A 55,098-nucleotide genomic window follows, 5' to 3' on the forward strand; every position below is an offset into this window, starting at 1 on the left:
TCATTTTGTTTATTGTATTAATAGTTATATTAATATTATATAGTACGTATTAATAGTTATACTTATACTATATCATTATATATTATAATATAATATAATATATATTATCATTATATTATAGACTATAATGATATATAATATATCATTATAGTCTATAATATAATTATAATATATATTATAATATACTACAATATATTATCATTATAGTATTATATACTATATTATATATATTATATAATATATAATATAGTACATTAAAACCGATAAAACTGAATCGAACTGGATCGGAAACTAATAAAATTCAGAGTACCGATTTAAGAAAATAACCTGTATATAATCAGTTTTAAAAAATATAAAACTAATATATCAGTTTGATTTTAAATTTTGTTCAAAACTGAACTAGATGGATTACACCCTGGCAAAATAGTTTTCAACGGAAGCTAACAGCGGTGACGTTAGTGTTTCCTTCTTTCAATCTTTAAAGATATTGACTTAGCTCTTAGACATTTCAGCAAAACGATTGAAAATGATACAAGTACTTTCTTGCCTAATCAGTGACATCACTTTGTAAGAAATCCCAACTTCATTAAAGTCGTCGTACGTCCTCCTACACCTTTTCCATTTCTGGTTTATTGTATAATGTTAATTACAATTTTAAGATAATAACGCGTAAATATTACGTTTCTTAAAAAAAAAAAGTTATTATTAAAAAAAGAATTTTTTTAATGTTAATTTTATATTTATCAACTTTATTTAAAAGTAGTGTGCAAGACTTACATTAATACTCCAAATATAAATTTTGTGTTTACTAATATATATATTTTTAAATTAAAGTAAACTTATAAATCATTAGCTGGACATTTTAATTTCTTGCTCATGATGATACTGATATAATTGGTGGGAATATTTTAGGTAATTATATATATATATATATATATATATATATATATATATATATATTTATAGATATCAAAGATATGGTCAAGTTAAAGCATATCATGCCCTATTCAAAGTTGGAGGTAAACCAGTTCCATTTTTGTCTGCCTACCACGTTTGAAATCTAGCACAATTACCAAAATCCAAGCTGCACTACATGACGTATTGTTGACTTTCTAGGGCTTGTTGATTTCTTGTTTCTACAAAGTTTGTCATGTTTGCTGAAATTGTATTCACAAACTAAACTTAAAAAGCTTAAGTAATACTGATCCATCAATCATGAAGACTATGAGTTCAAGTACTCAAACAATGATGCTAGCTCGAGACTTCATTATGTGATTTTCACTGCAAGATAAATGAGATTTTGTGACCAAGATTTTGTATTCAAAAAGATTATTTCTTACGTTTTTCGTAGGAAATAGTCATTTTAATCATTAAATCTTGGTCATAAAATCTCATTTTTCTTATAGTGTTCCATCATGTCCACCAAAGTAAAAATATTGTATCCCATCGTACAACGACAGATCATCGATCTAGCTATGTCTAATTAAGGGCGACTTCATACAAATTGAGACTTAAGATAAAATATAAGTTAATTATTTATAATTATAATACAATAAAATAAAATTTTTATTTAAAATATAAATAATTCATTTTATTAAATATTAAATTTAGTATTATGAAGCCTTACACACATTGAAAAATAAGAAATTTATTTTTAAATAAAGTTTTTTTTTTTGAATTTATGTCAAATATTATCACTTAAAATAACGCATCAATACAAATTTAGCAGGGTCTTAAAAAATTACTTAAAATGTAAATAAATAATTGTATTAAATATTAAATTATATAATGAAATGGTTTTTTTTTTTCAAAAAAAAAAATCTCATTTTTAATTTTAGAAACCTTATATAGAGTGATGATTTAAGTAATGGTCTAACTGGCTTTATCATTGAGCTGGCCGGGCGTCCAATAGCAGCATTACATATGTATACCTACGTGCAAAGATATGCCGACTGTTGCCTTTAGAAGCTGACCAAAATTCACCTGTGGTTGACTTGGTTGTACGTGATCATGAGCCTCATGTTACCCTGTATCATGAATATTTTCCTGCTGAACTCAGATAGAAGAATTCCTTTGATCCCCCTTCTTTCTGTTTACCCTAAGTTGTAAACATAACTTAATTTTACCTACCTTGTCGGCATGAAATTAAAGCATATAATTTGTGTGAATGTAATTAAAAGAGAAATTAATAAATTAATACATGATGAGTAGGTGTATGAAGTTCAACCATTTCGCCTTGAATTCTCTGATCGATCTCTTTCAATAACGTACGTAAAATGTTTTGAGTAGATATTTTATGAAAGAAATCATGATCGACCATAGCTAGCAAGCTGCTAGTCTCTTTCTTTGACCCTGGCCCGGCCTTAATGACTTTAATTGTATTGATATATGCTGGTTTGGTTCCATGCATTGTCAAACAAAAAAACAAAAAAAATCCAAGAATTTGTCGGGAAAAAAACAAAAAATCATAAATGAATGCAGGGTAGTACTCCATACACGACCAATGATCAAGATCGAGCAAAGTCATCTATTTTATATGCACCAATATTATGATAATTAATGTGGATAAATATTTAAGTATCAAACTATAGGATTTAAAATAAAAGAGATTATATATTGATAATAATTATTGTCTACAATAATAAATATTATGAACCCACTTTATGAATTAATGAAATCTAAATCCCTGCCTATATATATATATATATATTTGATAAAATTTTAAAGAGTCTAATTATTAATCCAATAGACCTATTGATCTATTCTCAATTATTTTTGATTTATTCTACATAGTATATCATCTCTATCACTTAAATTATAATATATATATATATATATCTAATTTATAAGATTTAAATTTAAATTTTTTTAAATTAAATTATGTTATATAAACATCGAATGTATATATTATCCACATAAATTTATAAATAAATTTACCGCGTGCATGCATGAAGCTGTCACGACAGCAATATCGCCATAAATTACATGAGGAAATTCATGCAATTATAATACTTACAAGGAAGACGTGCTGATTCAGGAAAACTACGTGGACGAGGGGAAATCACAGCCAAAGATGGTAACACACAGGATTACAGGAAGGTCTAGCTTATCTTTTGAAGTGTGTGCGGACGACACTCAAAGAATCATCTGCGAATAAATTAAGTTTCTTTGACTTTCATCCAGCTATGTATTTAAGCCAGCCCATAAAATATCTGGACTCTTTTTGAAAGTTTATGAACTAATATAAATTCCTTTTTAGAGTTTTATATAAACAGTGGGAATTATTTTATATGCTTGCTTATAAACAATATTAATAAATGAAAAATAATTTAACTATAAAAAAATTATATAAAAATAAATTTATAAACTTATATCACTTGATGCTATATATTAAATTGTAAAATCATTTTTATTTTAAAATATATCTAACAGATTCTATGAAATTATATCGATTTATAAATTTATTTTATTTAATCTCCTTGTGTCTATAGCAATTTTCATATATATATATATATAGAAAATATTAAAATACTTAATAAAAATTTATAAAAAACTTACTTCTCCATATGTCAATTTGAATTCAAAATTTCAAAATAAAATTAATAAAATAAGTCTTGTAAATAAAAATGATAAGTTAAATTGTAAATGTATATAGCACTACTGTTATATATATATATAGAGAGAGAGAGAGAGAGAGAGAGAGAGAGAGAATGGTTAAATATCTTAATCCATACCGACTAAAAAGGAAAAATTTAGTTAATATCAATTCAGCGCACTAATAATGTTAATTTAAATTTTAAATTTAAAAATAACAATATTAATATATAGATCGATACGTGAATTTATTTGTATATAATAAAACTCAACTAAAAAATATAAAGTAGCTCACGTGTACAGGCCGCTAATAAAAAATTGGCTGAACTAAAACTCAGATTGATTATAAAAAATTAAATAATTTCATCTTATCTCATCTAATCATTATAATTTTTTTAAATTTTTATATAAAATATATTAAACAGTTTACCTTTTTAAATTTTTAATATAAAATTAATATATAAAAATTATATTATAATAAAATCCTATCCATTATTATTTAAAATATCTCATTCCCTCGATCGTCTGAACGGAACGAAATGGCCAAGTTGCAGTCTAAGTTCATGAACCTGAACACATACCCATCGACTTCATCATCCTCTTCCCTCCAAAATCCGCACGTTTCATTTGACCATCAATCCTATCACCCTTGACCCCACGCACGCACACGAAGAGAGAGAGAGAGAGAGAGATTTCCTGGAAATTGTGGGCCGGGGGATATGCGTTTTTTGAAAATCAATGGTGCGCGAAAGTTTGAACTATTTGGGAACAGCACACGTAAAGTGACTGCATGCTGGCTTCGTCAGCACGTACATGTCTATATATAGCCATCACTGGCCCCGATATGCTGCTGTGCCTTGAGATCACAACAACAAGAGCAATACCCAGAAACCACAACAAGGGTATATTGTGCCTGACGATCATAACCCCAAAGAAACAATACAAATGGTGAGAGCTCCATGTTGTGAGAAGATGGGGTTGAAAAAAGGTCCTTGGACCTCTGAAGAAGATCAGATTCTGATCAATTACATTCAACTTTACGGCCATGGAAATTGGCGAGCACTTCCAAAACTAGCTGGTAATAATTAGTTGTAAAAACACCTCATGTTTCATTAGTTTCTCAGGAGAAATAATGAATGATCTTAAATCAATCATGAGCTTCTCTTCCAATTGCTATATGTCGGACATATTAATTATGTGGTTCTGAATCTTTTGCATGCTTTTTTTTTTTTTTCTTTTTTAGGTTTACTAAGGTGTGGAAAGAGTTGCCGGCTCCGGTGGACAAATTACCTGAGGCCAGACATCAAAAGAGGAAACTTTAGCAGAGAAGAAGAGGATACCATCATAAACTTACACGAAATGTTAGGCAACAGGTTGGTATACATACATGGAATATTTCCACTTCCTTTTTGTCTCTATTTTGTCATTCCTGTCTGGGTTCATGCAGTCAATTTAGAATGAAGTTAGTTAATTCGGAATACCTGGTTGAATATGCCGACATGAAACTCATTTCTAGCCTCAAAATTATTTTTACGATTCCCTTACTTAGTGGGGCATTTCTTTTGTTTATTTAGGTTTATGAAACATGTGGGGGAGTTATATAAAAAGATACAATATAGGGAATTACAAATGTAGCACTACAAAGCATATAATATAGTAGTCATGAGTCATATCATAACAGATCTATCGCAACTTTTTGTAGCTTTTTAAATAGTGCAAGACAAGATCATCATCATCATCACATTGTTTACTTTTGAGAACAAATTATCCTGATTGTGATCCTTGTATCGTTTTCAGATGGTCGGCAATCGCAGCGAGATTACCCGGACGGACAGACAACGAGATAAAAAATGTTTGGCACACCCACTTGAAAAAGAAGCTCAAGCAACACCAAGACAAGATCCCTGCATCAGACAAAAGAAACGACACCAAAAGTACTGCACCCAAATGCTATCACGAGGCTAAAACTGAAGTAGAATCCATGAACTTTCCAATTACTGATGCAACATCCGAGAGTCCAGAACAATATCGACCAGTCTCCCCACAAGAGTGTTCGAGTGAGATGTCCACAGTGACAACCGGCGACAACAATATGTACCCGAAAGTCGAATCGCCGGGAGATTTCCCCGAAATGGATGAGAATTTCTGGGCAGAGGTGTTGTGGACGGATAATTCGGGCGTGCAGAGTGATTTTTCTGCTGTTGGCGGCGATCAAGACTTTCAAATTCCATTTTCTCCCACAATGACTATGGAACCTGTCCATTCATATGGTTCAAACATGCATGACGATAACATGGATTTTTGGTTCGATATTTTCACAAGGACTTCGGAATTACCAGAGTTACTACAGTTCTAATACGAAGTGATTGGTTTAAGGTTAACCTTCTGTTCTGTGTGGGAAACGGATGTCCAACTACTTGTTGATTCCTAGCTTGCAGCAACGGGCGTCAAGATTGTCGGATTCATTGAGAGAATTAGAAACAAAAACATGATTGTCAGTAAGCAACATCATGAGCCGATCGAGATATTAACAGAAACCCAAAATTTGTTTCAATGGTTGTAATGATCACATGTTGACCATTGTTCTGTGCTTGTATCATACAAAGCACTGTAAGTATATATGTGGAAATTATATATTATATATAGCTCTACAAGAACATGAATACTGTAGAAGAAGAAGAAGAAGATCAAGATGATGATGATGATCATGATTAGCCTCGAGAACAATAATGCAGAGTTAATTTACATTAAAATCGTATTTGTCTTGGGCCTTCGATAATCTAGCACGATGTTAATTTATAAATATACCTGTATATAGTTGTTGATCTGCGCGATACACAAAAATAGTTAAGATTCTTAATGTGTTTGTATTAGCAACGATCGAGAAATTTCACAAACTTAATTCACTTGATGATCAGATCAGAACGAACAAGATTAATTAATTATATAACGTTTCAAAATACAATCACTTTTATATTTTTTTTTATATTTTGTTGATGTGATTGACTGTATCAATTTTTTTAATATAAAATCAATTATATTAATAAAATGTATAAAAAAATATACAAAAATCGATCCACATAATAATTTTGTTTTAAGAAAACTGAACATAAATGCACGAGTTAATGAAAATGAATCAAGAGACATCAAGCAGTTTTGCAAAAATAAAATTATAAATAAACTCTTTCGACACATCATGAGTACGTAGATTCTTCAAATTATATAAAAATAATTTTCTATGGTAACACACGGCGCCACAACCGAAGTAAATGACGGCCGCAATAATAGAATAAAATATAAAAACTTTATTTATTATTCATTATACTATCATCTTTCCAACGTCAGCTATGATTTGACAGTAAATAATTGGACCCACAAATTAGACATAAAACATACACCACATAACCTCTGCACATTACATATTTTTTAATTATTATTATTATTATTTATCAAATATTTAATATATAAATAATAAATAAAAGAATTGAATTAATTTAAAAAGAATAAACTTAATTTTTTTAAAAAATATTAAATATTTTAAAAAAATAATGTGTAGAGATTAAAAAATTGTGTAGTATTGCTCTAAAACATACTCTCCAATAATTTAATGCTGATGGTAGAAAATAATAATAAAAATAGTGGTGGATAGCATTGCTACGTTACTCAAAAAATATTTATATTTATATTTTTTTATTTATTTTTAACTATAAGGGGTCTCATATAATGAATTCAATGTTATATATTAGACTCGTTTGAATAGTACAAATATTTCATCTCATCTCATTTCTTTATTATAATTTTTTTAATTTATATATAAAATATAATAAATAATTTAATTTTTTTAATTTTAAAATAATAATAATATTAAAAATAATATTTTAATAATATTTTATTTAATTTTAAATTTTTATTTTAACTCAATATCCAAATCACATATAAATATGAAGATATTTGTTAATATTTAAATCCCATTTAAAGGGGAGAAAAAGAAAACAATGGGCATAGATTAGATTGGGCTTAAAGCCCAGACCAATTTGACATGTTAACTCGTCGTCCGTAGAATCGTTGTTGGGCCCAAAAATACCTATATATGAGCAGAGTCAACAGACTTATAGCATCTGTCTCTAAATTTATGGAGTTCCTGATCGAACAGACTCCTTATAGCATTATCTATAAATTTAGAGAAATGCATGGGGTGGCCAAGCATTTATAAGAGTTCCTGATTTCCGATTAACCTCGGGGGTTTAGGATCTAAGACGGCCAAACCTTGGCGACCGCTTCAGGTATTTGTTCTTTTACTTTACCGCCATTTATTTAAGATTCTTATATTGTATTAGATTTCATGACATGATTATACAATTTAGATGAGATGAGATGAGATGAGGCGAGATATTTTAAATAGTAATAAATAAAATATTATTATAATATAATTTTTTAATATTAATTTATTTTAAAATTTAAAAAAATTAAATTATTTATTATATTTTATATAAAAATTTAAAAAAATTGTAAAGATGAGTTGAGATGATAAGAAATAAGATAGTTTAAGTTTTGTTAATCTCTTTCATTCATTGCACTGATTTTGTTGTTTCACTTTGGAGCTTCTGTTTGTAGATTGGTTTTAATTGATCATTTTCAAACCATTTTCCTTTTTTGGGTTTATGGGTTAGGATTTGATGGGTCTTCTGGTTTGGTTCCGACGTAAGCTCTTCTAGGGATTCAGCAATTTAGTTTTTTTGTTTCTATGGTGGGGTTCCCCACCTTTTTTTTTTTTTTTTTTTGTAAATTTTAAATCGTTTTACATTTTATTATAATGGTACTTGGGGAAGGGCAAATTTCTTGGCTTGCAAACGAGTCAGAATCTCGGAGACAATTTTTCTTCCTTCAAAAAGGTTTCCATCGTCTCTAAATTTTGGTGGTTGGTCGGAGCTGAGGGTGGTAGTGTTAGAATAGAAATAACAGACGAAGGTGTGCTTTCATGGCCTAGATGTTGCTATGGTTGCCGGGAATTATTTGGTAAGACGATGGGTTACTTGCACTAGTCATGGTTATTGATATTGCATTATGTTTGTATTTGTTGGTTGCATCTTAACATGTTTAGCATGGATGTAAATTTTGATAAATATTGTATCGATTGTTTCTATTCATGATACACATTCTTGTTTATTGTAACGCTCGCTCCTTTGTCAAAAATTGTAGTAATTGATCTAATTCGCGGTTTTGTGAAGTCTAATGCTTCTTCTTCCAGGACTGAAATATATTTATTCATCCAATTTATATTTTTGTTATTTAATGGTGCTTGCAGTTGCCTTTAAGTCTAGGGAAGACCATCGGAAGCAAATTGAATTGGAAGAAGCGGGGAAGGCTGGGCTTGCACCAGCTGAGGTTGATGAGGATGGAAAAGAGATCAACCCTTATATTCCCCAATATATGTCATCTGCACCTTGGTATCTCAATGCAGAGAGACCTGTAAGTAGATTTCTTCTTGATTATCGTTTAGGCTTGAGAGCATAACTTGTTAAAATCAAAAAAGTTATTTATTTATTTTGGTGGTATTTTAGAGTCTAAAACATCAACGGAAGTGGAAATTGGATCCAAACTACACAAAGTCATGGTATGACAGGGGGGCAAAAATTTTCCAGGCGGACAAGTACAGGAAAGGTGCCTGTGAAAAGTGAGTACTCTCTTCCTCTTTCCCCTGTCCTTCCCAACACCCATAAGCTGACCCTTCATCAACAGAGGTCCATTGATGGTAATGCCATAAACTCGTGTCTTTGATCTGAGCACCACCTTCCCTTCTCGCCAACCAAAAAAAGCCTATATGTTATTATTTCTTCTCTCTATTCCGAGTGCAGGATAATAACTGTTTTATTTTATGCTTCTTAACAGCTGTGGAGCCATGACGCATGATGCAAAGTTGTGCATAGAAAGACCCCGGAAAGTGGGAGCAAAGTGGACGAGCAAGCACATTGCTCCTGATGAAAAAGTAGAGACCTTTGAGCTTGATTATGATGGCAAGCGAGACTGTTGGAATGGCTATGATGCATCCACGTATGCATACATCATTGAGAGATATGAAGCAAGAGATGAAGCACGAAGGAAATACTTGAAAGACCAACAGCTTAAGAAACTTGAGGAGAAAAATAACAACCAAAATGGAGAGGCTGGGGTAAGTGATGAGGAGGATGATGAAGATGACCTAAGGGTGGATGAAGCCAAGGTTGATGAGAGCAAGCAAATGGACTTTGCAAAGGTTGAAAAGCGTGTACGAACAACAGGTGGTGGAAGCACAGGAACTGTGAGGTGAGAGCTCACCCTTCTATTGCCACATATTTAATCATTTTTTTAATAGTTAATAAGAGAATTTTATTCCAAGTAAATTGGCATATTTCAAGTACACATGATGTATACAAGTGAGTACACCTAAATACAAGCTAAAACAAAACACAACTAAAGCAAAAAATTACAAATATTCGGATCCCTTACAAGATTCTTCACCTAAAAAGTTAAAGTGCTAAAGAAAAACTCCTGAGTTCCCCCATAGAAAGTTCACAATCTTCAAAACACCTCCCATTCGTCTCCAACTGTAGGCACCAAAATAAACACAAGGGGATCATCCTCCACAGTGCTGCACTGCCTCTAATCCCCACTAGACCTTGCCAGCAAGCCAAGAAACCACCACACGCATAGGCATCATCCAAGCAATGCCTACCCTTACAAAAATCTCATTCCACAACGTCATCACCACCTTGCAATGAAGAAAAAAATGGTTAACAGATTCACCATCCTTCTTATACATATAACACCAATCAACCACTAATAAACCTATCTTCCTCAAATTATCTGTGGTTAATATTTTCCCAAGAGACAGCAGCCAACAAAAGAAAGCAACCTTGCTAGGCACCTTTGCTCTCCAAATACATTTCCAGGGATGGTCTTTAGCTCCCTGACTAGTTAACACCTTGTAAAAAGATTTCTCTGAAAATCTGGAGTTATTAGCTTGCACCTATGTCATACTATCCTCCATATTCTGATCAATCTTTATATCATATAATCTTCCAAAAAAATCAGATACTTCACCCACTTCCCAATCCTGCACGTCTCTGTTGAATCCCACAATCCAATGTAACATGTTATTAGAAAATTGATAAGAATCAGCCACTGCATCCCCTTTATCTCTAGCAATTCTAAAAAGATTAGGATATACATACTTAAGAGCTGAATCCCGCACCAAGTATCATGCCAAAAATAAATTTTTTTCCCATCCCCACTTTGAATTTTATGTTTTTGACAAAATCTCCCCATTCCAACCAAATGGACTTCCACAAACCCACCCCGATGCACCCCTTTTACTTCATTAGTACACTAACTCCCCCACATCCTCCCATATTTAACATCCACAATTTATTTCCATAATGCATTACTCTTGTTATGGTATCTCCAAAGCCATTTCCTGGGTAAAACTTTGTTGAAAATTTTTAAATTTCTCACACCCAAACCTCCACATGAAACCGGTTGACAAACCTTATTACAACTCACCAAATGAAATTTTCTTTCCTCCCCATTACCATCCCACAAGAAATTCCAAAAAATCCTCTCTAATCTTTTTACCACCCCCGCAGGTAAAGGAAAAAGGGAAAGGTAATATGTAGGGAGATTAGACAATGTACTTTTTATCCAATAACTCTTCCCCCTTTTGAAAAATAGAGCTTTTTCCAACCAGCTAACCTCCTCCCAATCTTCTCAATAACCCCATCCCAAATAGAAATTGATTTGTGAGGAGCACCCAAAGGTAGTCCAAGATATCTCAAAGGTAAAGAAGCTACCTTACATCCCAAAATATTAGCCAAATCAAAAGGATTGCTGACCGTATCCACTGGAACAATTTCAGACTTAGATAAATTAATTCTAAGTCCTGAAACAGCTTCAAAGCATAGCAATAAGGCTCCCAGAGCTCGGAGATGATCCTGATTTGAATCACTAAGAATTATAGTGTCATCTTCAGTATTGTTCTTGTTGGTCTTCTATACAACTATGTGGGAAATATATATCCACTTGGGTGTTGGATATTGTATATAAACTGAAACATATAACTTTCAGGAACTTGCGTATTCGGGAGGACACAGCAAAATATCTTTTAAATCTTGATGTCAACTCTGCACACTATGATCCCAAAACCCGGTCCATGTGTGAAGATCCTCTTCCAGATGCAGATCCTAATGAGAAGTCCTATGGGGTGAGTGCCCTTTAAGATCAGATATTGTATTGTGAATCGTAAGGGTAAATTATTTACAATCTCACTTTGGTTTATTGGCTTTTTATATTGTTGGGAGATAACCAACATAGAAATAGTGGTGAAGGTATGGAGTTCAAGCAGCTTAACATACACGCTTGGGAAACATTTGATAAGGGACAAGACATTCACATGCAAGCAGCTCCGTCCCAAGCTGAGTTGCTTTATAAGAATTATAAGGTCATTAAGGGGAAACTGAAGTCCCACACGAAAGACACCATCTTGGAGAAGTATGGCAATGCTGCCACTGACGAAGACCTTTCAATGGAGCTTCTACTAGGGCAAAGTGAAAGACAAGTTGAATATGATCGTGCCGGCAGGATCACAAAGGGGCAGGTAGGGTTCGTATAGATGGTTTTAACATTATTTTGTAATTACAACTTTTTTTTTTTGATAAGTAAGAGATAAATTTTATTGATATGAATGAAATAGGTATAGGCCATGTACATATGATATTTTGTAATTACGACTTTAATTGCAAAGTTCCATTGATGACGAGCAAAACATGCTTGTCAAAGAAGAGGCATGTGGCTCTGATTCTGATCTTGTGCATGAATGATTTTCTTTTGCATTGCTGGTCTTCTAATTTTAATCTTGTGCATAAGACTGTAAAGTACTCAATTACAGACATTGAAAGAGAAAGTCTACTGTTAATGTTTTGTTACTATGCATAATTGGCCTCATTCTATTTAACAGGAGAAGGCACTTCCAAGAAGCAAGTATGAAGAAGATGTGTACATCAACAACCACACAAGTGTTTGGGGCTCATGGTGGAAGGATCATCACTGGGGCTACAAGTGCTGCAAACAGATGATCCGAAACAGCTATTGTATTGGTGCTGCTGGAATAGAGGTTGCCGAGGCTACAACAGATCTTATGAAGGCTAATATTACTCATAAGGAAGCTACAAAAGGTGTGTATTGGCTTAAGTTATTTTTATATTCTCGTGACAATCAAATAGCATATTTTTGTTGTTTTGTATCTTGTCATTGTTGCTTATATGGCTGTGGAATGTATTGATTTAACTTGACATTGTATTGTGAATATTAAAACAGAGATCACTTCACCCATGGAGGAGAAAAGGCTTGCTACTTGGGGAACCGATATCCCTGATGACTTGGTTTTGAATGAGAAGTTACTGGCCGAAGTGCTTAAAAAAGTGAATTAGAGCTTTTGACCTTTGACAGCTCAGATGGTATGGGTGGTGTTGTTTTCAACTCCTCCGCCCTTAATAAAACATAGACTGGGAGTTAGTTCTCCCCCCAAAAGAAGTGTGAAATTAACAGAATAGGAATAATCTAGCTGTAGTAAGGGCATGAAATGTCAATATAAATTACACAAGCCTTTTGCCTATGCCATCCAATTTTTAAATTGAGATGGGCCAATTTTCAGAGGTGTACCTTTCAATTTGTAGACAAGAGTATGTATATGTCCCGCATACTCAGGCCTTTGTCTATTTTATGTTCAATAAAGTTTTGTTTATTGATAAAAAAAAAATTGTAGACAAGAGTAGTTTATAAATGTTGTTTTGCATGTATGTAATTGTTGAATAAAACTTGTTTTGCTTGACAGGAGGATGAAAGGAGAAGAGAAGAGAGAGAAGAGAGAAAGCGCAAATACAATGTTAAATGGAATGATGAGGTATGATCTTTTAACTTGCCATGGTTGAACTGGCACCACCATTGAGTGCTGAAATTAGAATTAGAAGCAACTGCTAGATTGATTGAGTGGTTCTCTTAATGGATTTTCTCACCATGATCCTTTTGATCAATTTTAGGTTACTCCCGAGGACATGGATGCATACAGGATGAAGAAAGTGCATCAGATGATCCAATGAGGGACTTCTTACACTAGGTTTAGAAATGTGGTGATGCTTCTTTGTTACGAGCCTGGATTATAATGCCAGTTTCACCAGCCGTCTTCCACAGTTTTGGCGTAACATACTTGTATAGAGCCTTCATCTTTGATATACATAGTTTTGTGATTTTCTTTATGAGTAATGCTATACATCACACCATCATCTTACTTGCATCTTACTATATATGATGTGGTGTATTTATCACAATTTGATGATAAAGAAGCGTGCAATAAATGATCATTTAATAGTCGTAAATGTGTCACATCTTACTAAGTGGAATGCAAGTGGGATGATAGTATGTGGTGAATAGAATTTTCCTTTCTTTCTGGAAGCCCCATTTGGATTTCCTTGTTATTGTACAAATGGGTTTGTTCTATGAAATCACCATAGGTGTGGTCGTGTGGATGAATACTGACAAGAATGTCTTGTTCTTTTGAGCATTCATTTGTTTTGTTTTACTCGAAGTTCAAACCCCATGTAGAGAATATTTGCAGCTTGTAAATTAAGCCCATCCCTTCTAAGATTCGGTTGTATTACTACCTTCTGCTGGATTACTAGCTAACAGTGAAAACAATGTGTTGATCTGATGTTTTTCGACCCACACCGATCTAAAATGTTAGGGAAAACCGAAAACTGACCCCGTGGGTCATTTTCCACCCTTACTGTACAGACTTACAAAATGTCAAAAAAAAAAAAAAAAAGGGAGGGGGGGGGGGGGGGCATTGAACTCTTCTACTTCAAGATGAATAATATAACTAGGGTTTTGCTTTCTTGGCCCTTCATATGCATGTTTCGGTTTTGTTTTTTTCTTTAAACTACAGCCACGTCATGACTTGGGGTGCGCAAGTCATGTAGACTGTACGTAGAAGAACGGTTAGTGATAAACTTATAAGTACTACTCCATGCATTCGATTGGCAGTCAACTTTCTTGCTTTTTGGTATGCACGACATCAATCACTTGTATAGGGGTTCTGAGCTTCTGCCTCTCTTCCTGGTGGCGGTTGAGAGGGGTATCAAATAAATTGTTCCAATCAGACTTGAGAAAGAACAAATTAAAGTATGTATTTGCATATAATTGGTTGCTTTCCGAAGTCTTCTCACAATTTTACATAGGTTCCTGACATTTTTCTTTTTGAATCACAACAATGGCAGAAGGAGAAACAGAAAGAGAAAATGATACGGGATGCAAACGAAATAAAGAACACCTATGCCTTGAAAGATCGCCAAACTATTTATAGACAAAAGACGTCCAATATACACTATTTACAGTCTATACAGAAGTTACACCTACTTTTCCCTCTTCTCTCAGCGTTCCCCAGACCTTCGTTTATTTCATTCTTGTTTAAAAGGAAAAGAAAAGAAAAATGAAGATCGTAGAGTCAGAAATACAAAAGGAAGTGAAGTCTGGCTCAATTAATTACCAGTTGTACGAGTGTATTCATATATATAGATGAGTACAGAGTAATTTAAATTACATTATCTAGATAGATACAAGTATTCAAATATTTAAACATCTACTAACAGAATACTAACAAAATACAAAAGAAATCTGCAGTGATTCACTAGATAACTACAGCAACAACTAGGTAACAGCTGTAACAGATTCATCTTGATCAGATGTTGATTTATCGGAGCTAATATATCTAACATCCCCCTTCAAGGTGATGGGAAGATCTTGAACCATCAGCTTGTCACGAAGGAGCAAAAATCTGGCCGAAGTTAGACCTTTTGTAAAAATGTCTGAAGGTTGAGCTGCTGTCGAGATGTAACCTGCTTGTATGTCTTTATTAAATATCTTCTCCCTGATAAAATGATAATCTACCTCTATATGTTTTGTACGGGCATGAAATACTGGATTAGAAGATAGAGCCAAAGCACCAAGATTATCTACCCATAGGCAGGGAGCACTAGATAGTGGTATGTGCAGCTCTTGAAAGAGCATGCGAAGCCAATAGAGTTCAGCCACAGTGAATGCCATAGACCTATATTCCGCTTCTGTGCTTGATCTAGCTACAACAGGTTGCTTCTTGGCTGACCAAGAAATAAGGCAGGGACCAAGATATATACAATAGCCAGATGTGGACTTCCTGTCATCAGGAGACCCTGCCCAATCAGAATCACAAAAACCATTAAGTTGCAATGAGCCCTTGCTGAAGTTTAGACCAAACTATAAGGTGCCCTTTAGATATCTCAACACTCTCTTAGCTGCTACTAGATGATCAGTGGTTGGGCAGTGTAAGAATTGACATAGTTGGTTCACACTGAAGGATAAGTCAGGTCTAGTAAGTGTGAGATACTGTAAAGCTCCCACCAAAGTTCTATATTCAGTAGGATCATTGAGTGGATCCCCTGAAAATCTGGAAAGTTTTGAACCTGATGTGCAAGGTGTGGAAGCTGGTTTAGCACCAGCCATCCTTGTGCGATTCAATAGATCAGTAGCATACTTTCCTTGACTGAGATGGAGACCTTCTGATGTTTTTGTAACCTGAATTCCCAGAAAATAAGAGAGGGGACCAAGGTCTTTGACCGCAAACTCAGCACTAAGGTGAGTAATAAGATGGTCAATGGAAGAAGAGGAATTACTGGCAACTATTATGTCATCAACATAAATAAGCACATAAACAGAAATGTCATTCAAATGGAATGTAAAAAGAGATGTATCAACTGTGGAGCCATTGAACCCGAGAGCAAGTAAGGCTTGTGACAGTCTCAAAAACCAAGCTCTAGGAGCTTGTTTGAGTCCATAGATGGACTTATGTAATCTGCACACATGATCAGAGAGAGGAGGATCCTCAAACCCTTTAGGTTGTTCCATGTAAACCTCTTCTTCAAGAAAACCATGTAAAAAGGCATTAGAGATGTCAAGTTGTTTGATAAACCAGTCATGATGAACAGCTAATGCTAGTACCAATCTAATTGTGGCTGGTTTAATAACAGGGCTAAATGTCTCATTAAAGTCCACCCCATCAATTTGATCAAATCCTTTAGCCACTAATCTGGCCTTGTAACGATCAATACTACCATCTGATTTTTGTTTGAGCTTGAACACCCACTTATTCCTGACAAACTTCTTATGGCAAGGTCGTGGACATAAAGTCCAAGTTTTGTTGGCTATGAGGGCATTGTATTCAGCCTGCATAGCATCAAGCCAATGCTGGTTCTTCACTGCTTCCCTATAGGTTTGGGGTTCAGAAGGTAAAGTGATGGTAGAGAGAGCTTGAAGAGGATATTTGGTGGAGAAGTAGAGATGGTAGTCTGGAAATTGTTTAGGTTTGGAGGAGTTGGTCATGGATCGTGTAATGATTTGAGTAGGGGAGGAGGTAGGCAGATTTATGGTGGTGAGAGGAGTGGAATTAGGTGAAGGAAGTTGGCGCTCAGGTGAGGATGAAACAGGTGGGGTTGCAGAGATAAGATCAGTATGAAGATCAAGTGGAGAAGGAGCAGGTTGTGTTTCTGAGATGGAAGCATTAAGTGGAGCAGGGGGGCTTGTGTCATTGAGAAAACTAGGCTCAGGTGTGACAAATGAGGATGATGCATCAAGGGAAGAGGTTGGGACAGTGAATGTAGGAGGTGTAATAATAGGAAAAGAAGAAACTAAATTAGGAGGCAAGGAATTAGAGGAAGAACCTGATTGTGAGGCACTGACAGATGAGGGAAAAATATCCTGCAAGGGTGAGGAAGCAGCAGCTGGAGCCCTTGTATCAGAAGCAGGAAAATTCAATTCATCAAAGATGACATGTCTGGAGATGTAGACTTTCTGAGACTTTAAATCCAAGCATCGATATCCCTTTTGATTTGAACTATACCCGAGAAAAACACACTTGGTGCTTCTAAAAGCTAATTTGTGGGTTTTATAAGGTCTAAGCAAAGGGTAACATGCACAACCAAATGTCTTTAGGAATGAGTAATCTGGTGGTTTGTTAAATAAGGTGAAGAATGGTGACTGGTTGTTAAGAACAGGTGTAGGAAGCCTATTGATGACATATATGGCAGTGAGAAAAGCATCAACCCAATAACATGATGGAAGATGGGACTGAGCTAAGAGTGATAAACCTGTGTCAGTAATATGCCTATGTTTTCTCTCGGAAATTCCATTTTGCTCAGAAGTATGAGGACAAGTGAGCTTATGTAAAATTCTATTGGTAGAGAGGAAATTTTTGAAATCAGTGGAGATGTATTCTCCACCATTATCAGTCATGATTTGTTTGATTTTTCCAGAGAATTGAGTTTCAACTAGTTGTTTAAACTTAAGAAAACAGGAGAATACATCAGATTTGAATTGCAAAGGAAACAACCATGTAAATCTGGAAAAATCATCAATAAATATAACATAGAGTTTACATCCACTGATAGAAGCAACTGGGGAGATCCAAACATCTGAGTGTATTAACTCAAGAGGATGTGTGGATCTGTTATTGGACTCAGGAAAAGGTAGTTTGTGACTTTTAGCAATTTGACAGGACTCACAAAGATTATTCTGTTTGATAGAACCAGAAATAGGAAGCAAAGCTTCTCGAATGACCCTAGCAACTGTGGACTCAGAGGCATGAGCTAATGTGGAATGCCAAATATTGATTGGAGCTTTGACACCTTCTAAAGCAGTGAAAGAGGAAATGTGAGCAGCTTTAGGATTAGATTTCTTGAGTTTCAGCTGCTTGAGATACATGGGATACAGTCCAGCTTCACTCTGCCCTTGAAGAAGTGTTTCCTTGGTCTGTAAGTCCTTCACAAAGAAATGAGATGATGTGAGCACAAAGTAATAGTTATTGTCATTGCAAAAATTTCTAGATGGATAAAAGATTAGAAGATGCATTAGGGCAATGTAAGATATTGTGTAAAAGAAATTTGTTTTTGGAGTTAAGAAACATAGAAGAACCAGTGTTGGTGATGTGCAGACCTCCTCCATTGCCCACTGTGACCTGATCATTGCCCTGATAGGGCTGTTGGTGCAGGGTCAAGTTGTCCAATTCAGCAGTAATGTGATTGTTGGCACCACTGTCAAGATACCAAGGCTGTTCAACTTCTTGTGTGCCATGAGTGTGGGCTGCCATAGCTGCCAACTGAGCTGGTGGATGTCGACCTTGATAAGTAAAATCCATCCTGTGATAGCAATCAAGGGCTTGGTGGTTATGTTTGCCACAGATTTGGCATGGTGGGAATTTGTTGGAGGTGAAGGGGCTGCTGGATGATTGTAGCTTAAGGGAGGAGTTGCTAGTGTTTGAATTGGCAGAAGGTCGATTATAGTTGAAAGGCTTGCCTTGCTGGGTGGGGTATTTGGGTTTCTTGCCATGGTTAAACTTTGGTTTGTTTGTGAAGAAAGCAAACTAAGTGCCATCACTGTGAAGGGTCTTGTTTTGAGATTCAAGTAATTGCTCATAATTGAGCAATTCAGTTTGAAAATCATCAAATGAAATTGGTTTGTCTCGGGTGGCAAAATGAAGAGATGTGATGAAAGGATTATAAATGGAATTAAGACCCCCGATGACATAGGAGATCAAGTCTTCCTCATCAACAGGTTTACCTGCTGCTATGAGCTGATCAGACCAGTTTTTGGCAAGGATCAAGTAATCAGAGCAGGTTTTAGTGCCCTGTTGCAATGTTTGAAGCTGTCTTTTGAGGTGGGAAATGCGAGATCTGGACTGAGGAGCAAATCTGCTAGCCAATGTATTCCAGACCAGTTTGGATGTTGTCAATCCATAGACTGTGGAGAGGATCTTCTCACTGAGAGTGGCATTTAACCAGGCCAAAATAAATTGATCTTTCTTCTGCCAAATCAAGTAATCTGGGTTGAGATCAGAAGTAGATTTCCCAGTGGAATCAAGAAGATATTGAGATGGACAGATTTCTGACCCATCAACAATGCTTAGTAAGTCATGGCTTCTAAGCACAGGAATGAATTGGGTAGTCCAATTTAGATAATTGGTTCCATCTAGTTTGACAGAAACCAAAGAGGTAATGTTTGGGATAACAAAAGAGGAATTGGATGAGGCTATATAGGATCGAGTTGCGTGAGCAATTTAATGCTCTGATACCAAGTCAGAAATACAAAAGGAAGTGAAGTCTGGCTCAATTAATTACCAGTTGTACGAGTGTATTCATATATATAGATGAGTACAGAGTAATTTAAATTACATTATCTAGATAGATACAAGTATTCAAATATTTAAACATCTACTAACAGAATACTAACAAAATACAAAAGAAATCTGCAGTGATTCACTAGATAACTACAACAACAACTAAGTAACAGCTGTAACAGATTCATCTTGATCAGATGCTGATTTATCGGAGCTAATATATCTAACACGTAGGAGGCAAGCAGTCGCTACGAAACGCGTGCGAACATCTCCTGAACCTCCATCTCAGCCCTGAATCTTGCAATGAATTCCTCTGCTCTTTCATCTACGCCGCGCAGCAGAGGCGAGGCCAACACCAGTGACTCCCACATATCATCTCCCGATATAGCTTTCTCGGTCAATCTGCCACCTTGCTGCTGCTGCAGTACTACAGCTGGCTGATCAAGGTGCTTCATGTTCTTTGCGCTCGGCTGACAACTTGTTTGCAGTGGCTTGACATATTGCACCAGCTCAGCCCCGGGCTCTATGAAGAGTTTATCGACATATACAAGCTGTGCAGTACTTCTCTTCTCGAAGACGCGTACTTGTCGATGGTGGCGAAGATGATCAACGTGGTGTGCATGGACAAGCCGTTTTTTACGTTCGAAGCGTTTCTCAGAAAGCAGAGAAGGCCAGACGCCACAGCGGGGCAAGGCGGTTGTTTTCTTGAGCCTGTTTTGGGGTTTCTTGATCATGACTTTTGACCGCTGGAGCTTGTGCAGTTTGCTTTGGAGTTTAGAGGTGAAGCTTTTCCATATCTTTGTAGCAGGGGGAAGCTTGACACTCAGCCAAGACATGCCAGAAGTGTGATAACTTGTGATGATCTGAGAGAGTGAAAGGGAAAAATGCTGGCAAATTTGAAGCTTGGGTGTGATAATTAATTTGATGATTTATAATGTACGTACGTGGGTGCAAATTTGTACAGTGGCTTAGTTCTTACGCGAAGTATATATTTGGCTGAACAAAGAACAATTAGCTAGCTAGGCAAAAAGTAGTAGTAGTAGTAGTGGTATGTACGGACTTTGCTTATTTATTAAGCTTGTTGACTTTGCTTATTTATTAAGCTTGTTATTTATAATTTGATTCATCTATTAGTGGGTTGGTACGTAATTATTCATGATCTGACGTCCATACATGCATTAGTGCGCCTAATCCTTATCTCTTCCTACAAGGCTACAATTATAATTTTCCATGCTAAGCTAGCTATATTTTCAACACATGCCGGCCTGCAGCCCTTCTAACAATTTTGAGAATTAATGTAGGAAGAATATTAATGGACTAGATCATCGGGAATATTATATATATATATATATATATATGAGATAATCATCAAATAAATGGCTGTGGATATATAGATCAGTGCGAGTATAAATGTATAAGTTTGTAAAAATGATCAATAAGTAAAAAGTATTAAGAAAAATGACTTTTTACATTACTTAAATTTGTTGTAAAAAATATAAACCTTGTCGCTAATAAATAATCGTAACCGTTTTGTATTTTTTGCAATGAATTTAAGTTACGTAAAAAACTGTTTTTCTTGTAATGATATATATAAATACATACTACTGCTCCATTGCCATATATAGTTATGAAGTAATACTACATACAGTCGTGGAATTGTAAACGCCGTACAATCGCTTTGAAAAAGAGTAGGGTCTACAATTAAAAAATTAGTTTTTTTTTTTTCATGTGGGTCCCATATTAATTCATTTTTTTCAAAGCGACTGCACGCCACTTGCACAACCACGACTGCAAATATCATTTCTCATAATTATGAACCGTACGTGGTTTCTTTTCTCTATTTTTTCTATTAATTGCTCATGCTGGCCTTTCATTAATTTGGGGTGAAGAAATGAAAGGGATCATTACATTATACATATGCCATCCAGTAGTGCTAGCTTGCACGCAGGCCCGACAAAATTGGGATTCAATGCAGATTAATTTTGAAGAATGCATGCATGCTAGCGCTCGTAGTACTACTGATCCCGATGATCTATTTTCCGAAATAAAATACATAGAACCTTTCCAGGCTAGGCCCTTATATATCCATATTGTTGATGCACCTTTTTATGGAATATATATATATATATATTAGTGACAGCAAAGAGAATTGCAAAGATTCTGGGGTTGCGTACGAGGTGAAAGTAGACAACGATGGATAATATTGGTGGGCTATTCCACTTGGCCGGGGTACTATATAATATAAGAAAAAATTTAATTATAAGTATAATTGTGCATATCATGCACTAATTTAATATGATTGATCAAAAATTAAATTTTATTGAAAATAATACTAATTTAAATTTTGAATATGAAGAAATCAATATTAATACATAGATTAATACGTAACTTTACTTGTACGTAATAAAATTCATAATATATCTAACGAAAATTCACGTGCATAAAGTAGCTAGAGATCGATCCTTCCTATGGGCGCCCTACTATTCATTCCCCGTACGCCTTAAAACCATACGTACCCGTGCATCTGATGAAATCATTTTCTGAGATAATTGCCATAGCTAGTAGCTAGGGAGTGCTTAATTTCATATAAGGCCGCAGACATGACTACTACTTTTAAACGGAAAAGGAATGCAATTAAGAGCCAAAGCGTTAATAAGAAGACGTTAATATTTACATAAATGATCGATAAATATATTAATAATGAGATTAAAAATAATATATATGATGTTGGTGTGATACATATATACCTTAAGATCAGATCTTTTAATAAAAACTTAATATAAATCTATGGGCCGGTTTAAATCAACATATAATATATTGTTGCTGAAAAAGAAATCCTATTATATATATTGCTGAATACAAGGCTCCCTGTCTCAAAGCCCAATTTTACTGTCAATCAATTGGGCTTCTAGCCCAGCTCATGTAAGCTATTTCCCCTCCAAGTTGTATAACGTCCTGTCACTGTAACTTCCAATGCCATATTCTCTTATTATTATTATTTTTATTACTTTTTAATGTGATTTTTAATTGAGAAATGATATTTGCAGTCGTGGTTGTGCAAGCGGCGTGCAGTCACTTTGAAAAAAATGAATTAATATGGAACCTACATGAAAAAAAAAACTAACTTTTTAATCGTGGACCTCACTCTTTTTCAAAGTGATTGCGCAGCGTTTGTAATTTCACGACTATACGTAGCATTGCTCTTTCTATTTAAGTAGTTTTGCTGGCTGATATATGAAGAATAACCATGACAAATGTTCGGTGTCGGTTAAGAGTACTCTGCTGCAACACCACCTTTGCATGCATCACCACGTCTAAGAATCTTTCAAAAACCTAAGTTATATACCTAGTGCAAGGTGGCGCAAGTTCTTCCCAAACAAGGACACGACCTCCCTGCAAAACCAAACAGCCAGCCTTAACTGCCTGCCACCCGCCCCACCACCTTTTCACTAACATCCCAATCCTCCACGCCATAAATGGGGGCTCTAAGATCAGCTCCTTTTCACCATCCCCGCAATTTGCTTCTTTTAGCTATGGCTGCAAAGATTGTCCTGACACTAGTGCTCTCTCTGCTAGTTTATGCGGTTTCCGGGGCAAACCCCAATGCCTGCACAGGCTCAGCTCAGCAATGCCGGCTCCAGAGACTGAGGACCGTGGAGCCAACCCGTCGATTGGATTCGGAGGGTGGTCGGACTGAGCTGTGGGAGGAATCTGAGGAGGAGTTTCAATGTGCTGGAGTTGCTGCGTTCAGGCACACTATGCAACCTAACTCACTCTCTTTGCCTAACTTCCACCCTGCCCCTATGTTGGTTTACATTGAGCAAGGTTAGAGAGGGAGTTTTTTCTTTCTTTCTTTCTTTCTTCTTCTTCTTTAATTTCCATGAATGTGCAGGCAGACTGTATGTTCTACTCCCTAGTTTTCATAGACTCCCTCAGGGCAACATAGTAGGTTTAAATTAGGGATTAATTGACTGTTTGCATGCATGTGTAAAAAGGAATAAAACTTCATACATATTTTCTTGGAGCTACAATTTTACACGAGAGATTTTAATTTGAATTTAGCTATCATATAATATAAGTTAGTGCGTAATATTTACAGTGAGACCTATTACATATAACTTTAAACAAATCAAAATAACACTATTTTTTAGTATAGCTGATGTAGTTAGTTTATAAAAAATAAGACATATAAATAATTTCACGTGCATGCAGGTGAAGGCTTGTTGGGGTTAACCTACCCAGGATGTGCTGAGACTTATGAATCACAAACGTCACAGGAGTTATCAAGACGCAGGAGCAGCCAGATGGCACAGCTGCAAGGAGAGAGATCAATAAGATCAGATCAGCACCAGAGGATACACCGGATTCGCCGGGGAGACATCCTGGCCATTCCAGCTGGTGTGGTCCACTGGAGCTACAATGACGGCAATGAAGAGCTCGTTGTCTTCGCTGTCGTGGATCTCAATAACCATGATAACCAGCTTGACCGCAGATTTAAGGTAACCACCATCACTCCCCATATATATCCTGCTCATCACCATCTCATCATTTATCTAACTTTATGTATGTATTGAGTCTTTACTGGGCATCCAAGCCAGATATCTCGCATATTAATTCCTTTCATCTTTTTTATTACAGAATTAATTTAGATTTTATTTACATATGATGATATATAGTAGCCGTTCATAAAAATAAATATCCAGACCACTCGTCTTCCTAATCCTATTTCCATCAATCAGCTGTTATTTTTGCACAAACTAACTAGTTTAGTTTTGGTCTCACAGGCATTCTTCCTCGCAGGCGGGGAACCAAGGCAAGAGCATATGGAAGGAGATCGAGAACGCATGAGACAAAGACGTAGCCGTCAGCAGAGGGTAGGCTTCCAGAATTTATTCAGTGGATTCAGTGAAGAACTGCTGGCTGAGGCCTACAACATTCCAGTCAATATCGCGAGGAGACTGCAGGAGGACGACAGCCAGCGGGGGATCATCGTCAGGTGCCAAGAAGAAATGCGCCGCATGATTAGACCTGACGAAGACCGAGAAGAAGGACAAAGATGGCTAAACGGATTGGAAGAAGCTGGATGCACTACAAGAATTAGATACAACCTAGACACTCAAAGAGAATCCGACTTTGTCTCCAGACAAGGCGGAAGAGTAAACATTGTGAACAGGCACAAGCTTCCAATCCTTCGATTCATGGACATGAGCGCAGAGAAAGGCCATCTTTTCCCCGTACATAATTCATATAAATTATGCATCCTCAATCTTCATGTTCTAGAGATAACGTGATGTCAATAACCTAATACATGGCCAATGTTGTTGCAGAACGCAATGTACACACCCCACTGGTCCATGACCGACAACAGGGTTGTCTATGTGTTAAGAGGTGAGGCCCGTGTGCAGATCGTGGACGACAATGGGAACAATGTGTTCGACGAGAGGGTTAAGCGTGGAGACGTGTTTGTGATCCCTCAGTTCTTTGCGGTAACGTCCAAGGCCGGAAACGAAGGCTTCGAATACGTGACAATCAAGACGTCCGGTCAGCCAATGAAGAGCCCCCTGGCTGGCTACACCTCGGTAATCAGGGCCATGCCAATCGACGTCCTCGCAAATGCATACCAGATGTCACTCAGAGACGCCCAGAACTTGAAGCACAGCAGAGGCCACCAGAGTTTCCTTCTGTCCTCCAGCCGATCAGCCTCTTAACGGCGGGTTTTCCTAATGGCACCGGCCACTATAGTACTAGTACTGCTTAGGCCACTAGCTATAGACGTACTTATAATTAAGCTAGTCCTCGTTGTAGAATGGAGATCTATAGGCTTTTTGAACATGTTGAGGAAACTTGATCAGTAGTATAAACGAAGTGATCATGAGAAAATATGCACTAGGCCGGGCAGCCTCCAATAAATCAATAAAATGTGGCCTTTTTTCCTGTCCTTTAAATCACGATCATCTCACGAGGGGTTCAAAGATTTTATTTTCCTATACTTCTTAGTTAAATATCGTTATAACATTAATCAAGCTGCAAGCGCAGTCACTAATTACCTGCTTTTATATGCAAATTAATACTACGAGAATTATATATATATTGTGGTGATTTTTATAGTATAGCATGGAATATGATCTTAGCCAAACAGTACTAGTACTACTGTTAATTAATTAATTAATTTCCAGAGAAAGTAAAGAATTAAGTACCAAACCCTTATTCGAGTTTCTCTTTTAGTTACATACTTTAGATGAGATGAGATGTATTCATGTTGAAAGTTAAATAAAATATTATTATATTTTAATTTTTTAATGTTAGTTTTATTTTGAGATTTGAAAAAATTGAATTATTTATTATATTTTGTGTAAAAATTTATGAAAATTGTAATGATAAAATAAGATGAGATGATTTAATTTTGTGTATACAAGCGTCCGGCCCATGTTTTCATATGCGAGGCTCATATATATGTACCTAGCGTTTTCGATCATGCAATTTTGTTGTTTAGTAATGCGTATGTAAGCTTCAAGCATGAAAAATAAATAAATAAAACAAAACAAAACAAAACAAAACAAAAACAAAATGCATCCAAATTACTAGCAAACGGCTTATTTCCGACACCTCGATCGATCATTAATGTATTTCCGATCGAGAACCAGAAACAGGACAGAAGAAATATAATTTTTCAAAAATATTTGTGACAATTAAATATTATTGCATATATCTATAGTAATTATATAAGCGGTAATCGGTGAGCTACAGTGTTAGGAACAGTAATTTTCTCATTCCGTTTTTTGTTCCATGTTTATTACATAGTTACTTATTTAACCTTTTGTTTTCTCCCTTTGTATCTGTTTATATGAGGATGTTTTGGTCTTTAGCGAGATTGTGTCAGAGATATTTTTCCAGAAGAATTTTAGACCACACAAATCTTTCATTCTCGGCTTCGTATTACTCCCGAGTTCTCTCTCTCTCTCTCTCTCTCTCTCTCTCTCTCTCTCTCTCTCTGACCCATTATCTATTCTATCTCTCTATCTCGCGACCCTCGATTTCTTTTTGTCTTGCTGAAACCCAAATCACCTAAACTGTGAGACCTAGTCCCAACGCCTGCGATTTCTTTCATTCTCGGCTCCGTATGCGTCCGGAGTTAATCTCTCTCAACTCAGACCCACTCTCCATTCTTTCTCTCTACCTCGCAATCCTCAATTTCTCTTCGTGTTGCTGAAACCCAAACCACCAAAACTGTGAGACCCAGCCCTAGCTTTTGGCTTGTTCAATTTGTGGGAGCGTTGAAGTCTTTGGGCTTTCTAAGCTATTAATTTCTTTGGTTTCAGGCTGATAATGGCAGTGCCTTGGAGAAAATGAGTACAACCATGGCAGAGAATTCTAAGGAATCCGCGGCAACAATCACTTAGGGTGTGCGTTTATCTCTCTCTGTGAAGCTTTTTTCTCTGTTTGTGTATTTTGAATTGTGATTTTTATTAAATATTAAAAATTTTAGAATTTTTGAGATTTCCTTTTGGTTTTGAAGGTGCTACGCCGGCTGTGATTGTGGGTAAGCAGAAGAGTTCGTTCTCTTCGTGGAGTTTATACTAGAAGCGTAACAACTCGGTGACGACCTTCGAGACCTTGATACTGTGGTGCATGAGTCTATCATAGTCAGCTCAGGTTTTTTTTTCTTCTGGTTTTTGAGTGCTTATTAACTATACTATGTAGTTGAATTAGTTAGTAAAGCTTCAATTAGTTCATGCTGTGGTTGCAGCTGTGTTGAACTCAGGTGTTTACTTCAATTAGTTCTAATCAATTACTGAGAGTAGTTTACCTAGGGTCCACTCAATCCCATTCATACGCATGGGTAGCTTAGCTTTTTATAGGCTTTTTTGTTTTTTGTTTGGGTCTAAAGCAGAGGAATGAGTCTTTTGATATAAAAGAGTCGATGGCAGTGCATTGTGGGTAGGTTTAGCTTTTGTTTCTATGAGTTTTATTGATGTTTCTCAAATGTTTTGGCTTTGTCCAGAATGATTAGTCTTCACCTTTATGTATAGATCTTATATGATGGTTCTTAATCACACATTTTAACTACTGTAAACAAACCATGTAGGATATAATGGAGTGAAGAGATTGAGTGCAAGGAGGATTTCCTGGTTGAAATCCACGGACAAGGAGGATGCTTTTCATACCCTTGTTTGGGAATGATTGATTAAGTGCCTCTCATAATTTTTAGAAGAGTACTGTTCAAGGATGTCTCTTAATTACAAACTGGCAGACATCATTCATCTCCAAATAAACTCATCCATACCATGATTGAGTTCAGATGTAGAAAGTATATAACTGTAAAAACTTAGTACTACTTGAGATCACAAGGCCACTTCATCGCACAATTTCTTTAAAAGTACTAGATTAGGATGTAAGCTACTTCATCACAATGATCACACAGATTCTTTAAAATTAATTATTTAAAAAACTGATTTTAAATAATTTATTCAAGTACAGGATTTCACAAGTGGGCTACCTTCATAAATAAGATTGGAGTGCTCTTCCCTAAATTAATAAATCAAACACCTATTTAATTGGATCAAATCTATATAATGCATTGGAATCATCTTATCTACCTTTTGATTTCTGTTTTAGGTGCTTCAGGGATCCTCATGCAATAGCAACAAATAGAGAGAATATATTGTGCTCTCTTTAGGGATGAGAAGACTTCTGAAGATGAAACCTATTGAAATAGTTTAGCAATGGGTCAAATTATGTTGAGGTTAATTTTTTTTTTTAAGAAATTTTATTCTCTTGAACAGCATGAAAGTAGTAAAATGCTATAAGAAGAGGAAAAAAGTTAAATATTTTGCTATTTTTATTTTGTTATTTTATTTTATACCAAAAATTGAAAGGTTCTTTTATTGAGAATTCTATATGGTACTTTTGTTCAAGAAAATACAGAACAAAAGTAATTTGCACTGTATGGTTTGGGGTTGATGATACTTTGAGGTTTTTATTTTTGTATTTTTGGCATGTCATCATTTCTTTTCCTTTAATTAATCTGATTTATTGGTTTGTTTCTTGCAGAAAATCTGCACTTTTTGGTAGGGAATATGCACTTTTTGGTTTGGAGTTGACGGTGCTTTGAGGTTTGTATGTTTTTCAGATTTTTCCCGGTTAAATTATGTTGAGGTTAAAATTTTTTTTGTTAGAAATTTTACTCTTGTGGATAATATCAAATTAGTAAACTGAAATAATAAAAGAAAAAAAGTTAAGTATTTTTCTATTGTTATTTTGTTATTTTATTTTATGCAAAAAACTGAAAATTTCTTTTAATGGAGAATTCTGTAAAGTATTTTTGTTCAAGAAAATACAGCACAAAAGTAACTTGCACTGTATGGTTTGGGTTGATGATGCTTTGAGTTTTTTTTTTTTTTTTTTTTTTTTTCTTTTGTGCATGTTATCATTTTTTTTTTCCTTTAGTTAATATGATTTTTTGGTTTGTTTCTTGCCTGGGAATTTTCACTTTTTGGTAGGAAATATGCACGTTTTTGTTTGGAGTTAATGGTGCTTTTAGGTTTGTATGCTTTTCAGATATTTTTCAATTTGGATTTGTATATTTTCTTATTGATTCTATTTTTTGGATATTGTTGTTTGGATCCTATCTGGTTGTTGGTATCCTTTATATCATGTTCTTGGAATTCCTTTGTGAATTGATACAATTAAGCATCGTAGATATCAATTAGTGTGATTCAACTACTATTTTTATCTTCTTGCTCTTTACTTTTTGGCTCAAAATTGATTCTTTTTTTTATAGAAAGATGGTAGAACAAGGATTCTAATTTTTTATTTTTTTTTATTTTTTTAACATATGGTTTAAAGGTGGCTTCTGGTTGTTCATCTTATATTGTAAGTTTATGGTTTTTGTATTTACAACAGTTTAGCAATGGGTTAAATTATGTTGAGGTTAATTTTTTGTTTTTAAATTTTATTCTCTTGAACAGTATAAGAGTAGTAAAATGGAATAAGAAGAGAAAAAAAGTTAAAATATTTTGCTATTGTTATTTTGTTATTTTATTTTATACCAAAAATTGAATATTCTTTTAATGGAGAATTCTGTATAATACTTTTGTTCAAGAAAATACAGCACAAAAGTAGTTGGTACTGTACGGTTTGGGGTTGATGCTTTTTGGTTTTTTTTTTTTTTTTTCATGTCATCGGTTTTTTTCCCTTTAGTTAATCTGATTTTTTGGTTTCTTTCTTGTAGGGAATTTTCACTTTTTGGGAGGGAATCTGCACTTCTTGATTTGGAGTTGATGGTGCTTTGAGGTTTGTATGTCTTTTCGGTTTGTATTTGTATACTTTCTTATCATTTTATTTTTTGGATTTGTATATTTTGTTATTAATATATTTAGCTCGGTTTGTAGATTGTTGGGTTCCTATATGGTTGTTGGTATCCTTTATATCATGTTCTTGGAATTCGTTTGTGAATTGATACATTAAGCATCGTAGATATCAATTATTGAGGCTCAACTACTATTTTTATATTCTTGCTCTTTACTTTTTGGTTAAAATTTTTTTCTTTTTGATTGGAAAATGGCAGGAAAATGATTTTTATTTATTTTTTATTTTTTATTTTTATGGTTTAAGATGGGAAATAAGTGGAATAATGGAATGCATTTGCACTTTTTGGTAGGAAATCTGCACTTTTTAGTTTGGAGTTGGTGGTGCTTTGAGGTTTGTATGTCTTTCAGATTTTTTTTTCTCGTTCTGGATTTGTATATTTTCTTATTGATTTTATTTTTTGGATTTGTATATTTTGTTATTAATATATTAAGCTCGGTTTGTATATTGTTGGGTTCCTATCTTGTTGTTGGTATCCTTTATTTTATATCATGTTCTTGGAATTCTTTTGTGAATTGATACTATAAGCATTGTAGATATCAATTAGTGTGGTTTAACTACTATTTTTATTTTCTTACTCTTTACTTTTTGGCTTAAAATTGTTTCTTTTTGGTTGGAAAATGGTAGAACAAGGATTCTATTTTTATTTTATTTTATTTATTTATTTATTTTTTATGTATGATTTAAAGATGGCTTCTGGTTGTTCATCTTATATTATGAATTTATGGTTTTTGCATTTATGATAGTTTAGGAATGGGTTATATTATGTTGACGTTTAGAAATTTTTAGGGTTTTTGTGGTGCATGCTTCTATCACAGTCTACTAAGGTTTTCTTTTCTTTTTTCCTTCTAGTTTTTGAGTGCTTATTAACTATACTGTGTAGTTGAATTAGTTAGTAAAGCTTCAATTAAGGCATTTCTTTTGGTTAGCTGCGTTTTTTGGGTATTGCAATCTTATATTTTCGGCTCAATGATCAGATAAGGTGGCGCACTCATGCATATTTCGGGTTTGAAATGAATTCAAAATTCGGTTTAACTTTTTCTATGTGTTAAGTGTTTCCTTTATATTTTGCAGAATCAAAATGTTCCCACCAACACAGAGACCTTTGTGATTGGTTCAAGTAAAAACTACAATTTTCCTTTGGACGATCAAACTGTTAATGGGCATCTATAGAATTAAGTACACGCAGGTACATCTATCTTGGGCTTTGGTTAGTAGCAAACATTTGGTAGGATTAACACAAACTTTGTCATTTTTTCTTTGCTCACAGGCAAGCACATTCCTGTGCTTGTAACTTAGTTTATTGTGATTGTACTTTGGAATACTTGGTTTCGTGTTTTTGATGATAATTTCCTTTGAAACATGTACATGCAGTGTAATGAATTGTTTGTGAACATGATCAAGTGATGGGTTGTAGTTGTTCATGCTGTGGTTGCAGCTGTGTTGAACTCAGGTGATGAGTTGGTATTTGGAGCAAACCATGCTTATGTATCATTTTCTTTAGGTTTTGGGTGTTTGCTTCAACTGGTTCTATGGTGTTGAATCTGAGTTAGAGCATGAGGAGAGCAGTTTAATAAATGTGTTCAGATTTTTGTTTCTTTGCATGTCATGGTTTTCTCAACATTGGGTTTATTTTTATACATATTTCCTTCTAAGACCCTCATTTCTTAGTTTCTTTTAATTTTAATTTTCGGGGTGTCTATGAGTGAAACGCGTAGAAAACCCTCAGTTGATCTCCATTGCAGTAGATCTCCGTCACTGGTTGCATATAGGGGCTAACCTAGAGAAATTACGTTAAGGAATGAAGTCTCCTTTAATTTCTGGCGGAGCTTGACTGGTACATCTTCAATGTGTTCAATTGAAATTAAAAATATGGGCCTACTTTGCAGCAGAAAATGTCATTTCAGAGGAGTGGAGGCTGAAGAGAATGCGCACATGTAAGTTCTCTCTTTTTTTATTTATTTTATTTGATTTTTTATGTTTGGTAAAAGACATCCTTGGTTATGGCCATGTATGAAATAATTGTACAGCAACTTTATGTGTCATATAGCTTTATTTTTCTTTTCAATGTGTGTTTTGCAGGATGCAGAAATTAAAAGAAGAATTGCAAAAGAAACAAAAGCTGAAAAGCATATCCAGAAACTTCAATTACTTGGTACACGTAACTTAGACAGTAACACTGTTACTATTTTTTTGTTTGTATCCACTAAAATCAGCTACTTGTTAATTGAAGCTCATCAATAAAAAAAATAAAAAAAAAAAGGATCCTATTTTAATGGTCGAAGACAACACAGGGCCTTGTACATAGTTCTGGTGGTGGTGCTTTGAAAAAACTAGACAGAGAAATAACAAATGTGATTTTTTTATAGAATTTGTTTGTTCTTAAACGTTGTTTTTTTTTTTTGGTACATATGGCTTTAAGATGAGTTTTGGGAAATTAAATTTTTTCCTTATTTTATAAAGGATCAGTTTTTCTCTTTTATGGGATTCCCATCTGCCCATTGGTATCCTTTAATAGATTCTACAAGTTTGGCATATTCACACATTGTTATATAAGTTGCTTTACAAAAATGCTTTCAATTTAAAACATAGTTGTATGAATGGTTGTAAAAATGTCGAATGTCTATTATTTTCCTAACTTTCATATATCCAACCGTTGCCATAGGTTATTACCTTTAGTCCTGGATAATCTTTTGCATCTCTACCCTTAGCTAGACAATCATCGATGTAACTTTCACTTGTGAATGGTTCTACCAATACTTGATTTTGTTTGTCTCTCTTAAAGGCATGCTTGAGTATAATTGGTTTTAGGTTTGAAGTAATGATAGCTATTCCAACACTCCAAATACTTGATATCAGTACATCCATTAGCGATCATTTCTAGATGTTTTATAGCTATAATTCATTAAGAAATCAAGGAAAAATGGTTGAAAACTTGAAGAACCATAGAGAGAAAAGAACTTGCTACTGTCTGTTACAGTTTTGCTGGTCTGTTTCAATTTTCTATTCTATTTTGGATTTCTATTGCCCGTTGTTTGTGTAATTTTGTGTGGCTTCTCTGACTTGTAGCTTCCATGGAAGAGAAAAGAAGAAAACCATGAAGAGATCTGGAAGTTTGGACTCTCGTTGGACTGGAAAAGAAGTGAAACAGCAGCAAAGGAAATTGAGTGTTAACTAGACAAAAGATATGTTGCTTTTGTAGCCTTTTAAAGCAAAAAAAGGATTACTTATAGGAGAAAGAAAATTGAGTTTATAATTTTAATTGTTGAGAAGTTTATGTGGTTTGTTTACTGTAGTCAAAACATTGTATTTTTCCCCCCCTTGTGGGATTAATGAACTTGGTATGTGTGCACTACTAATCATGTATTTAGCATATCATTCTTATAGGCTGAGGGTGTTAAGCTCAAGGAAAATACTATACTCCACTTGATCTGTGCAAACATTCTTACAGGGTGTATTTAACATATCATTCTTACAGGGTGTACTACTAATCATGTTTTCCTTTTCTGATCGGTGCAAACATGCAAATGCTATACTCCAATTGAATTATTAGAATTTTTTTCCCAATACATTAAGTTTTTTATTAGGATCCGTTTTTTATGAAAAATATTATTTTTTTCTAAAATAACCAATTGGCCTAACTAAGCAAACGTGCGTAGCACGTTACTCCTTTACTAGTAATATATATAAATATATATACATGTATGTGTGTGTGAGAGGAGAGGGGGCGGGAGATGAATCCCAGGGCCCAAGTACCAAACCTAGCCCACTTGATTGGGTATTAGAGGACAAAAATGGAGAAGATGTGAGAGGAGACATGAGGTGTCAGGAGGGTGCAAGAGTTAGGGTGGGCTGTCAGCAGGGGTGTTAGGGAGGCATGTGAGGTCCGAAGTCAGTGTAGGAGTGTCAGGGGGTCATTTAAAAAGGAAAAAGTTCTCTCTCTCTCTTGAGGTTTTCTTCTTCTTCAGTTTTTTTCTTCAACACCACCTTCATACTTTGGACAGAAGACTCTGTCACATGTATTCTTCTCCAGCAAATGTATCTATAGCTATCCTTATACAGTAAGATATGAGAGGTCATTAGAGATTGTAAACAAGAATATTATAGTAAATTTCTCATCCTCAAATGCCTGTGAATGTAGACACATGCCGAACCACATAAATATGTGTGTCTATCTCTTTATTTTCTCTACTATGATTTCCTTTCACCATCAATGTACGCACCGCACTGGACTATCGCCAGGGAAACCAAACCACCCCGTTCGAGGCCCGAATCACCTCAGCAAGCTGGAAATGATTCTTTTTCCCCTTCCAGTCTGTTGCACAATTTTTACAGTGTTAACAAGATATACTTCAAATTCTATCGTACTATCAAAACCTTTTTTTTTTTTTTTTTTTTTTTTTTTTTTTTTTTTTATGATGAAAAAATAATCTGGCCCATTAATTATAAGAATATTTCTATTATATACAGTTGACTATATCTATCTATAATAATAAGCGCCTATCGCGCTTCTACATGAATGAGCAGTGAATTGTTACGTTCCGTTTTTTTCTTCCGTTTTTATTGCATAGTTACCTTTTTAACCTTTTGTTTTCTTCCTTTGTGTCCGTTTATATCAGGATGTTTTAGTCTTTAGTGAGATTGTGTCATTCAAAAGAATTTCAGACCACACAAATCTTTCAACTCCTCCTCAGGAGAAGAAAAAGAGCAGCTCTTCTTCTTCTCCTCCTCCTCTTCTTCTCCTTCGTCGATGAAGTCCAATATTTACCGGCTCTTTGGGAGGGAAAAGTCTGTGCATAAGATTTTCAGTGGTGGCAAACGTACGTTAAAAAACTCCTCTTTTCTATGATTGCCTCATGAAATGATATGGAAATTGTTTTCGAGTTCTTTTTTTTTTTTGTTTCTTTGCTTCTGTCTATTCTAATTTTATTTCTGGTGTGGAAATTGCTGTTGGTGGCGCTTCTGCTGCTGCTACTGTTGGAGCTACGGCTGTTGGGGGATGGCAAGAAAGACGGACTTGCGTTCTGAGTTTCTTGATATCTTGGAGAGATTGACTCCATCGATGCCCTCTAAGATGCTTCAAAAACACACGGAGAGAGAGAGAGAGAGAGAGAGAGAGAGAGAGAGAGAGAGAGAGAGAGAGAGAGAGAGAGAGAGAGAGAGAGAGAGAGAGAGAGAGAGACAACACCAAAAACCTTCCGGGGTGACTGCAATTGGGACATTTCTGATCTTCGTCTGGCCTTGTTCTACCCTTGTAAGTCTAATTTCAGCCATATTTAAGAAGAATTCGCAGCAATATTCACCCAAGATGGGGCATTTACAATGAAAAATACACTGAAGCCCGGTGGATTATTAGAGTCACTCGAACTTTATAGAAGTGAATAAAATCCCGAGAAATGAAGAACTGCTTCTTTGACAACAAAACTCTTCTTCTCCAAAACAGCCTCGGTACCTTGTAAACACACAGATATGAAAACTGGAAAGCTGTGTTTTATGTTGACTCTAGGATAATAATTAGAGTGGTAGTGGCTCTTTAATTTGTAAAGTTCAAGAATTTACCGGAAGGATTCCCCTCCCCAAAAAAAAAAGTGAAAGTTAAAGAGGCGATGGCTATGAGGCTGGTGTTTTCTACTGCTTTAGCAATTTGTCTACCTCTACTTTTGATGATTGTGGGATTGTGGGTCACCTAAAAAGAAAATTAGTCATATTAATATATTAATATTAAAAGTTTGATAAAATAAATAATAAATTAAAGGTACACAAACCTTTAATTTAAGTCTTTCTTTTCTTTTCTAAGATTACAATAATTTAAGTGAAAGATTTTCATAAAAATAATTTAAGATCAACTCAATCATATATATATATATATATCTTATATGTATGTCCTTGTCGGAATAAAAATATTAATTAAGGAAACTAGGTATGAAAATAGTTGATATGTATGTCCTTGTCGGAATAAAAATATTAATTAAGAAAACAAGGTACGAAAATAGTTGGTTTACTTTTGATGATTGTGGGATTGTGGGTCACCTAAAAAGAAAATTAGCCATATTAATATATTAATATTAAAAGTTTGATAAAATAAATAATAAATTAAAGGTACACAAACTTTTAATTTAAGTCTTTCTTTTCTTTTCTAAGATTAACAATAATTTAAGTGAAAGATTTTCATAAAAATAATTTAAGATCAACTCAATCATATATATATATATATATATATATATATATCTTATATGTATGTCCTTGTCGGAATAAAAATATTAATTAAGGAAACTAGGTACGAAAATAGTTGATATGTATGTCCTTGTCGGAATAAAAATATTAATTAAGAAAACAGGGTACGAAAATAGTTGGGAGGACTATTGGAATTTGCGATCGACGATTGTTTTGAAAATAATTGGGGGTTCGAATAATTGACTTGACTCCACTCGATTAGGAAACGTAATGGGAGATTGAAATCATTCAATAATTGCCCCCACTACTTTTTTTTTTTTTTTGCCATTCTTTAACCTGTCCCAAACGGCACAAATGTGTGGTTTTGCTGTGATTTCTTTCAAGCTCTAGAAAGAAACACACGTGATTATCGGTTCACAAACTCTATGTTGGAAAGCGATATTCCAGCTACCGTGTATATATTATGGATGATTTTCTTTCTTTGTTCTCAACTTTTCTTGAGAGAAAACGAAATATATATATATTATAGAAAGCCCCCTCCCATAATTAACGTAGCTTTATGTATTAGTGTTGGCTTTAGCGCTTAAAAAGTAAATGGCACTTTTTTTTGTCAAAAAAACAAAAGGTACTTAATAATTTGTTTGGTGCGTGACAGTCATCATTTCAATTCAGTTTTATATATTCCGCTTTACTTTTTTTTTTTCATTTAGCTGTAAATCTCTAAGAAAGTGAGAAACGTTAAAAGTAATTTAGAAAGAAAAGAAAAAAAAAAGGACAAAATCTAATTGTAAAATAGTAGTAAAAAAAAGTAAAAAATAAAATAAAATATTAAATAATATTAACAATAAAGTAAAAAATAATAATAAATAATAGTAGAGTAGATTAAGAGGGTAAGCATCGTTTGTTTGTTTTGTCAGTTGTGAGGCCATAGAAGTTAAAGTTTAAATGCACTCAACTACATGTTTAAATATTAAATAATATTTAAAATTGAATTGCACTCAGCTGTGTTTATCCTCCAACGAGTTTTTAATGTATGATTATTATTATTATTGTTGTGAACAGTTATAATCCTTTTTTTAATTATTTTTAAGGCAAGTTAGGCAACAGCTGTAAGACTTTATACTTCCGTGAACGATGAAATGCACTATATATATATAGTGAGTGGAAGTACGTTGGTGCAGCAATCAGTGTGCTTTCAAATCAAGCTAACTTCTAGACTCGGATAGATAAGATTATAAGAAAGCGATTGATACAAATTAACAATTTATTAATTTATTGGCAACTTTACCCTAATCATTTCGAAGATAATAGTATAGTATGGTCAATAGGATATGGCCAAGTAGAAGGTGTTGTCTTTCTGGGTTTGGTAGGATATCTTATTCTACCAAACCCATCTTCTCACTATTCTGGAGTTGATGCCATGTGAAGATGCTTTGTTCGGTTGCCGAGTCTAATCGCATCTTCTCACTTATTTTATTTTATTTGATGACAGATAGCATCAATAGCTGGCACACATCCATGCATTTTAAATTATTGAATTAAGTTTTAATATATCAAGTTTTAATATATCGAAAGTTATAATCTATTACTTTAATATAATATTATTTGATCTCGAAAACGGGCGGTTGATTCTACAATGTAACTGCTGGCCTTGCCACGTGACAAGACAAAGAGCTGATATATATCGATCGTTTCGTTTTGATCTTATCATCATCATGTATAGCTAATATATATACATCTATATAATATAAATTAACTTAGTTGTTGATATTAGATATCGACTTCTTGAAATAAATTATTGAACTAAGTTTTAATATATCAATTTACAGACTTCATCAAGAGATCTAAATATATAAAAGACTCTCTACTTAAATAAAAATATATATATTTATTTTTTAAATTTTTTATTAATATATATAATAAATCCTAAGCTTGGTAAATGGGGGGTACGTGGTATATAAATCCTATGTATATATAGCCCCATGGTCGGGAGCTGCACGTAATTTCTCAAACCAATCATGACTCATATCAATCTCGTTTTACCCCGATAATATCTATCCTACTTGTACACACAAGATATGAATGTTCCTTTGCTTTTGATATTTTCACTATAAAGACTTCTTAAAATAATCCATGATAAGTTTCAAAATAATCCATGATATGTAAAAGCATTATTCTCATGCAAAAAATATGTTACATATATATATATAATAATAGTTATAAAAATATGGAATCATTATCATGATCGATGTTGAATTATTGCACTGCGTACGTACTGGCCTACCTTATAGGAAACAAACATGAAAAGTGACAAAAATTCATCAGGCAAATGTCATACAAATATGACTACAGTAATAGATTATAAGTCATCATGAATCCGTAAAGAGATTTGGTTGCAGCAGTAGTTTGACAGGATGATAGGACGTCTGGATGATTAAGAATAACAGGCACCTTAAAACGGTCTTTATGGCTCATTTGTGTTCACTTCTAACTTGCTCTCGCATAGCTAATTCGGTTTTTGTTTCAGAATTTGTGTTCACTTCTAACTTGGTCTCGCATAGCTGATTCGGTTATTATTTCAAAAGGTACGTATTTCCTTAGTTTTATTTTTTTTTTATAGTAAGGAAAATTTGCCTACACATAATCTGCCTGTGTATATATATGTATATATATATATAATACAATTAAAACTTACAATGCCTTTTGTGTCTAAACAGGAATTGTCCTCATCAAGAGATCTAAATATATAAAAGACTCTCTATTGTTCATTTCAAGACATATAAGTGCCTTTATATATATATATTATATATCTCTTTTTGCTGGTCCCTACTTATAATTTTTTTGTGGATCCTTGCTTTGAATGGCAAATTAATTTTGAGAAATATTTTATTCAAGAATTTTGATATGTGATATCGATCTACGCTTTTTATAAGTTCCATTTTCATGGTATTTTTCCATTTCATGTGTTATTTTCTTATCTTCATTTCCTTGTTGATTTAAAGTATACATCAAACTTTCATTCAAATATATTTGAATACAATATTTGGATTACCATTCTATTGACTCCTCAGTATATAATCGAAATGCAATGCACGTTGATTAAGTATTATTATTAATAATTAATAATAATAGAATATGATGAAACATATGCTTCCCACCAAGGAGACAAGGGAGGCCCCCCAATCTTTGAAAGCTAGCTATTGAAATATGTCTCCAATATCGCATAAATTCAAAGCTTGAACGCTAAAAGATCTTTTGCTTGCTTTTGTTATGGGCGGGGTACGTAATTTCATTACTTATTTTCCATTAGGGATCATAAGCTTTGATTTTACAAATTTTGTTAGTTACAGTTCACTTGTAAAATCTTTGCTTGTTATTTGGAAAAATTCCACGGGATCAAGATATCAACAATCATAACAGTGTTGCTGCTCTCCTTCTAAACAGGTTGATTCACATGAATAACATCAGTTATTTCAGTATACTGAATGAGATGTACTTATTTTTTCTGTTCTTTATTTTAGGGCATTTCACCCCTCTCTTACTTGCTGTTGAGCAGTGCATAGCGGTGTTGCTGATTGCTGAACGTGTTGCTGATTACTATTATTTACTTTCATGGGAAAGTTTTGCATAGTTACTTTTTTAACCTTTTGTTTCCTTTCTTTGTGTCCGTTTATATAAGGATGTTTTAGTCTTTAGTGAGATTGTGTCAATGATATTTTTTCAAAAGAATTTCATACCACACAAAATCTTTCATTCTCGGCTTCGTATTCCTCCCAAGTTCTCTCTCTAAACTCAGACCCATCCTTATCTCGACGTTCCTTCCTTTATTATTTGTCTTTCTAATGCATTATTGATATGCCTGTGCTCGAGATCTATGTGATATCTTCCAAAGTCATCACCAAATCTTGCACTTGTGTCTAAAACAAAGCAAATAATATATAAAACCAAATGAAAACAGGGTATGGGTATCCCAAGTGGGCAGCCCTAATTGAAATGATCTGTCATTTATTAAATGGATTCACGAAGTCTTTCCTCTTTTTCGTCTTTTATGTTTTTAATGAAAGGAGGTCAGGCTGCAGCGTTTTCAAAAACAAAAAGTCACTTCACAGACTAAGTGAAAAAAAAAAACAAACTGTAACCTGTTGTATTTGGGACACGCTAAAAATATAGGTTGACAGTCTTATCCTAACACTCTTTTTTTGTCATTTTATTAAGATATAAGTTTATTTAAAATTACCTACTACTTAATTAATTAAATTAAATTTAAATTAAATTATGTCCGCTTAAAAAATTTACAGCAACAATACTTGCTAGAAATGATTGATTGAAACAGAAAAAAAAAAAGAAAAAAAAAAACAGCTTATGTACAGATGGATGACACATTGAATTATGGAAGCTTGAGGCAGCTTCAAGATCACAATTGGATTGCTTGCCTTTTAGTGCGTGTCACCTTTTTCCCTAAAATCTAATCCCATAAATTTCCATAAAAATTAAAATCCATCTACCAGGAGAGACTACAGACTGATGGTCCACTTGTTGAGAATTATTGGCATTCGTATTAAGACAATTGGGCCCAGCTTTATGACTGGAGACCAGAGACGTACAAGCTAAAGGGACAGCTGCCGAAGAAAAGGATTTTTTTTTTTCCCATGAAAAAGTTTTACATTTATAATTTGCCTCCACTAGGTAAACGTCCCTTTGACGTTTTAATTCTACTAGTATATATATAAAGAGTTAGCCATGCATTAATATTAATATTAATCCCGATCGAGCCCCTTGTGGCCGTCGACATGTACGTACGTCCGCTCTCAAACATAAAATAATATGGTTTTAGATAATAAACTGGTCTGCATGACACATAGAATTACAAATAAAAATTAATTGCCAATATTAGGCGGCTGGCCACTTCTATACCCTATGGTCAAATTTTATTTTTTGGACTGACATAATTATATAGCTTATTTTCTCTCACCCTTCAGCTTTCTCTCGCCCATTAATTGTTCGTATTTTATTTAATTTAATTTTTAAAATATTATTCATTTGATTTTTTAATATTGTTTTTTGTTGGCATTTTATGTTAACTACTAGACATTTCAAAAACTAAAAAAGCCTATTATTGTACGTATATGTGACAAGTGTCTGTCTCTGATCTTAATCATGATAACGTGTCAAGTAATTAGTGTCATTTAGTGAATTAATTATTGAAATTAATGGACGAAAAGACCATTATTAATTATTAATTATTATATATATATATAAATGTACGCCCTATCAATCAAAGTTCATTATTTATTATGTTTCCCATTAATTAATATGAAATATTAATCTAAATTAGCAATTAATAACTCAGAATTAATAATATTCAGCCAATAAATTAATACGATCGATTAATTCATAACATGAAGATCACGCACATGAAATTAATATATATCCCATGTTATATATATTGCTGAATACAAGGCTCATCATTGTCTCAAAGCCCAATTTTACTGTCAATCAATTGGGCTTTTTAGCCCAGTTCATGTAAACTATTTCCCCACCAAGTTAGGGGTGAATTTAGTCTGGTCCGATGAGGTTTTGTGGACCAGACCCAACCTATTCAGTTTATGATTTTTTCACATTGGACCGAACCGAATGGACATTGAGACCAGTTTGATCCGGTCTCGGTTGGTCCATTCGGTCCTCTACAATACCAAATAGACCAATGATCCAATCCTAAATACTACAATTTTCTATCCAATTGTGTCAGTTTAAAAATTTTGGCCAACTAACATTTTATCCAATTTTAACTTTTTAAATCCAAAAATCTAAAAAAAGAACTTAAAAGGAAAATAAAAATAATTATAAAGAGAAAATCACCTATATACAATAAATTTGAATAAAAGGATTTATTACAAAAAAAAAAAATTATATATATTCATCCAAACAATTGAAATAAGGTTATCAATCATAGTAATAAAATTTTAAAAAAGTAGAGATAAAGAAATTTAAAAAAATTCCTAATTAGTAATATCTAATTAAAATCCCTAATTAGTAATCAATAATTATCCAATTTATCCAAATTTCAAACTCCTAATAAAAAAAGATTACATCAATACAATATTAAGTTCTTCACACCTTGAGCCTCTCATATTTACGTCAATACAAAACATAAATATATATATAAAAAAATCGAGAAGTCATATTAATACAAATCAACGTTTACTTATTTAAAAAGAAAAAGAAAAAAAACGGAGAGGAAATCAAGGATTCAATACATTATATTTTCAAACTCAAAATGAAAACTTTATAGAATTACTATTAGTGTCTAGTATTATCTAACAATGAGAGTAATTGAAAGAACAACATGCCAGTAAACAACATATCAGCATTTATGATAGATAATAAACAAGAGATCCTAAATTGGTTGAAGAGATGAATTGTATATATATTGCTGGGGACAATACGTCAATTAATATATATATATATATATATATATATATATATATATATATCATAAATATCAGAATGAAGCAATGACAAATTGACAATTATTTTTCACGCTATACATATGGTCCATTTTTTTTAAAAATGTAAACCATAAAAGAAAAGAATGGCTGTCCGTACGTAAAAATGACTAGAAAAAGTAGAAATAAGTGATAATATTGCTTAGACTTATCCAAGGCCAAAAAAATATATAAATGGTTTGCTCCATATAATTAATACAATTTTAATATGCAGATTAATCCAATATTATTTATCTTCTCATTAGATTTGTTCTCACCTCATTGATCTACATTAGATGTAGACATTATATTTGATGCCTCTATAGAATGTTTACCCTCTTAAACAAGTTCTATACAATATTAAATAAATAAAAAAACAAAAAACAAAAGTAATTTCTTAAATGTAATGGAATATAGATAATAAAAGTTATAAAATGAAGTAAATAAAAAAGCGTACCCATATCCAACCTCCTCTCAAAATCCTCCACCTCATCCATGAAAGTCCCAAGGTTGATTGGAGTAAAAGAAGAACAAAGCTAATTTTCTGTACAAATAAGAGTCTCGACCATCATCGAAGATAAATTACTTTGAAAAGGATCAATGACACAACCCATTATGTTAAAGTAAGATTCAGAGGCAACTGTAAATATCGGTATTGCAAGTACATCGTGTGTAACTTTAGAAAACACACAATATCTAACTGAATTAACCTTCAATCAAATTAGAATGTCAAAATTTGCATTGTCTTCCTCACAACTTTCAGCTAAGCATCTATCAACCTCTAACCTGCTTTCAAGAGAGTTTTTTGACTGCAAACATTGCTTAAATATGGCCATTCTTTGTGCATGGATGTCTATGCGTCTACTTCCATCATCTTCATCTGTAGAATTTACATATTTACGTGGGAAACTTGTGTACTGATGTTGTTGTTGTAAAGAATGTTCCTTTCTTTATTTTCAGTGTATTCCTCATACATGTGGGTTAAAGTAATTTTCACATTGGCACTCAAATCAACCACTTTTTTGGGATCATGGACATACATACATCCTTTCTAATCCAAAGTCAAGATATCGCATCTTGTACCAAAAATCAAGAAGAATCCCAACAAACAACAACATATTCATATTATCCATGTTATCCCAATATTTGTCAAATTTTTTCTTCATATTTGTGGCTATTAATCCTATCATGAGGCTTCTTTCTTGATACTTTAAATCAATTGCATCAGATATTGTAACTAACTTAAAAAAAAGGAGTTGCAAGTTACATACTGACCCCCAAAAAGCTTTAGGTTGCATCATGAAATAGTTTAAGAAACCTTACAAACAATATTACCTTCTCTCAATCGATATTATTTGGAGGCCTTAACTTCCTTATCGTTCTCCTGTTTACAACATGCTCCACATCATCGTCAACATCGTCTCCAATACTAGTAAGGAACCTTGAATCTTCTTCTTCCAACTATTCAAAAACTTTTGAAATTTTTGAAACCCTCTCCAACATAAGATAGATGGAGTTCCACCTAGTTGGTACATCTAAGTGTAACTTTTGCATGTAATATCTTCAACTGTACACATTTCTTAAATGTATTCCACCTTTGAGGTGATGACTTCACATATTTCACAATACCTCTCACATTCGCAATAGACTCATCAAATTCTTTCAACCTTTCATAGAAGATTAAATTTAAGATGTGGGCATAATATCGAATATGTAAGAATTCATGTTCCATCACAGTGTCCATCCTATACTTGATTTTTTTTTCTTCAAATAAAAAACTGTTCTATTATTAGAACTTGCATTATTAAGTGTGATGGCAAGATATTTCGGGCCCTCTAGTCATGCAAACACATCTCTATGGTCCTACCAAGTGTATCACCCTTGTGATTTTTAAGCAAACAAAAAGAAAGAATTCTCTTGTGTAGATTCCTATCATCTTCAATAAAGTGTGCAGTTAGACACATATAATTGAGGTTTTGTACGGATGTCTATGTATCTGCGGTAAAGGAAATTCGTTGCCCTTGAAGAGCACTTCTCAACTTATTTTTTTCCCTCATATACACACTAAAATCCTTCGTAACTGTAACATAGGATGAAATCATTACCCACTTAGGGCAAACAATAACTATAAACTTTTTGAAACCCCCTTCAACAAACTTAAATGGAAACTCATCAAGAATTATCATATCTACTAAGGCTTGTCTATGAGTCTCTACATTAAATGTTATAGGCACAAATACCCCACTACTACTTTCTCCATCTGCCTTCTAACTTAAAGTAGTTTGGGACTTATCCGTCTTATTAAATAGACATTTCTTACATTTTTTCTCAATGTGATATTTCATGGACTTTGTATCAAATATATACGAAACACCACAATAAGTACATGCATCCCTAGATTTACTTTGATCACTTTTTGGTATTCTTATAAAGTAATCCCAAACTATTCACTTAGGTTTACCACTAACACTTGGTTTACTACTACTACTTATGTTGAGTGGGAGTGGAGAAATGCCTTGCTCTTATGTAGGCATGGTTGACTCTACATCATCTGTAGTAGAGTCTTGTGGATTCATTTCAAGGATAGGGCACATATACAAATATAATGCATCAACAATTCGATTTAAAAAAAAAAAATCAGAATAGCAAGAATTTAATGATCATCAATGAATAAGTTTTTTTAAGATGTGAGAAGTTGGAGTTATTTATATACTAGGTTTTACATGACCATTTATGCTGCCATTTATAATCTTGTAGTAGTTAGCATGAATATATCATCATCAAGATTCAATGAATATATCTACATGCACATAATTCAAAATGCACAACAAATGCATGTTTCATTTCAGATTTTGTGCATGCACACAAAAAAGAAAAAAAATACAAATGGAAAACAAATGCAATTATCACCTATGCATGAGTTTGAGACAACCATTTATAATTAATTGGAAAGTGTGCATGGATTAAGTCAATAATGTTAATTGGGTTAGTAGATAGTCTATGTTAATTGGGCAATAAACTCATGTATATTATGCTCAAAATGATATGGTTTTGAAGAGTTCCAAAAGATAGTATTTCAACACCATATTCATAGATTTTTATGTCTATCCCTTTGTCTTAAATCGTGTGATACAATAAGTTAACAACCCACAAAGTCTGATTGAGAACAGTGAACATCACGGGACCACAAGTTCAAAAGACAACAACCAACAACCCACAAAGGCTCAACTAAAAACCTAGATTCACATATTCACAAGAAAAAAAACCACGAAATCATTGATCACAGATTCACAAGTTACATACCACAAAATCACAGATTTATAAGAAAAATACCAGATTCATAAACAATACAAAATACCATGAAATCACAAAATCAAAGATTCACAAACAATACAAAATACCAAAAAAACTCGAGAGTACCAAAACTCATACTAGAAAAATTTAGATTATCGTGAATCTGTGATTCCATAAAAGAAGGAAAAATGTATGCTTTGTGTGTGATGGAGGGGGCTGATTTGCCAGGGCTTTTGCCATCTGAGTGACTGAGAGCCAGAGGGAGTGTGAGAGAGAATGGGAGGGAAATGAATGGAATTTTTTTCTTTTCTTTTTTTTTGGGGGGGGGGGATTTAGACATGAATTGCTTGAAACAACACAATTTGGATTTGAAAATAATCGTAAAGGCCTAAACGGCGCCATTTCAACATACGGGAAAGGGAAAAAATAATAAAGTGCATGAAATGACGCCCTTTCACGCAACTCAATTTTAATCTCAACCTCACTGGACCTAAATGCCATCGGTTAGGTCCAATTTTTCACTAAACGGTACCGTTTCGGCAAGGAGTAAATTTCCATTTTCAATTGTTCCATCTTTTTAGCACGTAAATTAATAAAAAAATTATTTAAATTAGTAAAATTAAAATTAGGTAAACTATTTAATGTGAATTATTTAATTAACTTATTAAAAAAATAACTAATTATAATTATATTGATGATGGTTGTTACTTTGTTACTAACTTAGAGTATGTCAATGTATTATGATAGTTCTAAGTTAATGCATAATGAGCTATATATAACTTTTTACATTTTGTATATGAAGCAATAAACATAAATAATTTAATTATCCATCCATCCATACATGCTTTATATTTACTTGCAACTTAGATTATAGATGTAGATGTTAGTAATTAATTAATGGTGAATGGATGATAGGTTAGTTAATTAATATAATACATTAGTTAATTACTGTAATACCCCATATGATAAGAATAGAGGTAGGTGGTGAATGAGATCCCATATTGCTCGGAAAGGATAAGTTTTTGTTCTTGTTAAACCTAATGTTTCAAGTTTTGTGTAATTATATATTTATACATGGATTTTGATTATAACAAATGAATTTAAATCTCAAGCTTAAATTATCTATACAATAGAGTCAACCATATCAAGGAACCAAGCATGAGTAAAAAGGGAATAAGTTCACATTAAAATCATAGAGTAATATTGTAAATCTCTTAAAAATTCAAAATTAGGATTAACGCCTAAAATTAATATTTTATTATAAAGCATTAAAATACATTTTCTACATGTGTATGAATATTTTGAAAATTAAATTTGAAAATTTTAAAAGATGATTGATTGTCATATTTCACATGTACATGTTTTATTTGAATATTTTCAAAAGTGATTGATGTTTTTTTTTTACTTATGCAAAAGATAGATATTTTTGTTTAAAAAATTTGAAAATTGAAGAGTGCTCCTTTTGGCATATGCAAAAAGTAAAAAGATTAGATTTGAAATTTTTGAAAAGTAAAGTGTGTTCCTTTTGTCATATTCAAAAAAGTAAGATTAGATTTGAATTTTTTGAAAAGTGAATGATGTTGTCTTTGACATGTGAATCTTTTTAAATTTGAATATGAAGTCTCATATGTCTATAAATAGATCATTTGTCACATTAAAATCATAGAATAATGTTGTAAATCTCTTAAAAATTTGAAATTAGGATTAACATCTAAAATTAATATTTTATCATAAAACATTAAAATATATTTTCTACATGTGTATGAATATTTTGAAAACTAAATTTGAAAATTTTGAAAGATGATTGATTGTCATATTTCACATGTGCATGTTTTATTTGAATATTTTCAAAAGTGATTGATGCTTTTTTTGACTTATGCAAAAGGTAGATATTTTTGTTTGAAAAATTTGAAAATTAAAGTGTGCTCCTTTTGGCATATGCAAAAAGTAAAAAGATTAGATTTAAAATTTTTGAAAAGTAAAATGTGTTTCTTTTGTCATATTCAAAAAAGTAAAAAGATTAGATTTGAATTTTTTGAAAAGTGAATGATGTTGTCTTTGACATGTGAATCTTTTTAAATTTGAATATAAAGTCTTATATACCTATAAATAGATCATTTGAGAGTTTCACATTTATAATACCAAGAGCATACAACATCCATCCAAAGTTTTCATTCTCTCTTCTCTAAACATTGAGTCTTAACCCCTTTTCATTTTGAGAAATGTAGTTTGCGTTATATTGTTCTTATTTCACTCATTGATGAGTGTTTTCTGATAACCTACCTACTATCAGCTCTTGTATCAGTAAAATTGTGTGTATAACCCTTGTGCGTCTAGAAAGTGTTCTACACAGTGAATAGTTGAATCACCACGTGTAAGGTGATTACAAGTGTAGAGGGTGTTCTACACGGATCCTTTGTAGCAGTATTGTTCAAATGTATAATAAGTTTCTATCTCCACCTGAAAAAAGTTAAATATTAAATTTGAGAATCCTCAAGGGGTAGCTTGAGGCGAGGATGTATGTAGTGGGGCTGAACCTCGTTGACATACTGAATTTGCTTCTCTCTTACCCTTACTCTTTATATTTATTGTTATTTCGTATTTTGTTTATATTTTATATTGTATATTTGATTTGTAATTATTACTTTTTTAATACAACTCAATTCACTCCTCTCTTGTGTTAGTCATTTAGGCAACAATTAGTATCAGAGTAAGGGCTATGTTATAAGATTAACTATTTTTTGAATTAAGTTCTTATGGCTAACATTGCAATTTCATTTAGTGAAGGTCAATCTAACAGTCGACCTTCACTCTTTTGTGGAGACAATTACTCATTCTGAAAAGTTAGAATGTGAATATTCTTTCAGGCTCAAGGTCGAGAAATTTGAAAATGCATTGTAAATAGACCTTATATTCCAATAAAAGTGGTTGATGAAGTAAAGATAAAAAAGGAAGAATAAGAGTTTGATCATGAAGACAATAGACTTTATACTTTGAATTTAATTGTTATGAATTTAATATATAATACTCTTAATGGAAACGAGTTTAATAGAATAATGACTTGAGCTACGACAAAAGAAATTTTGGATAGCTTGGAAGTTACTTATGAAAGAAGTTCGTAAGTCAATGAATCAAAAATTTATATTCTTACTCATGAATATGAAATATTTAAGATGAATGATGATGAATCTATTTCTACTATGCACACTCGTTTTACTAACATCATAAATAGCTTGACGGTTCTTGGCAAAATTTATTCCAAAGTGGAGATAGTAAGAAAAATTTTCAACTCTCTAGCAAAACGTTGGGAATCAAAAGTCACAACGATTCTTGAAGATAAAGACCTCAAGAAGGTCGAAGTGAATGAGCTCATTGGGTCACTTATCACGCATGAGTACACATTGAAAAGAGAAGAAGAATGAAAGCCAAAGAAGAGCTTAGCACTTAAAGTCGTTCCTCATGAAAGTGAAAGTGATGAAAATGAGGAAAATGACGACAAATATGAAGAAATTTCGATGATAACAAGAAGAATTCAGAGGTTCTTAAAGAAAAATAAAACACATTCGAGGAAAATTTTCAAAAAGTTTTCCAAGAAAGATTTAGGTAAAAATGACACTTTAATTTGTTATAAATGCAATAAACCTGGTCATATCAAGCCAGATTGTCCTCTGCTAGAAAAGATCGAAACAATGACAATAAAGTAATGAAAGTTACATGAGATGATGATTCAAGTAACTCAGATAGTGAAGCAAGTAATGGATAATTAACAAATTTTTGTCTTATGGATAAAGATGACATCGAGGTAACAAATTTTGATAATATTGAAAATCTTTCATATGAAAAATTACAAAATATTTTAGAAGAGGTATATGAGGAATTTGAAAAATTGAGTATCAAGTATACTGCTTTGAAAAAGAAAAATTCTTCTTTAAGAAACGACATTGATATTTTAAGAAAAGAAAATATCGTTTAGAAAGATGAAAATCTTGAGTTGAAGAAGAAGAAAACTGATTTAGAAAATATTATTAAAAACTTTATGAATGGAAAAAGAAATTTTTCAAAATTTCTTGGTAGGCAAAAATGTATTTTTGACAAGGCAGACTTGGGATATATGCCAAAACAAAAATACAAACTTTATAAAAATTTCTTTAATAATCATTCTACATCAAAGTCCAGTATTCGAAATTTTTTTCATAAAAATAATTTTGTCAAAGAAATAATCACTCAAGTTCTTCATATATGCCACATACTATTTGCAATTTTTGTAATAGAAATGGTCATAATTATCATACTTATCCTATTAGAAGAAGGCATACAATGACTATTAGGGTCATATGGATACCTAAAAATCTTATTTCTTCTAATACTAATAAATAAAAGATCCAAAGAACTTTGGTACCAAGAAAAATCACTTTAATTGTTTTTATAGGTATGCATGAAGTCCTCCATAAGCAAAAATAAATGGTTTTTAGATAGTGAATGTTCAAGACACATGACGGGAGACAAAACTAAGTTCTTTGATATTAAATCTAAAGAAGAAGGACACGTAACATTTAGAAATGTTCTACTTGTTGAAGGATTAAAACATAATCTTTTGAGTATAAGTCAATTATGTGATAAAAAATTTACAATTACTTTTAAAATGGATAAGTGCATTATTTTGAATGATTATAATTGTAATATTTGTTTTATTACTTTTAGAAGCAACAATGTTTATTCAATCGATTTTGAAGAAATTACCTTACAAGATGCTATTTGTTTTTCAGCTCAAAATGAAACTAGTTGGCTATGGCATAGAAGATTGGGTCATGCCAACATGAAACTTATTTCCAAACTTTCAAAAAATGATCTTGTGAGAGGTTTACCAAAGGTAAATTTTCTTAAAGACAAAATTTGTGAGGCATGCCAATTTGGTAAATAAACAAAAATTTCTTTTAAAACCAAGAAACATATTTCCACCACTAGACCACTGTAACTGATACACATGGATCTTTTTGGACTAAATAGAGTTGCAAGTTTAGGAGGAAAATATTATACATTTGTTATTGTTAATGATTTCTCTAGATATACTTGGGTCATATTTCTTACTCATAAAGATAAGACACATAATGCCCTTATCAAGTTATGCAAGAGAATTCAAAATGAAAATGGTTATACTATTTCAAGTATCCGAAGTAATAGAGAAAAAAAGTTTGTTAATAAAAATATTAAAACATTTTGTGATGAAAATGATTTTGTGGATAATTTTTCTTCTCCTCGAACTCCTCAACAAAATAGGGTAGTAAAGAGAAAAAATAGATCTCTTCAAGAGATAGCAAAAACAATACTTAATGAGAACAACTTGCCTAGTTATTTTTTGGCCGAAGCGGTAAGTACTGCATGTTATATTATAAATAGAGTTATGTTAAGGTCTAAATTAGATAAAACTCCATATAAGCTTTGGAATGAGAAAAAGTCCAACATTAGTTATTTTCATGTATTTGGATGCAAATGTTTTATTTTAAATGACATGGCTAATTTAGACAAGTTTGATGCAAAATCTGATGAATGTATTTTTCTCGGGTATTCTACTAATAGTAAAGCTTATAGAGTATTCAATAAAAAGAGTTTGACTGTATAAGAATCTATGCATATAGTATTTGATGAATCTAATTTTCTACTCTCCAAGAAATTCATTGATGAAGAAACACCATGTATAAATAATACGGAAAGTCTCAATCTCAACAAAGAGAACACAATAGAGGAAGTCTAACATGGAGATATTAGGAAATATCATCAAAATTTAATACAAGATGCAACCAAATAATGAAAATTTGTGAAAAATCATCCAGTGGAACAAATTCTGGGAGAACCTTCATGAGGAGTAAGCACTCGATCATCTCTTAGAAATATTTGCAATTATACTGCTTTTCTATCTCAGATCGAATCCAAAAATATTGATGAAACACTTCTTGATGAATCTTGGATTGTAGGTATGCAATAAGAGTTAAATCAATTTGAAAGAAATGATATTTGGACACTTGTTCTTATACCAAAAAATCTTGTTCCTAAACCCAAAAATCATACTATTATTGGAACAAAATGAGTTTTTAGAAACAATAAAGATGAGTATGAAATTATTACTAGAAATAAGGCTCGACTTGTAGCCTGTTTCAATCAAGAAGAAGGAATCAATTATGATGAAACATATGCACCAGTCATAAGATTAGAAGCTATTCATATACTACTTGCATATGCTTGTTATAAAGATTTCAAACTTTTTCAAATGGATGTTAAAAGTGTTTTCTTAAATGGTTTTATAAATGAAGATGTATATGTTGAATAATCTCAGGTTTTGAAAATCATATTTCCCAAAATCATGTTTTCAAACTCACAAAAGTACTATATGGATTCAAACAAGTTCCTAGAGTTTGATACAAGAGACTCAGTAGTTTCTTAATTGAAAAAGGTTTTTCAAGAGGAAAAATCGACACAACTCTTTTCAGTAAATATGAAAATGATGATATTCTTTTGATTCAGATTTATGTTGATGATATAATATTCTATGCTACTAATGAAAATATGTGCCAAGTATTTGCTAAGACTATGCATGAAGAATTTGAAATGAGCATGATGCAAGAACTTACATTCTTTCTCGAATTGCAAATTAAGCAAGTAAAAAGTGGGACATTCATCAATCAATCAAAATATATTAAGGAATTACTGAAAAAGTTTGGGATGGAAGGTGCTAAGCAAATTGGAATACCAGTAAGCCCATCAACTAAACTTGATAAAGATAAAACCGGTAAACTAGTTGACTCGAAGGTATATCGAGGTATAATTGGTATGTAGCTTATTATATTTGACAGCCAGTAGACCAGATATTATGTTTAGTGTGTGCTTATGTGCACACCTTCAATCATCTCCAAAAGAATATCATTTAATTACCTTTAAGCACATTCTTAAATATCTTAGTAGTACAATTAATCTAGGGTTATAGTCTCCTAAAGACACATCTTTCGATCTAATCAGCTACACAAATGCTGATTATGCTAATTGTAAAATAGATCGAAAAAGTACTAGTGGAGCATGCCATTTCTTAGGTCATGCACTGGTTTTCTGGTTTAGTAAAAAATAAAATTCTATTGCACTATCTATTGCTGAGACAGAATATGTTGCTGCAGGTAGTTGTTGTGCTTAAGTTCTTTACATGAAGCAACAACTTAAAAATTTTAAACTCATGCATAATCATATTCCAATCAAATGTGATAATACAAGTGCTATAAATCTTTCAAAGAACCCAATACAACATTATAGAACTAAGCATATTGAAATAAAATATCATTTTTTTAAGATCATGTGCAGAAATGCAATATAGTACTAGAGTTCACAAACACACACGATCAGTTAGCAGATATTTTCACAAAACCTTTACCAGACGATAGATTATGTATGATTAGAAGAGAAATAGATATGATGTATGTTATGAATATCTCTTAAAAGATATACCAGAATCAATAAAAATAGAGAGAAATTTTTTAAATACTTTTATATAAACTTGAAATTCTTAGCCTCATGTTTGAGATGCACATTCTTTTCATATAATATCATGTCATCCCTATTCATGGGAACTGGCAAGCGGAATGAAGAATCTAATAGATATTTCAACTGTTTATTTTTCTGCCGAATGATTCATTCCCTTGTGTGAGACTCTTGAACAATTCGTTAAAGTACAACAATTTGTTCTTTAAGTTTTTCAACCTCATGGTTTCTGATTAATTTGTAGCCGCTAGAAAAGAGCAACAATAGATGAGGAGTAACGAATCCTAAGACTCACCAAGTCGTAGACAGCATCGGAATCTGACTTATTAGCCAAATTATTATTTTTTTGCTGCAACATGGCACCAATGGCAGCTGTAAAAATGACAGGAGGTTGAGGTGCAGAATATCTCATGAAGGGATCTAGAGAAATGTTAGAAAAATGAGTCATTGAGAAAAGAATTGAAAGCTTAAAGCGAGAATGTTGAAAGAATGCAGATGAGTTATAGATATGAGAATAAGATTTTATACGAATTGGATGAACCTTAAAACTGATTTTATAGGGTATCAGATAGGTGAAAATGATCATTTTTTTAAACTCAACCCTTAATCTTGTTTGTTAACAACATCATGCGATTGTTTAAATTTCCAGCCACACTTATCGGGTCACGGGCAGTTCTAATTTTTCAACTATCTATAGTGTCTACTAACACACCATTTTCTTCAGTCCATTTACTTGCTGCGGATTTTTTTAATGATGTCAAAAGGGGGAGAAGTTTTAAATTATAACATTAACATTGTTTGATTTACTAAACTTGTTATATATGCTTGGAATTATATCTATACTTTTGCTTGAAAAACTAACGTACATTCTTAGGGAGAGCTTAAGTATTAATACAAGCTTTAGGTTCTATCAAGTATTTGTCATCATAAAAAATTGGGAGATTGTTGAATTCAAGGTTTCAAGTTTTGTGTAATTATATATCTACACATAGATTTTGATGATAACAAATGAATTCAAATCTCAAACTCAAATTGTCTACACAATGGAGTCAAGCACATCAAAGAGTCAAGCATAAGTAAGAAGGGAACAAGTTACATTAAAGTCATAAAATAATGTTGTAAATCTCTTAAAAATTCGAAATTAGGATTAAGGCTCAAAATTAATATTTTATCATAAAGCAGTAAAATACATTTTCCACATGTGCATGAATATTTTGAAAATTAAATTTAAAAATTTTGAAAGATGATTGATTGTCATCTTTCACATGTGCATTACATGATTAAAGGTTTGAATTTTAAAAATATTAAAGATAATTGATTGTCATATTTCACATGTGCATGTTTTATTTGAATATTTTCAAAAGTGATTGATGTTTTTTTTTTACTTATGTAAAAGGTAGATGTTTTTGTTTGAAAATTTTGAAAAGTAAAGTG

At 33.0% G+C, this 55,098-nt stretch overlaps 3 protein-coding genes, 1 long non-coding RNA gene and 2 pseudogenes across 4 annotated transcripts; 4 read left to right on the plus strand and 2 right to left on the minus strand.

Moving 5' to 3' along the window:
- The first annotated feature begins 4,436 nt into the window (after nucleotides 1-4,436).
- Nucleotides 4,437-6,359, plus strand: LOC122305327 (transcription factor MYB14-like). Its single transcript, XM_043117748.1, has 3 exons — nucleotides 4,437-4,672; nucleotides 4,838-4,967; nucleotides 5,392-6,359. Exons 1-3 carry the CDS (start codon nucleotides 4,540-4,542, stop codon nucleotides 5,948-5,950), a joined length of 822 nt encoding a protein of 273 aa, XP_042973682.1. The 5' UTR covers nucleotides 4,437-4,539; the 3' UTR covers nucleotides 5,951-6,359.
- Nucleotides 6,165-14,154, plus strand: LOC122304967 (annotated as a pseudogene).
- Nucleotides 14,155-19,136: 4,982 nt separating this feature from the next.
- On the minus strand, nucleotides 19,137-19,261 carry LOC122305937 (annotated as a pseudogene).
- A 558-nt stretch (nucleotides 19,262-19,819) lies between these two features.
- On the minus strand, nucleotides 19,820-20,737 carry LOC122305787. Its single transcript, XM_043118332.1, has one exon. The coding sequence runs from the start codon at nucleotides 20,656-20,658 to the stop codon at nucleotides 20,071-20,073; it is 588 nt and encodes a 195-aa protein (XP_042974266.1). The 5' UTR covers nucleotides 20,659-20,737; the 3' UTR covers nucleotides 19,820-20,070.
- Nucleotides 20,738-23,283: 2,546 nt separating this feature from the next.
- Nucleotides 23,284-25,767, plus strand: LOC122305329 (11S globulin seed storage protein 2-like). The gene is made up of 4 exons (XM_043117751.1): nucleotides 23,284-23,647; nucleotides 24,035-24,321; nucleotides 24,607-25,056; nucleotides 25,150-25,767. The coding sequence occupies exons 1-4, from the start codon at nucleotides 23,299-23,301 to the stop codon at nucleotides 25,528-25,530; spliced, it is 1,467 nt and encodes a 488-aa protein (XP_042973685.1). The 5' UTR covers nucleotides 23,284-23,298; the 3' UTR covers nucleotides 25,531-25,767.
- Nucleotides 25,768-30,480: 4,713 nt separating this feature from the next.
- Nucleotides 30,481-33,615, plus strand: LOC122305330. Its single transcript, XR_006241131.1, has 4 exons — nucleotides 30,481-30,523; nucleotides 31,265-32,127; nucleotides 32,273-32,345; nucleotides 33,260-33,615. It is a non-coding gene; the product is annotated as an uncharacterized LOC122305330 (long non-coding RNA).
- The last annotated feature ends 21,483 nt before the right edge of the window (nucleotides 33,616-55,098 follow it).

Source organism: Carya illinoinensis, chromosome 3 (assembly GCF_018687715.1).
Source record: "Carya illinoinensis cultivar Pawnee chromosome 3, C.illinoinensisPawnee_v1, whole genome shotgun sequence".
NCBI lineage: Eukaryota > Viridiplantae > Streptophyta > Magnoliopsida > Fagales > Juglandaceae > Carya > Carya illinoinensis.

Bases quoted from the DNA above. Each gene is read 5' to 3' on its own strand.
- LOC122305327 (XM_043117748.1), top strand. From the start codon at position 4,540: ATGGTGAGAGCTCCATGTTGTGAGAAGATGGGGTTGAAAAAAGGTCCT. The intron at 4,673-4,837 runs GTAATAATTAGT...TTTCTTTTTTAG, and splicing joins AGCACTTCCAAAACTAGCTG to GTTTACTAAGGTGTGGAAAG. The intron at 4,968-5,391 runs GTTGGTATACAT...TATCGTTTTCAG, and splicing joins CACGAAATGTTAGGCAACAG to ATGGTCGGCAATCGCAGCGA.
- LOC122305787 (XM_043118332.1), bottom strand. From the start codon at position 20,658: ATGTCTTGGCTGAGTGTCAAGCTTCCCCCTGCTACAAAGATATGGAAA.
- LOC122305329 (XM_043117751.1), top strand. From the start codon at position 23,299: ATGGGGGCTCTAAGATCAGCTCCTTTTCACCATCCCCGCAATTTGCTT. The intron at 23,648-24,034 runs GTTAGAGAGGGA...ACGTGCATGCAG, and splicing joins GTTGGTTTACATTGAGCAAG to GTGAAGGCTTGTTGGGGTTA. The intron at 25,057-25,149 runs GTACATAATTCA...ATGTTGTTGCAG, and splicing joins AGAAAGGCCATCTTTTCCCC to AACGCAATGTACACACCCCA.